Genomic DNA, 63,718 nt, shown 5'->3' on the forward strand with positions numbered 1-63,718 from the left:
GGATTCCTGAGAAAGATGAGGTTAGAGCAGGATTTTCAAGATCTGGAGAGACAGCTTGGTGGGAGGCGGGAGACTGGGCAATAATAGCTGAGAAAATGCTCAGGGGTGGGAAGCATAGCTAAGGGATAAGAAGGAACAGGAAACAGTAAATCGCCGTCACTTGTAATGACACAAGATGTTTGGACAGGAGGGAGTCGGTCCCAGGCCTAAGAAAGCGGTTTAGAAATGAGGCAGTGTTTTTTGAGTCCATTATCAGATGCATGGTTAGGACATGACTGAAAGCAATTAATGTGCTTCTCATTCACTTGCTGATCAAGTTGCGACTGGAAAGGACTTTGCACATGGGGGAGGCGTGTCAGGGAACCAACCAGTGGCTCCTACGCCATTTCCAGAGGGGAGCAGAGTGTGAGCTCAGGGCTGGCAAATGCCTAGAAGATGCCATCAGAGGCCTTGATTGGCACTGCCCCGCCCCTCCCAGAGACCCATAAAAGCCATGGGGCCTGGGGCTCCCCAGATACCCTATCTTCTCTATCCCCCTTCATACACACCTGCGCCAAGAGCTCTTCTTGCCCCCCTTTCTGAGCAGCAGCCATGTCCAGGCAGTCCACCATCACTTTTCAGACCGGCAGCCGCAGGGGCTTCAGCACCACCTCAGCCTCCGGGCGCCCTCGCTTCAGCTCAGCTTCTCTTGCCCGCACCACAGGGGGAAGTGGAGGGCTGGGAAGAATTAGTGGTCCGGGGGCCAGCTTTGGAAGCCGCAGCCTCTACAACCTAGGGGGGACCAAGCGGGTCTCCATCAGTGGGAGTGGCAACAACTTCAGAAGTGGCTTTGGTGGTAGGGCAAGCAGTGGGTTTGGGGTCAGCAGTGGCTTTGGCTATGGGGGTGGAGTGGGCGGAGGTTATGGGAGTTCTGGCTTCCCTGTCTGCCCCCCTGGAGGCATCCAAGAAGTCACCGTCAACCACAGTCTCCTGACTCCCCTCAACCTGCAAATCGACCCCACCATCCAGCGAGTGCGGAAAGAGGAGCGAGAGCAGATCAAGACCCTCAACAACAAGTTTGCCTCCTTCATCGACAAGGTGAGCCAGGAGCTGCTTCTGCTCCATTGGGTTGGGCTGGCAGGACCTCTGGGAGCGGCCCCCGGCCCAGAGGAGAAGCAGCAATGCAACAACCACCCTGCTAAGCATGTCTGATTAGCAGGCACCTCCCAGTGGGGTGAGGTGTTTGCAAGTGGGACCAGCTTGCTCCAAGAAACCTTGTGGAAATGTCTCTGTATCCTGCTTGGGAGCCATCTGGGCTGGTTCAGTCAACACCAGGAAAGTTAACTTGTTCTTTGCAGGAGGAGTTCCCACTAAGCCAACGAACCTAACCCAGAGCAGGCTTTGTCGAGACTGTCAACCCAAGAATAGAGGCTCCTCATAGAGGCCTCCAAGCCCCACTATACTAGTTCTATGGAAGCCTCTGAGAACTGTGGGGAAACTTAAAGGGCTTTCTCATCTTGACTTGGAGTTGTCAATTAAGTAGTTGACATACGGGTGTCATGTGAGAAGTATACTTTTCTTCTTTCCCTCATTAATTGGAGCACCTGGCTCCAACTAATTTCTCAAGTCACTCCTGTTTCTCAGGATTTCATTCTCTTCCTTCCCACTCCAGGTGCGCTTCCTGGAGCAGCAGAACAAGGTCCTGGAGACCAAGTGGACCCTCCTGCAAGAGCAGGGCACCAAGACGGTAAGGCAGAACCTGGAGCCCTTCTTTGATGCCTACATCAATGACCTCCGCCGGCAGCTGGACAGCGTCACCAGTGAGAGGGGCAGGCTGGACGCTGAGCTGAGGAACATGCAGGACGTCGTAGAAGATTTCAAAGTCAGGTAGGTGGGAGATGGGCTTCTGGTCACACGCAGTCATCTCTGGGTGCAAAGGAGCAAATGCTAGTATCAGCTGGGAGGTTTGGAACTTGCAGTCATTATCCCGTAAGATGAAGACAGCATGGTGGGAGGTGGCAGAGGTACCCCCATCCCCCTGCATCACTATTAATAAGAAGCCTAGTCTTCCCTGTCTACATAACCACAAAGGGGTATCGATATCACCTAACAGAATATTGTTACTCTGGAAAGTATAATATTATTTCAAGGTGAGCATGTTATTTAACTCCACTGGACACGGGCTCTATTATTGAGATGGCTTGCACTTCCCAGGATGCACACTAGAGTAAAATGAGGCAATCTGGTCCTCCTTGGGAGGCTAAATTTGACTGGCGATCACTGACGCCACAGTCGGTGATGTATCCAGGGGAAAGGGGTGGTCTGCCACTGACCCCTTAGCTGCCTTAGCCCTGGTTTCTGAGTTAGAGCTACACTTACTTGCTAAAAGCACACTGCTCAAACAGCTGCCCCGAGGCTCAGTGAAAATATACCAAAATCTACCAGGAACACTGTCCTGAACAAAGTTTACAGCAGGCGCTTGGGGCAGCAAAACATTTTTAAAAATATATTTTTATTGATTTCAGAGAGGACAAGAGAGGGAGAGAGAGATAGAAACATCAATGATGAGAGAGAATCATGATCAGCTGCCTCCTGCACGCCCCACACTGGGGATTGAGCCCACAACCCAGGCATGTGCCCTGACCGGGAATGGAACTATGACCTCTTGGTTCATAGGTCGATGCTCAACCACAGAGCCACGCCAGCCTGGCAGAGGCAACAAATTTTTTTTAAATTCGAATTGTACATCCCTAAGAAGATAGAGTTGCATAAATACATATTTCTATTTCCATAAGTTCCATACTCACCCTCTAGTCTTACAAAAGAAAGAAGAAGGGGGGAGGGTAACCGTCTAACAGAAGAAATTATTCTCCTTTTATGGAGGGAGAAGTAGAGGTTAAGTGAATCACCCAAAGTCACGCACAGGCGAGCAGAAGAGCTGGAGGGGATTTGAGGTCTCTTAACTCTTGTTGCACCAGCACCCTCCTCCTCAGCCTGGGAAGAGCTCCATCAAAACCTTGCTCAATAGCACACCCCCACCCCCCTCTGCTCACAGGTATGAAGACGAAATTAACAAGCGCACTGCTGCTGAGAATGAGTTTGTGGCCCTGAAGAAGGTGGGTGGAAATGTCTCTCAAAGGAGAAGATTCAAAACTGAATCTGGGAGTGTGGGGCAACCCAACCCTTGGGCCACTCAATAAATGTCACATGACCTGGAGAATATTTGGAGAGCTCAGACCTGCCAAAATGTTCCCTCTGCATTTATGGCCCACTGCCCCTGCATAGGGTTTTGTTAGCCCAGGGAACTCAATCCTCTAGTTCTCACCCCCCCACCCCTCAACCCCAGATGCAGAGTTTGCTAAAATCCAACCTAGAAGGGCCAGAGAGGAGTCTGCTCAGCTTCTCTTGGACTTGCTGCTGTGGCTGGGGTCTCAGAGGAGCACCCTGTGCTGTTGTTCCAGGACGTGGATGCCGCCTACATGAACAAGGTGGAGCTGGAGGCCAAGGTCAGCTGTCTGACCGACGAGATCAACTTCTTACGGATGCTCTATGAGGAAGTAAGAGCCTGCAAATGTGTTTATCCCCCCTAGGTCTGGCCCCTGGAAAGAAAGAGGTGCCTCAGAGAGCATCATACCCATAGTGGCCCCATCCGCCACTGTGCCCCAGGTGCTCCAAACTAGGGTTTGGAAGGTCGGGGGACCCAGGAGAACTGCTTAAAATCTTGCCACACTAAAGCCTACTCCAGCTGTGAGGCTTATGCCCCCCACCTCATAGCATATTGAGGAAAGAGTGCTGATTCTTGAATCCCAGGTAGCATTCCCGAGGGATCAAGACTCACGTTTCCATTCCCCCTCCCAGAAAAGTTCAGAAAGGCAAGCTGTGCCTCAGCTCACTGGTCAACTTCTTAACCTCTGAGGACGCTTCATTCTGGGCACTGTACTTGGAAACCAGAGAGCTGGGTCTCTGGGAGGGAGAGAGAAGCAGGGGGGGATAAGAACATACTGTGCAGGGGACAGAGGGCCCTAAAAATCATCTGATCCTAAAGAAACCCTCTATTGTCAAGGAATCCCATAAATGCTGGAAGTGCCCAGGGAAGAGCGGAAGACTCCCTGCCAGGAAGGCCAAAGGAGGGCTTCCTGACCTTGATGGGTGGTCAACCGCATGATTTCAAGATCCCTTCTTTTCATGGCTTGATGACACTGAGTTTACTGACCCTGCAGGAGCTGTCCCAGATGCAGACCCAGGTCAGCGACACCTCCGTGGTGCTGTCCATGGACAACAACCGCAGCCTGGACCTGGACAGCATCATCGCTGAGGTCAAGGCCCAGTACGAAGACATTGCCAACCGCAGCCGGGCTGAGGCTGAGTCATGGTACCAGACCAAGGTGCGTGTGGGCACCTCTGTGATAGGGTCCAGGGCTAGTGTTTTCTGAAGCCCCAAATCATCATTTAACTATTTGCCACAAGCTTCCAGAAACATGTGAGCATTTCCATCTCTTTCAACTTGGCAGAAGCATTGCTGATCCTATGAAAACTTGGCTTGAAATGTGTATGGAAACCCACCCATGCACACTATTATGTGGTCAGGCGATGCTAGGCGCTCAGGACAGCCACCACCCCCACATCACTTAGGATCTAGTTGGGGGCTGGTTGAGACTCTAAAACATTCAAGAAACAGTCCTAAAGCTGTTTCTAAATGGCTTATTTATTCAGTACATGTTTATAGAGCTCCTACAATATGCCAAGCAGATTACAGAGTTGTAAATGAATAAACTGCAAACAGAACCCAAGGTCTGGGAGACCATGAAGTGAATAGACAGTCTTGGAAGGGAAAAGACAACATCAACAAAAAGCTTCCAAGAAGAGGTGCATTTTCAATCCACTTTGGAAGCAGCAAGGTACAAAAGAGTGCTGAGGAAGGTGTTCAGGGCTGAGCAAGCAGTTCTGTGAGGCTGGAAAGCAGAAATTAGCACTTTGCTAAGCAAGAGAATTTGTATCTGGCAGAGGGAGGTTGGGACAACCAGGGAGAGCTACTGTCCAGAAGTGCAGATGGCAAGAAGGCCTGGCTTTGGAGGTTATAGTAAGCAGGATAGTCCAGTGGATGAGATGAGCTCCCTGACAGATTCAGATGCTTTTCAGGGGGCAGCTGCTCACCTACAGGCTGCCTCCTATCCCTTGCCCTGCTCTGTGCACTCATGCCTTAGTCCCTACCCCTGCAAGGTGGTGGGAAGGAAGAGGGAGTCAGCTGACAGGGGTGCACAGTGCAAAGGCAGCCCTTTGATGGTGAGTGGAGGTGAAATACACTTAACCCCCAAGTGGAGTGGTTGAAATTTACAGCAAATTATTTCTTTCGTTGTCAATGCTGTTGTTCCCTTTAACTGTGTGTATCCAGAAACAGGAGCTGAGCTATTCAGCATTTTCAAAATCCAACAGATAATCGCTCAGCCAGGGGCCCTTCTTTCGTTGGAAAAGGTGTGGGTTTCACTCCAGTCCACTCAACACAGGGTGCATTTATTTCTCCTAAATGAGTATATCCTGGATGTGCACCTAGATGAGATGGGGAGCTACCCAAGATGGAGATTCTGTTACCAAGTCTTCAGAACTGGGCCCTCTACAGCCTCGGCTCCACCCAACACAATTTCCTTGCATGTTATCCCGTTTCCCCAGCAGTGGTGTCTGGAGGGCTACCAAAATTCATGATCACAATCAGTCTGGATGTATGTTCTGTGACCAGGAGCTTCCCAAGGACAGTGACCAAGTCCCTCTCATTCCCAGAGCTCACCACACTTCTTCAGGTCCCAGGGTCCTCACATAGGCTGTTTCCCATCTGGAGTGGTCTCTCCCCAGCCAGTCGCTTAGCTCTCTCCCTCCCATCCTTCTGAGCACTGCTCAAGCATCTCCATCCCTGGATAGACTGCCCTGATCGCTTCCCCCACTTCCATATCTGGGTCATATTCCTTTATTACACTCTGGTAGGACTTTGTTAAGTTCCTAAGGGGCACTTTTCTCAGTTTGGAACTATATATTCAATAATATGCTGCTTTGATTAATGTCTATATCCCCCAATAAGCTGTAAGCAGGGGTCTTTGTTCTTTACGATATTCCCAAAGCCTAGTACATGCCCATCAAGAAATACCACCTGAATAAATGAGTGAGGGAATGTGTGAATGATCAGTGAATGGATGGGCCTGCTGTGGCGCTGATGGCCAGGCTGTGCACACAGGGAGTCCCAGCCCTGGTGTTTGACCAGATGACTGACTCTGCTCTGGTTCCTTCAGTATGAGGAGCTGCAGGTCACGGCGGGCAGACACGGTGATGATCTTCGAAACACCAAACAAGAGATCTCTGAGATGAACCGGATGATCCAAAGGCTGAGAACCGAGATTGACAATGTGAAGAAGCAGGTAAAGTTTAGGCAGGGCCAAGAATTCCCTGCACACTCATTCCTCCCAGGTCATTCTGCCATGTGCATAGGACTCCAATCAAGAAGCACCACATGTCCAGGGGCTACCAGGAAGGCTCTCAGCTTCTTCCTTTCCTCACAGTGCGCCAGCCTGCAAACAGCCATCGCTGACGCAGAACAGCGTGGCGAACTGGCCCTCAAGGATGCACGAGCCAAGCTGGTGGACCTGGAGGAAGCCCTGCAGAAGGCCAAGCAGGACATGGCCCGGCTGCTGCGCGAGTACCAGGAGCTGATGAATGTCAAGCTGGCCCTGGATGTGGAGATCGCCACCTACCGCAAGCTGCTGGAGGGCGAGGAGTGCAGGTGAGGGCAAAGGCAGTAACCTAGCTGCCTGGCTCTTCCTAGGGGCTCAGGTTGTTGCAGCCCTCTCCTCACCTGAAAAGGAGAGCAAAATGCAGGTGGAATTGAATTATGACAAAGAATACAGATGCAATTTTTTTCATGTTAGTGAATCATTATCAAATTCCCATGTTTGAGGTATAACTACTTACAGCATCGCATAGAAATCTAGTACCTGATCAGGTCTAAGTAATCAAATTCCATCAAAGGAGAAATCTGGTTATGTGGCAGGGCTGGATGTGTAGTATGAAAGGCTCTGGACTGATAATAAATTGTCCTAGGAGTTAGGCTTACATGCCTGCCACTAACAGGCTGTGCAACCTTAGCAAAGTCACTATACCCTCTCTGGCCCTCATTTTCTTCAAAGATATAATAGAGAGCAGGTCACATGATCTGGCTCAGTGGCAACTTTGTGCTCTGCCAATTACCAGCTGTGTGACCCAGAGCAAATTACTTAACTTCTCCATTCCTCAGTGTCCTCACCTGTAAAATGGGGATCACCATCGTTTCTAGCTCATATGTCCTTAAGAGTGTTAATATAGGGGCTATACATGATGCTCTCAAAATAATGCAGGGTATACAAAAAGTGTGCATTTTAATGATAGTTATCATTCAATTTAGTGGCCAAAGATATGGGCTTGGAGGTCCAATGAATCTGGCTTCAAATTGTGATGCTGGACAAATTAATTAACCTCTCTGAGCTTGAATTTCTCCATCTATAAAACTGAGATAATAACACCTTCTTAATGGAGTTGTTGAGAGAATTAAGTGGCAGAATGTAGGTATCAGGTACCCAATAATTGTTAGCTCTTTTAATGTTCTAAGTGTGTATTTATAAATGAATGCCAGTTCTGTCCTCAAGATGCTAAGACAAAATTACTCTATTTGCTGCCACGATAATAGACTGATTATTGCAAGTGTTATGTTTATGACTCAGACTCCTCTCCACACCTATAATAACCTCAGCACTGCCCAGTGCACGACAATGGCCTATTGTTCAGAGATAATTCTTCTTGTTCTATGACAAGTCCTGCCTTTTCAATGGACACCAGTGTATGATGGCTTTAATTTCCATAAGGTGTCTACCGAGTCTAAACCAAAAATGGGTTTCTGGGATTACAGGTTTTACTCCTATGAATCTCAAACTCCACATTATTTCATTCATTAAGTTATTATTTTTAATATTACTAGTATTTAAATAATTGCAACCTCCACTATTTCTGTAATAAAAATAAAGGGTTTTTAATACATTTAAAACAATTACAAAAATGTCATTTCAAATGCCCACAAACTTCTGGACACAATAGTAACCTCTTTCTCCCCGCTTCTTCCAATCAGGCTGAGTGGAGAGGGTGTTTCTCCAGTTAACATCTGTGAGTATGACATCCTTTGCGTCATTTGGAGTGTGTGTGATTGGGGGATGGAGAGGTGGTGGGCGCACATGAGACATTGGAGGGGATCCCACCAAAAGGGCTCATTTTGAGAAGGTTTGACATTCTGAATTTGTTAAAAAGAGAGCCATCTTAGGAGAGAGTCTTCCACGTCACAATACTGACCTTTGTAAGTGAGTGAGTGCCGCAAAGGGGCACTGGGAGATTTGCTGAACTCCTTCTGCGTAGAAGACCCACAGGCCACACCTCCCCTCTCCCAGGACTTCACATTGTTCTCCCTGGGGCTTCTACTGCTCAGAGATGCGTGTTCGATGCAGACAGACTTTATGAAAGCTCTTGCTCTGCCCTCAGCCTTTGGAGGGAGCTTCATGCTGAGCACAAGGGCATTGTTATTTAGACAGCCTCTTCCCGGAACAATTTGGGAAGAAGCCCCACTGCTTGTCTTAACTCCGTAAAGTATAACCACAGAGAGTAACCAAGGGTTTTCAGGGCAGTGAGAGCACCATACACATAGCAGGGAGGTGCAGCGGCTGAGGAATAAGAAGCTTTAGCAAACTGGCCCAACCCCCAGCAGAAGGAGTCACTCAGAGCTCAGTGCTGGCACCTTGAGGCCAACAGAAATGACTTCTACAGCATAACACTCTGCAAGTGAGTTTTGTTTTCTCTATGTGAGGTTCACAAAAGCCATTGCTTATATTAGCCGATGGTTCTAGAAGGCAGATCCTTTCAACCACCCAGGTGTCCATCCTTGATGTCTTTGTCTAGTGTCTCCAGAGATCCTCAAAGCTAATTTGGGGAATGGATGGCACAGCCTCTAAAGTTTCCATTCTCTTGAAAGCACCTGAAAGTTTGTGTTGGTTTCTGAGGGCTGCCACAACAAAGTACACACACTGGGTAGCTTAAAACAACAGAAGTTTATTGTCTCACAGTCTGCAGGCTAGAAATCCCAAACCGAGGTGCTCCCTCTGAAACCTGTAAGGGAGAATGCCCCCTCGCCTCTTCTAGCTTCTGGTGGTTGCTGTCAACCCTTGGCTCACCACTCCAATCTCTGTCTTTGTGATCAAATGTCCATGTCCTTGTGTGTCTGTCTTCACATTAGGACACCTTCCCTCTTCTTATAAGGACTCTGGTCATACTGGGTTAGAGCCCACCCTAATGATTTTCCTCTTAACTTGATTATATCTGTGAATATTCCAAATAAGGTCCCAATCTCAGGTACTGGGGGTGATGACTTCAACATATTTTTTGAAGGACACAATTCATCTCATAACAGAATCTATTTTTTATTTCAACTTTCCTTCTCAAGAACCCAAAGTAGGAGACTAGATGTTTAAGGTGATGGTGCTTATAAAAGTTAGGAAAAGAACAGGTTGGGACGAGAATAGTTGGCTGGCCAATGGGTCATCTGTCACTTGGTCTATCAAGAATATTCCAGCCCCCCTTTGGGATTCTGAGCACAGAGCTGGGGGGCACCAAGGAAAGCACGTGTGTACCTTCCTATGAGCTTCCAGAAGGAAGGGAGACACCAGAGCCAGGTCCACAGAGGGTGATAGGACAGTGCAGCCTGGGGGAGGGGGAGGGAGAAGAGGGGGGGGGCGGGGGGAGTGGGCGGGATCAAAGGGGAAGGCAGCTGGACTGGAACAGCTTCCCAGAGGAGAGAAGTCTCCATTAAGTTCTGAACGGAAGAGAGAGGCACGGAGTAGTGGAGGGGAGGCAGAAAGCCATTCCAGACTGGGAGGACATGGAGCTGCTGCACAGAGAGGACCCGGCTGAGGCATAGCACAGTGATCCCATTACACAGGCGGGAAAATTAGGAGACTAACAGCTGCCTGAGGAGACCACCCTGCCCTCCTTCCCCAGGAACTTCAGGGCACAGGCCCTGACACCCCCGTGTTTTCTCTCCTGCCTTTGAATCTGACCACATCTCCTCTCTTCCCACAGCTGTGGTCACCTCCACTGTTTCCAGTGGCTACGGCGGTGGAAGCAGCATTGGAGGTGGAAGCCTGGGTCTCAGTGGGGGCAGCGGCTACTCCTTCACCACCAGTGGTGGGCACAGCTTGGGCACGGGGCTGGGAGGCTCCGGCTTCAGTGCCAGTAGCAGCCGGGTCCTCGGGGGCAATGGCTCCAGTGTCAAGTTTGTCTCCACCACGTCCTCTAGCCGAAAGAGCTATAAACACTAAGTGCAGCCACCTACTCCCTCACCCGGGTCCTGAAACCAGTTTACCCACTGACCTGGCCTGTGTGCATGCGCCCCTAGACACCTGGGTCCTTCTCCTTCTTCTCCCTGTCACAAGGCCCACCTGTGCTGCTAGGAAGCCTGGCATCCTGGTAAACCCATCTCCAACCTGAGCCAGCCTCTGCCCTCCTGACAGTCCCCCAGACTGCCCATGGAGCCCTCTCCGTGCCAGAGCACAGACTTTCAAGATTCACATTAGGCTTGTCTTATAGAGGCTCCCCTTCAGCTCCGCCTCCCTCCCTCCCTCCAGATGCAGAAATGAGGAGTCTGTGTCTCCCAGACCGTCTTAATGCCAGGTTGTCAGGCCCCCTGTCTCACGGTGCTTATAAGCTGCCTGCTGGTAGTGAGGGCTCCCTCTCTCCCCTCTCTGGAATGTGTCAATTAAATGTATGTGTAATGTGTTTGGTGTCCAGCCCTCTGTTTAGAATGGTGACGGAGCACAGAACAATTCTCCTCCTCCTCCTCCCAGCACAAGGCCTCACACAAGGAGTACCCAAAGCACATCAGACTTTCCTTCCCCACTTCTCCCCAGAGCTCAGAAGGCTGGACTCGGGGGAGATGGGAAGGACAGGAGGGCAGACTCCACACCCAAGCTTCTGCCCACTTCCTCCTACCCCTCATTGGGATGTCGTCTTTGAGAAGCCCCAGCCCCTGGGCAGAAGCTCTGCCCAGCTTCCCTGCTACGTATGTCATGCAGGGCAATGCCATCCCTCCCAAAGCCAGACTGTTCCTCCAGGACACTGACGTAGGTTCGGGGGCCCAGCCCTCTGCCAGCAAAGGGACCATTGTTCCCTGACAGCTTCAAACTTGCAGACCTGAGCAGAGAAATCACAGGGCAGGAGTGGAGTTAAAAGCCAGCCCCAGGGCAGCACCTTCACTTAGCACAGGAGACATTTAGGCCCATAATTGCAGCAATGAGACATCCGGAAGCGCCCACATTCCTGAGTTTACAGTCTCCTGGACCCCTCTCATCAGGGAAACTTGGGAAGGATTGAAAAGGAAAGGATGGCAAAAAGGAGAGAAATGGCACTAAGAACAATTGTTAAACATTCCTGGTGGAGGGGTAGGGTCAAGTTAAAAGCTGGAACAAGAGGAGTAGAGGGGGCAGGAGTTTGAAGTCCTGAGTCTGCTTCTCTGTAACAAGCCACCTCTCTCCATCGCTGTGAGGTGCAGTCAGGCCACTGGGCCCCAACATTGGCGCAGCAGTCACTGGCTATCTGAGGTCTGCCAAGTCTCTTAACTACTCCATGCCTCAACTGCTTCACGTGCAAAAAAAGAATAGTAATAGCCACCACGTGGTGCTGTGTAAAGATTAAATGAGAAGGCAGGTGTAAAACAGCTACCCATGGCAGCTGCTTGGGAAATGTTAGCAATTTTTATTGCCCTCTATCCTCACAAAGTTATCATGAGAATCAAATGACACACTACCTGCCACATGGTCTTACACAGATTGAGTCCTCAATAAATGGGGTTTCTTTATAAGTGATAGGAAGTGCTTGGGTTCAAAGTCCAAGACCTGGAGATCAATAAGAAAGGAGCCGATGAGACACAGTGGGAGTGTTGACAGCATGTGGCAGAGAACCTGGGCAAGTGGGGGCCTGGGGACCCAGGCCTGCCCGGGGCTCGAATGCCCAGGCCCAGTCCTGCCCTAGGTAGGGAGTTCCCCATGATGATTAGCGGGGCAGGAAGATGGGCCATGGCCAGACATGCCATTGAGATGAACTCAACACAGTGGTCTTTGATCTTCTCCGGCCAAGCCCAGTTCTTAAAGGGATAAAAGCCAAGGAGACTTTGGGACAGTTAGACTCTGAAGCCTCCTCATCCCTGTGACATTTTTGCTCCTCTGACTCTCTGCCACCAACTCCCACCATGACCCAACGATCCTCTATCACCATCAAGTCAGGGGGCACTCGGAACTTCAGTACTTCCTCAGCGAACTTCCTCCCGGGCTCCCGGACCAGCTTCAGCTCTGTCTCCATGACCCAGGGCGGGAAGAGATTCGGAGGTGGCTTTGGGGGTGGCTTTGGGAGCAGGAGTCTCCATGGCCTTGGGGGAAGCAAGAGAATCTCCGTCAGTGGGGGTTACCGCTCCAGCCGGGGCAGCTTCGGTGGCGCTGGCTATGGGATGGGTCTTGGTGGCATAGGGTACAGAGTAGGAGCCTGCAGCGGGTATGGAGGTGGGATGATGCCTGGATCTGGGGGCATCCAGGAGGTCACTGTCAACCAGAGCCTCCTGACCCCACTGCACCTGGAGATCGACCCCTCCCTTCAGCGGGTGCGGAAGGAGGAGCGGGAGCAGATCAAGACCCTCAACAACAAGTTCGCCTCTTTCATCGACAAGGTGAGAGGCAAGTGGGATCCCCACTAGAAACGCCGGGGGATCTCTGCTCTCTGTGCTTTTCTGATGTCAACTGTGACTTGCCCAAGACCTGTGATCTTGGGGGTGGGAAGACTGCTGACAGGGTGGAGGAGGGGGTGGTTTCCCTCTTTGTTGAGGTGGGAGCAGAAAAATGTCCACCTCCAGGCTCCTGAGCTTTCTGACCCACTGCAAGGACATCGCTCTTTTGATGGACTGTGATCGTGTACTGGGCTTACAATTAGAGAGTGAAAGGAGATCAGTTTGGAGGAAGGAGATAAAGGAAAGAAAGATTACAAGGTCAGTCCACAAAAGTGGGCTGAGGTCACTTTTTCCTGCCGAGTTTAATAGGGGCAAGCCCTCCTGTGGCAACCGCCCTGGTGATTTGGGTATGTCTGAGAAGCTGGTGGTTGGCCAGGGGCTGCTCAAAGTGCTTCACTCTTTTCTTTTAAAGAGAGGAAAGCTGTGACTTCAGCCGTGGGTCCCCCCTTGCTATGTGGCCTGGAATCCTAGGGATTTCCCCAGTTTGGGGAAAGATATCATTCTATTTTGGATTCTATTTTGCGTCATCACCCCTGCTTCACACCTGAGCTGGTTGTTTTTGCCTGGGAAGAACCGATTCAAGAATCTGGATTATTCAGGCTCCACACCTGGGATCTAGAAGAAAGTGCTAAAGAGGCAATCAGCCCAGGTCTCATTTTTGGCTCTACTGCTAGGAGATCCCTAAGTTCTTGGGCCTCAGTTGGGTTAGATAGATGGACTCTGAGGTGCCTTTGCAGGTCTAACAGTCTATAAATGCCTCATCATATGGACTCAGATCTTTAAATGTGTAAAACCTAACCACTGAGGCAGTGGTTCTTCACTTTTATCACCCATGTCACCCTACTTGGCCTAGTATGAGCATCAACAGCTGTGAGATTTCCAGGAGCCTGGCTCTGAGGAAAAGAATGCTATTTTAGGCTCATCAGGAAGGCACCTAGGAACCAAAGGGTGGTAACTAGGGAGGGACTTAGAGCCAGGACTGCCCTCATTCCTCTGCAATGGAAGAGAAAGCTGGTGGGGTGGGTGCATTTGTCAAAGACCCTCAGCAGGCAAATTGCCATCTCCAAAGTCTTGGAGGCTCTGTTCCTTCATTCTCTGAGGTTGTGTGTCATTCCAGCTGCTCCCAGTGAAAGGACTTTGCTTAGAGAGAAAGGTTTTGCATATTTTTCCAGGCTGAGGAGCAGATGAGTGCAATTCAAGGAAACCAAATTTGTAGCACAAGAGCACAGAGGACCTGAGAGAGCAGAGGGAGGAAGGGGCTTACCAAGGCCACACAGCTGGAGAGACACGGCTGGGATTATGTCCAAATTCCTTCAATACGACTCCAGAGTGACCCACTCCAGCATTCCTGGAGGGTGTGAGCAACTGAGTCCAGAGTCTAGATCTTGAGAAATAATGTTGAAAAGAAAATAGACAGGTTGAATGTTCTGCTAAGAACTTCCTGTCCATTTAATGGGAATCAAAATTTCACCCAGTAATGTGAGGGTGAGTGTTCTTTTCTTCACCTACGACACATCAGCATGGTTTGATGTGGTCAGACAGTTTCCAGTCCCTCTGGCCCTCCTTGCTTCTCCCACCTCCAAATCAAACCACCGCCTCTCTCCCATCGCACCTACCTTTGCTTGGCTCTCTACCTTCTGGGCTGAGAATGATGAGAAGGAGCCTGCTACCTGGACTCTGAGGTCTTACAACCCCACCCCTTGCACTGTTGGAGGGTCCTGGATCCCACAGCTCTCTGGGAGGTTGCTGCAAGGAAGCCCTCATAGTCTTTCACCTCTGACTGGGGCAGGTGCGGTTCCTGGAGCAGCAGAACAAGGTCCTAGAGACCAAATGGAGCCTCCTGCAGGAGCATAAAACCACCAGGGCCAACATTGAGCCCATGTTTGAAGCCTACATCAACAACCTGAGGCGACAGCTGGACAGCCTGGGCGGGGAGCGGGCAAGGCTGGAGACGGAGCTAAAGAACATGCAGGACGTGGTAGAGGACTTCAAGAACAAGTGAGTGGACACTCAGCCAGCTCCTCCAGAAGTGCCCAGTTCGGTGGGGAAATGGGACACACTTTGCGCACCGAGGTTACTCAGAAAAAGAACTGGGGCCCTAGGGCTTTGGGGAAGGGCTGGGGTTATATAGGATGATAACTAACATGGACACAGAGAGCGTGATATACACAACAACCTGAAAGATTCTGCAGTTGAGGAAAATAAGGCTCTGAGAGAGTGACTGACTCATTTAAGTTTATTTAAGTGGCAACTTGTGAGTTAAGAATTAAGCCTATGTAATCTCACCCTTACATTTGTTTCACTCAGTCCCATTGCTAATTTATATGATGTCCATGCATTTACCCCAACCCTGGCCAAGGGGCAGGGAACAGAGGAGAAAGACCCATACATGCTGCCTTCTCCCTGGAACCACACACACACACACACACACACACACACACACACACACACGCACACCATTAAACATATAGTATCTTGTGCCTATAGACATAAGTAATTTTTTATTTTTATTGTTCTAATTTATTTTTAATTGTATTGGTCCAAACAAAATAAGTCATATGATACGGAGTTTTTTAGTTACTGTGTGTGTAATATAGTAAGAGTTAAGGCTTTAGAGTTGCACTAACATGGTAGCCACTAGCCACATGTGCTATTTAAATTTAAATTCATTGAAATGGAATAAATTTAAAATTCAGCTCCTCAATCTCACTAGCCACATTTCTGGTGCTCAATTCAATGTGGCTAATGGGTGTAAATACCGAGCATTTCCATGATCACAGAAAGTTCTATTGGACAGCAGTATAGAATCTAGTCAGTGGCGTTAGAATCCTGGCTCAACCACTTACTAGCTAAAAGGCCTAAAGAAAACTAACTTCTGTAAGCCCCAGCCCCTTTGCCTGTTAAAGGACATATTAATAGTATGAGCATATTAAATCAAAACTTGCATGTAAACTACTTGGTAGGGTGCCCACTGCCTGGCACATAGTAAATTGTTAATAAGTGTTAGTTATTTTATTGTATTGATGTTTAGGTATATGTGTGTAGTGACAAGAAAAGCAAATACAAATGGATAATTTATAATATGTGTGCAAATGTGTAGTAACAGTTTTTCAATCCAAGAGGGCTTCCTGGAGGAGAAGATGAAAGTTTAATATTGAGAAGGAAAGAGGCACAGAGGAGGAATTGGGCGAGTGTTGGAGCATGTGCTCCTAGTTAATAGTCGGTGATGTTCCTGTGACAAGTGACTAAGAGGCCTGTGCAGGACCCCCCAGTGCTCGCCCTCTGGCAGAGGGTCTGTGAGCTGGGAAGCACGGGAGACAAGGACAGTTAGTTGTATGAGACTAGGTGAAGAACAGGTGTTCATATTTAGTGAAAAGGCAATGCAAGGAAATAATAAGGAAAAATAAATCAACTGGCAGGAAAAAGCTTGTCTCAGGAACTACTGGACTGCAGAGGCAATACAAAAGCAGGGGCGATCTGGTTATATACATCGTGTGGGAGCATGCTGTGTGGTTTTAAAAGAATAATGACATGCCATTTCATAGATGGGAAGGGCATCTATAGAGGTTGAGTGACCTGCCTGGGGTTACTGGGCTGGAAGGTGGAGACAAAGCCCCAACCACAGCCTTCAGAGCCGCTGAGTGGGTGGGACTCCCCACTACTTAGACAGGTTGGGTAGAAAATGGGTCACCCCAGAGATCAGTGAGCAAGGGGTATGCTGCCTAGGGGAAGAGAGGGAACTGGAGAGGGGGGTGGGTCGCTCCTTTTAGCCTGAAGATTCAGCTTCCTAGGCCAGGGTCAGTGGCTGAGAAGAGAACAGAGAGGCATGAGGGCATCATTGGGTGCAGAAGCCGCTGAGGCCTAGGACTGCACACCTCCTACTGTTCTCTCTGTCTCTCCCCTCATGGCCTCTGTTTGGGTTGGGATAAGACCACGGGGTATAAAAGGAAACATGCATGCCCCTTTGTGGGACCTAAGCTCTCTAAGGAGCAAAGCTGTGTGAAAAACTCAGGAAGAATGAGGGCTGGGGTGTTTTTGTTGTTGTTATTTGGGGTTTGGGCGTTGTGTAGAAGGGGTAGGTGGGTGTTGGTTGATATGAAATTTGGGGGCACGTGTGTGGCAGGAGAGCTCTGCTATAGCAGCACATTTTCCAGGTCTGCTCTGCAGACCTGCCATCTCCTGCCCACCTACAGCCCCCTGGTTTAACCTCACCCCCAGAGCCCCTGTGCCTAACATCAGTTCACGTCTGACCCTTCCCACAGGTACGAAGATGAAATCAACAAGCGCACAGTGGCGGAGAATGAGTTTGTGGTGCTCAAGAAGGTGAGGGGACAGGGATGCTCCCTTCTGACTCTCAGGCAGCTCCTTCCAGGAGTGACAGCTGCAACTTAAGCTAGTGGCCTTGCATACAAGGCTTTATTTAATTTGTGCAACCAATCTTGGGAACAGGTTTTACTTTAGAAGTGAGAAAACTCATCATCAGGGAGGTTAAGCACGTTGCCCCAGGTTACCCAGATATTCAGGATCCAGGGCTTCAAAGTCCAAGTCATAAGTCCCGACACCAGCCCCCCCCCCCTCCCGCCCCCGCATGTGGAGTCCTGGGCAGGGAGAGGTGAAGCAAATGGGCCTTATGCTGAGCTGAGTCTCCAGGACATCAAGGCAGGCTCAGGGGACCGGCACAAGACAGGGATCAGTTTCATAGAGTTGTGGACCTTCCTGCTTAGCGGGGCTGGGGAGGGTGGCAGAGGGAGGGGAGAACTAGCCCGGAGCTGAGCTGAAGGAGGGAGAATGGAGCAGTGGTGTATGGAGGGGAGGAAGGGGCGGAGAGTATGAGGTGGAGGGGAAGTCACCAAGACCCTCAGGGAGCGGCTGGGAGAGCTCATGGGCCCAGGATGGGGTTGTCCTCACCACATGGAGGTGACATAGCTGACGACCTGGTGGGCATTCCCTGAGAGCCTTGGTCCTCAGGGAATGGACCCTCCCTCCCATGCCAGTCCCACTCCATAGCCTGGAATAAAACACTGTTTTCATCCCTGGGAGCTGAAGTTCTCCCACCCGACAAAGGAGCTGGTTAACCCCGGCTGGGTAAGACTCAGAGTGATGGCCTGTTCTGTGCCCAGGACGTGGATGCCGCCTACATGAACAAGGTAGAGCTGGAGGCCAAGGTGGATGCCTTAATGGACGAGATCAACTTCCTGAAAGCTTTCTACGAAGCGGTAAGCAGGGCCCACTGCTCCCCTCAGAGGGGCTGGAGGCCTTAGCTGGGCACAGAGGCTACAAGCTGCTGCTCTGATCTCCTCTCTGCTCCCCACCCCATCCCTGGGTTGGAATTCATGGAGCAGATGCTACTTCCCCTACCTAGAGAGAAAATGAGTTTCCATCTGGTAGTTGTGAGTCAGGTGAGGTGAGAAATTTAACCTTGACCACCTGTGCCACGCATGTTCTGCCGGTCAAAGGAACTTCCCATCATTGAATTATGCATGGTTTCCACAGAACTATCTGAGCATCCGGCTCACCCATTTCAGCTTAAATTTACCTGTTATTCTTGACTGCAGGATGGTGCAATAATGCAAATCAAGTGACAGTTAGTGAGCCTTTAGATGCTTCTGGAAGCACACAACGCATTGCCTGGTTCTCCTGAAGACGCATTTTGTTAAGTCAGACGTTGTTCTTGGGGGCTGCAGGCAAAGCGCTGAGCAAACACCACCAAGCCGCTGTGTTCTTGGAGCTTCATTGCAGTGGGGGAGACAGGCCGCACAGATACAATACCATTTCAGGCACAGCAGGGACGATAAAAACATGACAATAAGGAGCAGTGGCAAGGCAGATGGTGGGTGATATCTGAAGAGAAACCTGGAGGAACTGAGGACCCAGAAATACAAAGAAGAGGCCAAGGTGGGTGGAGTAGAGGGAGTGATGGGGAGAGTGTAGAGATGGGATCAGTGATGTCAGGGAGAGAGTGTAGCAGATATTGTGTGCCTCCTGGTAGGCCTGGTAAGCACAGGCGATATGTCCAGGGGGTTACATATGTTTGTGCCCAACAGAAGTTGGTCATGTTGTTTTAGGGGCAGGAACATCAGCTCTGTGTCTTTGGATGCGTTCAATGTCCATCCAACAAACCACATGGGGCAAAAGGCACCATTTTCTCTGCTTATTCACTTTAATGCTAATGACCAGTGTGCTGTTGGCTTCTAATTCTGAACCAGCCTACAGCCCAGCAAGCCTGGGGATAGAGACCCCTCAAGCTACATCAACTACCAGGAAAAAAACTATTTGGGAAAAACAAATTGCAGGACACAGCAACAAAGCAATAATTTCTTGAAGCAGGAAATGTATGTACCAATTGTTGATTTAAAAAAAGGAAGGAATATTTTTTAAGATTTATGTTTTGGACCAGTTATTCTCAAATTTACAATGCCTTCTAGAGGTCTTAATAAAACATCAATTCTGATTCAGTGAATCTAGTGTGGGGCCCAGACTTCCCAGGTGATGGTGATGCTGCCGATCTGAGGATCATATTTTCTAAACCAATGCTCTACAGCAATCTGAGGAGTGGTCATTAACAAATTAATTGTGTGTTTATTGTTTCAAAGACCATCTTACATCGACATGAACTATTTAATGCTCCTCCCTGGGACAGAGATACTATCTAACCTGCTTTGAAGATCCAAGACTTGAATTTTTCAGTCTGGTGCCCTTTCTGCTGTTTCCATTTCCCGTCTCTGAGGAGCTGGGAGGAGCGAAGTTGGGAAACAAAATTGAGATGTAGCAAAGCGTTCTGGCTCCTTCTGACTCAGTTTTATTTCACAAGATGATTTCTTTATTTAGTGTGAAAGGCTGTTTTCCTCAGAACATGAGACATCATGGCACTGGCAGGTTACAACAAGGTGCATTCCCTTGGCAACAGGAGTGACGTAGCAGCTAAAGTTATCTGTGATGAGTTGATGATAAAGCATGGGAGTAAACCCAGTGACCTCCCTAATGTCTTTCCCAGCCCTTTTAGACCTTAGCAGGGTGCTACACCCTACCAGTGCATGTGTTGCCCTTGATGCCAAGATCTGTTCCAGGGGCCTGGTCACAGTGCCCCAACACACATGCATACAACACACACACACGCGCTTTCACATGCACACACACACCTGCACCCTGCTTCAGCTCTCCCACTCGGACCCCATCACAGGAGCTGGCTCAGCTTCAGGACCAGATCTCTGAGACCTCCGTGATCCTGTCCATGGACAACAACCGCAACCTGGACCTGGACAGCATCATCGCCGAGGTCAAGGCCCAATATGAGGACATCGCCAACCGCAGCAGGGCCGAGGCTGAGTCCTGGTATCAGACCAAGGTGAGGTATCAACATCAAGTTCATGAAACAATTGTGGAGAACTGGGTTTCCAAAGGCAATTTAGATAAGAGCCTTGTCCTCTCACATGTCCCAATCTGATGGGGTTGAAGAGATCTGAGTTCAGCTTGGGGCTTACCCTCTGTACTGAGCACTTCTTGGGCTACAGTGGGGGAATATCCATATGAAGGCAGGAGGTAGTTAGTCCTTCTGCCCCAAGGAGTATGGACACACCTCCAACACCCTGTAGAAGAGAGGCAAGGGACAGCTGGATAGTACCAGCCACCAGTGCCAGGAGGAACAAGAGAGAGGGAAGGTGGGAACAAAAGGCAGGCTGAGCCTCCTGGATCCAGAGGAGAAAGGTGGAACTGTCTGGAACTGAGGGGCTTGCGGGGGGAGGTGGGGACAAGGGCTGGATTTGGTTCACACAATGAGATTTTCCAGGTTAGAGCAAAACTGAGCTGGGGAATCACGGGGATATGAGATGTGGTGCAAGGAAAACAAACACAAATAAGCTTTAAAAGCAGAGTTACAGGTTGAGAATGAGATGCCTGGTGTCAAGGGAGAGGGACAAAAGACGGGATCCAAGAAGAAAGGTCCAACTGTGGTGCGGAGCTGTAGACACAGTGAGAGCAGAGCCCAGGGAAGATGGGCATGGATTTGATGGAGAATGGAGTAGGGAGTGGGAGGGGCCTCCAGTGGTATATGGAAAGCCTTTTGGGCCCTGGGAAACCACCACCTCCTTGTCTCTGGCCTGAATCTGCCTGCCTTCTGCCTCTCCTTTTCCCCAGTACGAGGAGCTGCAGCGGTCTGCTGGCCGGCACGGGGACGACCTCCGCACCACCAAGATGGAGATCTCTGAGCTGAACCGGCTGATGCACAGGCTGCGCTCTGAGATTGATAACCTGAAGAAGCAGGTAGGACTGACCTCCCAGAGGTCATCCTATCTAAGTCCCTGCACCCAGGCAGACCTGGGCCTGGTCCTAACTCAGCCTGTGCAGAGTGAAGCTGCGCTAGATGAGTGACCACCCAGGAAGGTGGTCTTCTGCCTCTCTAGGGGTGTTATAACGTTCTTCCTGAATTCTGTCCAACATCAGTTCTTCCAGGAAGGGCTCTGTCCTCTGGAGGCATCCAAGGCAAAACTTTGACCAGCTTTACTTACCCACTATCCAGAGACATTCAGTATGGAAAAGGACCCCCCAAATCATTGTCTATCCTGGCTAAGTCTCAAATCATCCAAGGGGGACAGAGATTAATCTTATTTTTAAATATGATGAAGTGCTAGCCTCCTTTGCATGAAATCCATTTCAAAAAAAAAAATGTCCTCCATCTTTTTAACCTGAAGCCCACATCTTTCTGCATTCTCTGTGGATTTCATCAACTCCTGTGTCCTCCTGGTAGTGTGCCGCGCTCCAGGCCGCCATCGCTGATGCTGAGCAGCGTGGGGAGCTGGCCCTCAAGGATGCCAAGCACAAGCTGGCCGAGCTGGAGGAGGCCCTGCAGAAGGCCAAGCAGGACATGGCCAGGCAGCTGCGCGAGTACCAGGAGCTGATGAATGTCAAGCTGGCCCTGGACATCGAAATCGCCACCTACAGGAAGCTGCTGGAGGGCGAGGAGTGCAGGTGGGCTACCTTTTCCTCCCACCATAGCTCAAACAGACTCCACCAGAGCACTAGAGCAATGCCACAGCGGCCAAGAGCCCCACAGTGTCAAGCCCCAGGGAGAAATTCCAAGGGTAGATACAGGGTTAAAATACAGGTGCTCCCTGGAGGCCTCCTGAGGTCATAGCTCCTCCCACAGCTCCTATTGGACCCAGGGCAGGAGACTAGGGGCAAGATGTCAGGGAAAAGTGGCCCATGATTACCTGGAAGGCCATAAGCAGGGCCATTTCTGCCCAGACCCTAAGACAAATGAGGTCACTCCTGGGACAAACCTCAGGGGCTCTGTGGTGCCCAAAGATGCCTACAATCTAACTGCCCCTCTATCTAGTGAGCATGGGTCCCTCTCCCCATTCCTCTGCATAATTTGACTGGGTTTATCTCCTAGATGTCCCCTGACAGATTCGAGTTAACTTCTTTAGGCTAATGAGATGAATGGAAAGCTTGTAGGCACAGTGCCTGGCACCCAGTAAGTGCTCTGTGCTGATGACTCTAAACACAAAGAACCCAGGGCTCTTTAAAGTCTCAGCAAATGTCTCTTTCTCTCCCACATGCAACAGACTCACTGGAGAAGGTGTTGGACCCGTGAACATCTGTGAGTAAATGCCTTGGGATGATAGGAAAGTGGGAGACAAAGTGGAAGCTAAGGGCATCACTAACAAGGACTTGATGACTAGAAAATGAACAGGCTGGGTTAGGGACATCATTAAGATGCTCTTAGGGGCTCTACGGAGACCCCTCTTTTCTCCGGCCCTTCCTCCCAGTGGGCCAAGAGAGACTTGTGTGATGACTTCTCATCCCTAGGGCCTATCCCAGTGGGGTCATATGTCCACAGGAATGACTCCACCCAGGCCCCAGGGGACCCCAGTTACAAGACAGGTCTACTAGCAGAGCAATGGGTCCCTGATTTTTCAGCTAGTTCTGGCAGGGATTCAAACTCACACAACTGACAAGAGGCTACTAGATAGGTTAAATGTAAAAAATCAAAGCAAATTAATGGGACAAGCAGAGCAGTGACTGGCCTGGCTTGGCCTCAGGCAATGGCAGGGAGATGGGGAGGAATCATTTCTCAGAGTATCCCAGCAGATGGCATTTGTGGAGTCCTGCGTCCCGGGCATGGGAAGTGAAATCCCTTGGGCCCCATGTGGGTCAGACCGAATTAGAGAGGCTGGAGAACCAGGATGGGGGAGAGCTTAATAGAGGAACTAGAAAAATTCCCCTGGAGAAACATACACTGAGGGGGAGGTCACATGTTTGACAGGCTGTGGGAGCTGCATCTGGAGATAGTGAGCTCCCTGCTGCTGAAAGTATCTGAACAAAAGCTAGACTCAGGATGCGGTAGAAGGGACTCGACTCCTGGGGAGGGTCATCTGGATGGCCTCCGGCCTCTTCCAGCTTGGGAGTCCATGACCCCCTCACAGTGTGGGGCCTTCACTCAGTGAGGGCCCCTGGTGTAGATGAGGAGTGAACACAGCATGGGAGCCTAAGACCTTGGTTTCTGGCAGGGGTGACCTTGGGCTTGCCACTTGTGCAAGCCTTGGTTTCTGGCAGGGGTGACCTTGGGCTTGCCACTTGATCTCTTTGTGCCTCTAGTCTCTCCTTTGTAAAATGGGGGTGCTCATAGTAATAGTGTCCTCTCAGGCCTGCTGAGACAGTGTGGTCACAGCTGTGAAGGCCTTGGAAAGGTGCGATGTCCTGTACAGATGCTCCTGTTGAGCAGCGTGCGATGGGGATGGGGAGCACATGCCCACCCTCTGACCCTGCTCCTGGGGGACTGAGGAGATTCCTGTTCCCTGAGGAAGTGCCATGGACCCCAGACCTGGGGAGGGTGGGTCTTGGGAAACTGGCGGAGACTGCCAGTGTGCCCCGTGCCTTCTCTCTACAGCCGTGGTCTCCTCCTCTGGAGGCACAGGCTACAGCGGGGGCAGCGGCCTCTGTGTGGGTGGGAGCGGCTACAGCAGCAGCCTCTCCTATGGCGGTGGCAGCGGGGGCTTCAGTTCCACCAGTGGCCGCAACATGGGTGGCAGCACCTCCAGCATGCGCATCATCTCCAAGACGTCGTCCACCAAGAAGAGTTATAGGAGCTAAAGAGCCCCACCTGCCTCTGCTGCCTCCCCCACCCCTCCCCACCCTACCCACCAGACCCCCAGTTCCCAGCCCCAAGGCCTGCAGCTTTGCTGACACCCCCTGCACAAAGTCAATCCTGGCAGCAGGACGCACAGGGAGTGGGAAAGTGGCCTGTGCATTCCAAGGTCACCTTGTCCATCCCTCTGCTTCCAGACAGGTCCCTACAGAGGGACCCCATTCACTCCCCATCCCGGGGCCCTCCAGGGCCAGGGGCATCCATCCTAGCTAATGCTGATTCAACTGCTCTGAGCCAAGACCGGGCTGGGTGGGACTTTGTCCTTCAGTAGCTTCCAGAGCGGGGGTGCAATTGGGTCTCCCTCCTCCTGTCTGACCCAGATCCACTGTAATCACAGTCCTTCACAGGAAGCTTAGAATTGACCTTGGTGCTCCAAGAAAGTTGAGTGCAGTCTAGGCCAGAGTTCTCACGTGAGCTTTCTCACACAGACAGAACACTTCTCCTGCAGGCCACTGAGACCAGGAAGTAATGCCAACCCTGCCCACATATGGCCTCCTCACCTCCTTCCTTCTTGTCCTCACCCAGGACGCCAGCCACTTCCCCTGACAACCACCACCAGCAGAATATTTGAGAGAGAAATCAACACCCATTAAAATATTGCCAACTGTTGATTATTCATAGGAGAATGCAATACTTGTATCAAGAATCCAAAAGTTCTCCATGGCCAGGGCTGCATTTGATAATATTTTATAACCACATTCTTCCCAAATCTGCTTCATTTAAGCCAATATTAGAATTATGGGCCCAAACAGAAATGTCCTGATGCTGAGGGGGAGGAGGCAGGCTCATGTGAAGGTGTGGGAGGCAGCTCAGCACCAGTGCCTACAACAGACACACTGGGGAAAGAACCAAATCAGCCTGTCCTAGAACTGTCCAGGGAGAGCCCTCTTGCAATAACCCGCAGGCGCAGGACTTCTCCTCCTCTGTGCTGCCACATCACCTTTTTTCTGGAAAGTTTTCTTCCCTTTGTTACCCTGCTCTTTCCACCTTCTCTTCCCCACTCAGTCCTTTTCTACTCATCCTCTGCCACCCAGTGTGTCTCCTCTCTCTCCCCCCTCCTCTCCTCATCTCTCCTTATTTCTCTTTTCTTCCTTTCACTTCCCCACTTTTGTTTGACAATACAATTCCTGTTCTTTCTCTCTCCTGGCCATTCTTCTATATTCCTGTCTCTGAAATATCTAGCTGTGGCTTTGCCGGTCCCCAGCTTTAGCCACTGAAACTCTTGAAAGCAGTCAGTCCACCAAACACCCTGCCCCACAGGGAAGGCCCGGGAGAGCAGACTCAGAAGCCAGGCAGCTCTTCCTTAGGTGTTCCCGGGGGATGCGTTGCTCAGCCCCTTAAGGGAAGCAGAAATAGGGTGTCGGTGGAATAGGGGAGCAGGGGAGGCACAGAAATATTTTTGAGGTGGCCTTCGCAGGGTGGTTTCCTATTTAGTTAGAAGACTTGTAAACCCTTAAAACACCTGCCTTGTGTTCAAGACCAAAATGCACTCACAAGGCGAGGAGAGACGGGCTGCGTGCTGCTGGCATGAAGACAGGAGCATCCACTGCTTCCGAGAACAGTCACTCCCGCTCTGATCCTTTCAAACCCTTCTCTACTGCCGGCTCCCTGAGCCTGCCTGTTCCCTGAAATAGCTTCAATAAAATGTCACCGAGCTCTCTGGGTGTTGACCGAGTCTGTCTTATCTCACATTCAAAGGGCAGCCTTGGACCTGGTGTTCTCCAGAAGCAGGTGCCTTCCAATGAACTACCCTGCTCTCTGCCCCAGAGCTCTGGTCCTGGTTCCAGGGAGTCCAACATGGTCATTGAGACCACGCTCTGGCCTGGATGTGTCTTGGGGATGTTCTCCAGTGTCCACACTGTCCCAGTGACCCCAGCCTCACAGGTTGGCCCATTATCTCATTCATTCCCTCTGACGGGAGTCTGGAGGGAGTTTATTCCCTCGTCTGGCTTCTCAGCATCACCATCCCCACTAACACCATCTCCGGGGCCCAGTTCTGTGACACTTCCTCTAGGGCACAGTGAGAATCCCCTTCCCCTGCACCATGCACAGGACCAACACCATCATCACCCATCGTCTCATGACAAACCTCACCTGCCCCAGCCCCCTTCTTCCCTCCTCAGTGTGCTGGGACCAAAGTCAAGACTATGCAAAAAGGGACACTGTGAAATGTCACAGTGAGACTGAGAATTTCCAATTGAGTTCCAGTCTCCTAGTCTATAGGTGTGGAAGCCAAGGAACAGAGAAAATATAATGCACAGTGGCAGCAGACCTCCGATTCCTAACCCGGCTTCTCTCCACGGGAACAGCAGAGCACAGTGATGTCAGAAAGAATGGGATTGAATCTAGCCTTGGCGGAATTTAACCACCCTGCTCCTCACTTTCCTTATTTATAAAATAGAAACTCCATCACAGTGACATTATATGAATTAAATGAGATAATAAATGTAGAACTCAGGGTGGTCCTGCACAGAGTAAGCACCCAATAAATGTTCTTACTATTATTATTGAGTTGATTCTGACCTAGAAAAAGTCACAATGTAGAAGGGAAAGACCCATTGGCCACAGCAGCAGTTTCACTGATGGGACTGAGGAAAGAAGGGGGAGAACAGGATAGGGGTAGTAGTTCGAGCATCTTCAAAGAGCTGTGACCTGGCTGCTGGGGAGAAAGCCTCTATCCCAAATACACCTAAACAATTCCTGCGGGCAGCGACTGTCCCCAGAGATGTCCTTGGGCCAGAGCAGGCTCTGTCTACCTCAGGGAGGCTCGGGATGGAGTAGGTAAGAAGCGAAAGAAACAGCCACATGGAACCCCAACCTAATGGCTGACATCGATGCATGTTTGGGGGAAAGCATTCCTTCCTCTCTTCAAGCACAAGGCAGCTCCTCTTGAGTCCCCTATGGCCTTTCTGGACTAAACAGGCCCTGGAGATAAGACTCTGTGTCTGGAGTCTTCTATCTCAGGAACCCTGGGGAGACAGGAGGTAAGGGAGCCAGAGACAGGAGGTAAGGGAGCCAGCTGGCCTGAGGACTTCTCCCACCCAAAACCCTTCTGCCCTGGGAACTCCCAGGATCCCCTAGAAGTCCTTAGGGGACTTGGGTCTGGAGCATCTGCAGAAACATAAAAAAAAGCCTTGAGGAAAGAGAGTATCCTCAAACATATCCAACTTGGCTTCTGAGCCAAGGCAGCCAGGGAATGTAATTCATGCCCCCTCTCCTTGAACTGGCATAAAGTCCCAACTCTCCCTTTCCTTGAGACTGACACTCTGAATATGCCCCTTTCATAACCCCTGTTAACAAGGAAGGAGGACACATGGGACTTTTATGGGGCCGCCAGCACTGACCACTGGCTCCTTTCCTCTACTCTTTGCTACCCTAATTATCCACCTGGGTACTTAGAGCTGCCAGTCTCCCAAGCTCATAAACCTGATTTAATGGTGATTGGGGGGTCTGACCCAGCTCAGACCTCCAGCCCCTGCCAGATAAAAGGGTGGGAGCTGAGCTGACTTGATAGCTCTTGCTTCCCGTTCTCCCCACCAGGGCCTGCCTCTCTGCCTCTCTCTTCTGCCATGTCGTGCCTATCCTACCAGAAGGGCTCCAGATGTGGCAGTCGGAGCTTCAGCTCATGCTCAGCTGTCTTCCCCCGGAGGGTCACCCACTATGCAGTGAGCTCGGGGCCATGCCAGCCTGGGGGTGGCGGAGGCCTCCGGGCCCTGGGCTGCCTTCGCTCACGGAGCCTGTGCAACGTGGGCTTTGGGAGGCCCCGGGTCGCTTCCAGGTGTGGCCTTCCTGGCTTCGGATACCGAGTGGGGGCCACCTGTGGGCCTCCTGCCTGCATCACTCCCGTCACCATCAATGAGAGCCTACTAGTCCCACTTCAGCTGGAAATTGACCCAACTGTGCAGAGTGTGAAGAGGGACGAGAAGGAGCAGATCAAGTGCCTCAATAACCGCTTTGCATCCTTCATCAACAAGGTAAGAGGTCCAGGACCATGGGATGCAGAGAACACTTGTGTCTGGTCCAGGAGACTAGAAAAGACTGACCATAGAGAAGCCACAGTTCATCTATTGGCCTCTCCTGTACTCATGAGCACTAATCATTGAAAGCTAGTTAGATCAGGCTCAGCACTCAACATTTCTATTTGCTGATCCTTTGTTTTTAATGTCATCTCTCTCTGGATATTATCTGATAAAATTACCAAGGTTACCTGAGGTCAGACTACAAGAGGGACTTCCAAAGCGATGATAGATACTGAAAGGAACAACCTAAGAGGCCTTCTTGATGAGGCTTTAACAATAGAGCTGCTTTCTAAGTGCCTGAGCTGGGGCAAGAACCTTGGACCTAGAGGTGAGCAAAGACCCTTGGGCCTGGAGGTGGGCCTGTGACTTCGGAATTTGCCATCAGCTTAGGCCTGTGATGAGGAGAAGGTGGAGCAGTGAGAACTAGGGATAAAGGTGGTCATGAGCAAAGTCTTATATCTGCCAACCCCAGAGCCACACCTCTGAAAGCCTTCGGGGATGGTCGTGTGCTGTCTTTGGGAGGCACTAAACTGGCCTGTCTCCCTCAGCTGCCTCTAGGCCTGTCCCCCACCCCAGAAAGGCTCTTGGGGGTCAGGACACATGCCAAGGCCTGAACAGGCATTTCTGGTGACCCCAAGGTTTAGTGCAAAGAGGCTTGGGCCAGAAATCAGGAAACCTGGACTCTGGTGTTGGCTTCACTCCTGACTGTGACCCTGAGGACCCATGCAAACCAACCTTGGTGGAGGGAGGGGGGAAGAAGGGGAATGATGGTGGGAAAATTAAAGGAGGTAGTACATGCAAAAGCCTTCCAAAAAGAAACAAGTTCTACAAGGCTCTAAGCTCATTCTAACAACATGGGCCCTGGCTGTCAGCAACATCACACCACCCTCTGTGGGGCTGGAAGCCTCCTTGGTGACATGGCATTGACCAGAAGTAGGGTCACGTCACTTCCCCTACAGTTCTCCTGGGAAATAATGCACCATATGCAAAGTCCCAGGGCGAGGACTGGAGACTGTTTTCCTCTGCCAACAACTAGCTGGGTGACCATGGTCAACTCGCTCAGCTTCTCCTCATCTAGGTTTCCAAGCACAGAAATGGAGGAGGGGGCCGGCAGCTCACCACATTACTGCAACAGGGACTTGTTTGGGATGCAGCCATGCAGGATGGGGCAGCGCGTGAAAGAGCTTGAAACTTGAAGTCTTGGGACAAAGCCTTTGATAGGACCTTCTCCCCCAAGTGTCCCTGGGCTGTAACTGAAGAGAGCCCGACTGCTCCAGCTAGAATGTCACCTGCTTACATTAGTATGGAGATCTTCAAAGTGCTTCCCATGCATAGCCCCAACTAGGAGCTTTAGGAAAGAAAACAAAGCTTAAAGGGATGGGGTGGCCTGGACAAATTCACAAGGCTGGTGGAGGCAGGCAGGGCTGGAAGGAGGACCTGCCCCAGGCCTCATGGGGCAGTGTTCTTTCCACTACTATGTGCAACCTCTGGGTGGAAGGTGGGTCCTATAAGCTCCCCAAGGCAGGGGAGACACAGACATAACCTCAGGTGCCAGTCTATGCAGAGACCCAATCTGTCCGTTTAGCGTATTGGCGGCGGTGTGTCAGAAGAGAGAGCAGAAACTGATTCACTGCCACACCACCATTTATTTACTCTCTCCAAGCCATGGTCCCCAGGGAACCCGCTGCCCAGTGACATCCTGTTCTTGGCTGCAGGTCCGGTTCCTGGAGCAGAAGAATAAGCTGCTGGAGACCAAGTGGCAGTTCATGCAGCAGCAGAGGTGCTGCCAGAGGAGCATGGAGCCCATCTTCGACGCCTACATCTGCACCCTCCGCAAGCAGCTGGACTGCGTGGCCAGGGACCGGGCCGGGCTGGAGTCGGAGCTCTGCAGCCTCCAGGACACGCTGGAGGGCTACAAGAAAAAGTGAGTCTGCTCTGACTTCACCCGGCCAGGGATCCCAGGGCAAGCTACGTAAACAATCTGGAACCTAAAACTTAGTTCATCAGCTGGTCGAACACTAAGGCAGGATAATGTAGGCAGAGCGTCTAGGGCAGTGGTCGGCAAACCGTGGCTCGCGAGCCACATGCGCCGCGTCTCCCGTCGCCCGACCGACCAACACCCCCACTTCTTCTAACACCACTTCTTCAAAATAGACTCGCCCAGGCCGAAAACCGACTTCTGCGTATGGGCCATGAAGTTTCAATCGCACTGCACGTGCGCGCCCGCACATGGTATTTTGTGGAAGAGCCACACTCAAGGGGCCAAAGAGCCGCATGTGGCTTGCGAGCCGCGGTTTGCCGAACACTGGTCTAGGGTATTGCCCACATGGCATCTGGTAGAAACTCTGAAATTGTGCATTTGTCTTCATCTCCCTTCCCACCACCTTGCCAAAGGAAGGCCCGTCCTCCCTCTCAGTATAACATGATCTTTTCTCCTGCCATTTCTGGCATTCCAGGGCTCTGCTCCAATCCACCTGTTCTACTTTATCTTCCACCAATCCCCTGGCATTTCCCGAACTACTTCTTATTCCCCAAACAGATCCCCAAACCCTCTTCCTTCAAAGCTTTTGCTCCCTCTGTTCTTTCTTCTCATAAGCCTCCTCTCATCATCTCTTTGAACCACATTCAGACTAATCTATCTCACTTTTCCTCTCACCCTCTGACTCTGGTTTCTCCCCTTCCCTTTCCCCTCCCCGCCCCCTCCTCTGTCACAGCTGGAAGTCCTCACCCCTCCTGTCACTAGCAGATCCTCTGTCTCCCTTGTCTCCTGGCCCAGTTCTTCCTGGTGAAGATCTTTAACATGCCAGACTTGCAGCTCTGGCCTGACTCACTGCAGGAGAAGGTGGTTGATAAGCATATGTGAATGAAGAGCTTGAAGGCTTGTAGATCCAGTGCTTACAAGAAGCTGAGGCCAAAGCAAATTGCTTACTAGTCCTAAGTGGGCCTCTCCCAGGATCAGAATCCCATGGAGCACATGTTGATGGGGGAAGGCTGAGAGAGAGACATTTCCATTAACAAGAAACGGTGTGAGTATTCTGAGAGCAACAGTTCAGAGGGGACGTGGGTCAATGGAGTAGAGCCACATAGAGGACACTCTCGCTGCAGGTGTCAACCACATGCCTACTCATGGTTGATGGAAAATACTGACTCCTTCCCTCAAGATGCCCCAGTCCAGTAAGCACAGACCTTTGTGTAAACACACCAACAGCTACAAGGTGGTACAGGCCAGAAGGGCGGAGGAATCCCAAGAGAGAGAGAGCAGAAGGGGCCTAGGAATGCATCCTGGGGACAGTGGCATTTGCTCAGGGCCTTGAAGAATATGTTTCATTGCAGTTACTTCTTATAGAAGAGGAGTCCAGAGTAGACCTTAGAAAAGGAGAAAGGACAGGAGCAGATGACAAGGAAGGGCCAGAGTGTGACAAGTTAGAGGAGACAACTCCAGCAGACTGTTACAGGCAAGGTGTGGCAAGGCCGGGTGCGGGTGAAGGCCTGCCCTCTCAGCATGAGCAATGCCTTTCCAAAGGGTAAGACTAAGACACACAGTGGCCAGAGATTTGGCTTGCAGCTGAAGACGAGGACTCTGGATTTTAAAAGCGGGACAGCGGAAGGATGAGATTTGGGTGGTATTTTAACAATAATAACCAACACTGACATAGTACGTACCCCGTGTCAGGCTTAGTGCTTTGCAGATACTAACTCATGTGATATGTTAACTCACAACAGCCCCATGAGGCAGGACCAGTGTTATCCTCATTCTACAGAATATGAAACTGAGACACAGAGAAGCCAGGTCACTTACTGAAAGTCACAGGACTAGCACTTGACGAGCCCGGATTCATATCAGGGCATAAGCTCCAGCAGCCAGCGCCCAGCTGCAGCAGAGCTCCGCTGGGAAGAGGAAGCCTGGGCGTCAGGAAGCGCAGTGAAGCTTTTAATGGATCGAAGTTGTTCTTCAAACTGAGTCATTCTGGCCAGACAGAACCTCTTGACCCTGATTCCATTGCCTTGGGGGGCAGGGAGTGGGCGAGGACCTAGAGCAAATAGCTGGGCTGTGCCTATGGGTCTGGTAACGTGGGTAATTGCTACCTCTGCAACAGAGCTGCAGGTAGGGGCCAGGCTCAGGACTCTCCGGTGAGGAGGGCACGGGGGCAGCTGGGATTTCAGTGACTACAGCCAACTCTCAGAACAACCCCGCACAGACAGCGATGCCAGCAACAGGCTTCTACCACCTCCCAGAGGAAATGATCAGATAAAGTGGGCTTCCTTAGCACCAAGACAGAATGAAGTTAGCCTGAGGAAGGACTTCCCAGAGGATGAGTCATCACAGGAGCAGGCGACTGGGGAGTGGGGTAAACTGGCAACGTGGCTAATGACAGGCTATGGTCATAGTCACCTGTCTGGAAGGGCTGGAACAGCTAGAGGTGTCCAGAGACAGAGCTGCACCTGGCGACTCTTTGGGGAATGCAGTCAGTGGAAGGCAGATGTGCCCCAAAGGCCCCTTCCCTCAGGTCTGATACCAAGGCCCCTTCCAAACCCCACGGGTTGACTCAAACATTGTTTCTTGCCCATCCCACCAGATATGAAGAGGAGCTGTCCCTGCGGCCCTGTGCGGAAAATGAGTTCGTTGCCTTAAAGAAGGTGAGGAGCTGGCTCAGAGAGGGAGAAAGCCCCCGGAGCTGGCCCAGCGGGCCTCAGGACACTCAGCCCCTGGACTGTGTCCAAACGAGTCTGCAGCCCACTCACCCTCCTGCCCCGGTGCCAGCCTCAGTGACCCTGAGAAAGAGGCGGCCTGCATTTCCTCTCCCACCCTTTGCTAAGGGGCAGTGGTTGACTGGGCTTCTGCCTCCTAATTCACAGGGGCCAAAACTGGTCAGGGTTGTGTCCACACCTGCCCAAGGAGCTGGAAATGTAGCTGATGCCAAATCCAAACAAAACTCAAGCTCCAAAAGGTGGAAACCATTGCCACGAGTTCTCAGACAGATAGCTAGGTATTCTCTGGCCCGGGCCCTACACAGTGAGCTCGGAGACGCTGCATTCAAGGCTCCTTTCAGGCCCTTCTCCAAGAGGGGGCCAGGCCCAGGCATGTGGTCCTGGGACTGTGGACCCCTCCCTCCATTCTTGGCTTTGTGGCCTCTTCACTTTCACATGAGCTTCCGTGAGGAAAGGTGGGTCCCACCCCTGCCACCTGCCACCAGCTTGGGGGGAGCGGCCCCCCTGGTGGAGGGGCGGCCCTCCCACGTTCTCCCAGCCTCAGGTTACAGTTGTCAATGCTCTGACCACAGGACGTGGATACGGCTTTCCTGATGAAGGCCGACCTGGAGACCAACGTGGAGGCTCTGGTCCAGGAGATCGACTTCCTGAAGGGCCTGTACGAGGAGGTACCTGCAGCCACGCTGCCCACAGGTGGTAGACCAGGGCCAGTTCGTGAGGACGATGGTGGGGAAGCTCCAGCCCAGCGGGTACATTCCAGGGCAAGCAGACTGAGAAGTCGGCCTGGGACAGCTGGCTCTCAGCAGCGAGACCCCGGAAGTCCGATGCCCAGGCCTCGGCTCTCGGGTCCCTGTGTAACTGGAGTGGGACAGGGAGCAGGTTGGTGATTGAAGGCCCGTCACAGCCACCACAAGTCTGTGCAAAGCTGCTATGGGAAGGTCAGAGCAGGTTCTCCCCCTTTTATCCTCAAAGAGCTCACTGGTCCTTCCCCCTCCCTCCAGGAGATCTGCCTGCTCCAGTCTCAGATCTCAGAGACCTCGGTCATCGTGAAGATGGACAACAGCCGGGTGCTGGACGTGGACGGCATCATTGCCGATATCAAGGCCCAGTATGACGAAATCGCCAGCCGCAGCAAAGCTGAAGCGGAGGCCTGGTACCAGTGCCGGGTGAGGCCCCGGGGAGGAGGGCGCGCTAGACCCACATCCCCTGAAAGTGGGTGAGAAGATAATGAGGGAGTCATGCCATGTCACAGAGACAGGGATTCCCATAAATCCTAGCCCCTGTTGTTTCTGCCGGGCCCCAGGCCAGGTGCCTGCGGAGCATGTGGGAGTGGACCCCACAGGCCGCCCAGGCCTGTCATCAGGGTGCCAGGGGCCCCAGCTTTATTTACTCACAGACTCCCTCGACATGAATTCAAGGAGTACTAATTGGCAATAATGGCAAAGAGGGCGCTGGGCTTCAAGGAGTCAGGGGAGGCTAATGGCATGGAGTGGTTACTAATGGTGGAGCAGGAAGGTGATTAAGATGGCCCCAGACTTAGGTAATTAGGGGCTTGCTGTAAGGGCAGTTGGTGTCCCCAAAGGCAATTTGATTGAACAAGTATTATCATCGCAGTCTCACCTGCCCTATCTGTGAAAGGCACCATGAATTCATGAATTCATTCATTCGTTCACTCGTCCACTTACTCATTCAGCAACTGCTTCCTGAGCATCCATCATGTGCTAAGCACTGTTCTAGATGCTGGGATTCTAAAAGGGGACAAAACAGACAGCAATCCCTGCCTTCATGTCACTTTCATTCTAGAGGCAGGGCCAGGGAGCAAGACAAATAAGTACATGTATGTTAGATGGGGATGCATGCTACGAAGAAAACCAGTCAGGGTGAAGCATACTGAGTGTTGTGGGAACAGGGTTTTAAATAAGGTATTCAGGGAAGGATGGCCTGACCCAGGTGTGTGGCACCACGAGGATACTAGGAGTCAGACCATCCCTGTGCTCCAGGAGATGACAGTCCACAGGAGAGAAACATGTAACCAACCAAACAGAAAAACAAGGTCGCAGGAAGTGTCTGGAAAGGCAGAGGCAGGCAGTGGTGTTGGTCTGGATCTTGAAGGCCAAGCAGGATTGCAGTAAGCAGAGCATGAGGGGAGAGGCGTCCAGCTGAGGGGCAGCCGAGCAGGATGCAGAAGCATGACAGTGAGGTTCCAGTATGAAGCACCACAAGGAGATGGGGCTGGATGGGGTAGCATGGGGTAGCATGGGGTAGCATGGGGTAGCATGGGGCCAGATGACAGCAAATCTTCAGAGTTGTGCTAAGTGTTTTGGACTTTTTTCTGAAGGCACTGGGGCTCAGAGAGTGCCTCCAGCAAGGTTCTTCCCTGGAACAAAGGTATCAAACGCTGGCCTGAAGTCAGTTCCCAGTGACTCCATGGCCCATCCACACCTGGTGGCTGGTCCCTCCTCCCGCTGCTCTCCTGGGCTGCCCATCAGTCAAGTGGCTCAGAGAAAACAATCTGTTTCCCATCTTCCTAAGTCAAAACCAGAAAGACAATCCTATTATTTTTAAATTATAATTAGCTGTGAGGATTAGACTTTTTTTAAATAGTTCAATTCAGTTTTCACTTTTTTCTCAAATAACTTGAAGTACAGAAATAGACCACCCACGATGGCCCAGGGGTTCTATGTCACCATCAGGGACAAAGGCTCCTTCTAGCTTTCTATTCTGCCATCCTGCACATCACTTTGATCTTCACGGTTGCCTCCTGTCTCAAGATGACCGTCATACCACATGCTCATTCCAGGCAAAAAGAAGAGCAAAGGGCAAAAGAAACATGGCAACTGAGTCACCCCTATGTCAAAGGAATATTTCGTTTTGTTTTCAATTGCTTTGGAGAATATACAATCGTGCTCACCCTGTGGGTGACATAGTCTGTCCTCAGTCCTCTGTCTCTTAGGCATCCCAGGCTGAGCACAGAAACCCTTTCTAACGTCCAGAGGGACATCTAAGAGGGAGGGAGACCTTTGGGTTCCGGTGCAGAGAGAAAAGTACAAGCCTCAGAACAGCTGAACAGAGAGGAGGGGAGCTTGGAGACTGGAGGAAAGTTTAATAAGCCTGACTGTGCAGGGCTATGAGGAGCAGCCCAGAAAAGGACCTCAGAAACTGACCAGAAATGGAGAGGGGATGGGGAACAGAGCAAGTGTGAGAATCCAAAGAGCGCTTGAGCCAGCAAGTCATTGGAGGAGAGACTCAGGCAGTGAGAAAGGGAGCTAGGAGGTACCACAGCAAGGCCCCAGGGTTCTGACCTCTCAGTCCCGCAGTATGAGGAGCTGCGGCTGATCTCCGGGACCCACTGTGACAACCTCCGCAACCGCAAGAATGAGATCCAGGAAATGAACAAGCTGATCCAGCGGCTGCAGCAAGAAATCGAGAATGTCAAAGCCCAGGTGAGGCCAGCGGGGTGTCCTGCAATTTAACGCAGTTCTGACACTACCTGGAAAGAGTGTCAGATCCCACAGGGTAAGGCTCTCCCACAAGTCCCACAAGACTGCCCCACTTCAGATGCCAATCACAAGTCCAGGTTGTCACCTGAGCTTCTGACCAATCTGCTGTCATGTGGAACCCCCTCCTCGGGTTTGATTGATTTGCTAGAGCAGCTCACAGAGCTCAGGAAAACAGTTGACTTGCTGTTTACCAGTTTGTTATCAAAGGAGCTGATAAAGGATACAAGTGAACGTGCAAATGGGAGGGATGCACAGGGGAGGTATATGGGAAGGGGCACGGAGCTTCCATGCCCCGAGGGCACCACTGTCCCAACACCTGTGTTTCCTAACCTGGAAGCCTCTGAAGCCCACATGTGGAGTTTTTGTGGAGGCTTCCTCACATAGGCATGGTAATTATTTCCAGCCCCTCTCCCCAGTCTGGGGGATGGAGGGTGAGACTGAAAATTCCAGGCTTCTAATCATGGCTTGGTCTCTCTGACACACCCTCACCAAGGCACCACCCAGAGGCCCACCCAGAGTCACTCATTAGAACAAAAGACACTGCTGTCACTCAGGAAATTCCAAGGAATTTAGGAGCTCTGGGTCCAAGACCAAATAGTAGAACAAAAGGTATTTCCAATGCTCTTACCACTTAGGAAATCACAAGGGTTTTAGGAGTTCTGTAAATATATTCTATTATCTCACCCTAGCCGTGTTCTCTCTGAGAGTCAGCCCAGGGCTCCTAAGCCCCCAATAATGCCCTCTGTGTCCTCTCCCCCAGCGTTGCAGTCTGGAAGCTGCCGTGGCCCAGGCAGAGCAGCAGGGAGAGGCAGCCCTCAACGATGCCAAGTGCAAGCTGGCGGGGCTGGAGGCCGCCCTGCAGAAGGCCAAGCAGGACATGGCCTGCCTGCTCAAGGAGTACCAGGAGGTGATGAACTCCAAGCTGGGCCTGGACATCGAGATCGCCACCTACAGGCGCCTGCTGGAGGGCGAAGAGCACAGGTTAGTCAAGGATGGGCCCCAGGTGTGGAGATGCTCCGTCCTCGTTCTCGGGTTGCTGTGGCTATAGCCCATCCTGAAGTCATGGAAAACCCAGAACAGCTCACAGTCTGAGGGCCCTTCTCGTGAATGTGACCTGTGGTCTGGGCAGAAGAAGTGGGGGTGAGGGAGGGGGGGCTAGAGTTATTGACCTTATTTACTTTAATACAGTGATTTTGTGTCTTTTTCCTCTCACCCCAGGCTGTGTGAAGGCACCGGGCCCGTGAATATCTGTGAGTAGATGTGTCTCCCAAGGGCTCTGGGGTCTTGGGGGCTGATCAACCTCCTGACCAGACCTCGACTTGCCTCCCCATCCCAAAGGGGATTCTGTCTGCCAGGAGCTCTGGTCAGAGGGAGAAGCTCTCCTGCAGGGCAGCTAAGTCTTTGGGAGTCAGAATGAGGAGCAGGACTGACAACGAGATGCTTTTCTGGAGAAAGAGGATTTGAAGCAGCTCAGACAAGTAGAAACAGAGAGGGTGAAGCAGAAACCAGGGCTCTGGGAACAGAGAAATGTTGGGGACCTTAAAGGCACTTGTAGCTGGAGTGAGAATTGTGGGGGGGGGGGGGTTCCTTACAGGTGGTGGCAGCAAGTGGGGGGTATGGCCTGACTGAAGGGTTCAGGGCAATGCCCTTAGTCATGCAGTGCAGGGCCCTGAGGATCCTTTTCTATTCCCGCAGCTGTGAGCAGCTCAAAAGGTGCGGTCTTGTATGAGCCATGTGTGGTCAGCACGCCCATGCTGAGGACCGAATACTGCACCAGTGGCCTCAAGAGCAGTGGGGGCTGCAGCGCCATGAGCACCGGTGAACTCTACATCCCCTGTGAGCCCCAGGGGCGCCCGGGCTGCTCCAGCATGAAGCTAGGGACTGGGGGCGGCTCCTCCTGCCACAAGTGCTAGCACTGCCTCAGAGGCTGGGAGTCCAGGATGCAGGGCACTAGCCCTCAGCCTGGATGTTGCCCATGCTTTCCAGGGCAGAACACCAGGACATTCCAAAACCTCCCCTTCTCGTACTGACCTCAGGTTTTCACTGGGAGCCATTCCCCAGGTCCATCACATCTTCTAGAGTCATTTTTACTTATCTGTGTGCAGACCTCGAGCTAGGCGCTGGGGGCGGCGGTGGGATGCAAGGAAAGAGACTGCATCGCCATGCCCCTAGACTGCTGACAGTCTGGCCCTAGCGTGGCCAAGAGAATGACAACAGCCACTGACCACTTCTTTTCCGGATGAGAAGGCCAACTGCGCACATCACTGTTCTGTTTTGCGGATTAAATCATGGAAGTTTCCCCACAAAGCCAGCCTCCCCCGACCCCCGGAGGTTCCCCACCTCCCTTACCTCTGATTCTCATACACCTAAGAAAAGTGAACTTCTTTTAACACCCACCTAAAAAATGCACTATTGCAAATGTCAAAAGGAGATATTCCAAAATCCCATTCTGAATTCCAAAGCCAGGATCTGGGGATCACTCAGGACCTATCCAGGCCCTCTCAGTTAACACAGAATCCACAGGTGGCCTTTAGCAGTAGATTTACCTGCTCAAATGTGTTGAGCTCACACTTTGAAATGCGTCTTTTCCCTGAGCTCCCATTGGCCGTTGATGGTGGCGCTACGCCTAGAACAAAGACAAGGGGACATGGAATATTTACTTGACATCGGGACAATCAAGAGCTGACATTATTTGCTCAGTGAAGTCCACCTCTGTAGATAGCCACCTGGTTCCTACCCCCTCTCCCTTTACTTCCTCTTGCTTTGGGTCTGATATGAATGTGTTTTCCTGGCTGCAGCGATGTGGGGCTGACCAGCCAACTGGAGTCTCTGGCTCAGGGGCTGTGAGGGAGGAGGAGGTGCTGGGCTCACCCCATCCCTCCAGAGGCCCCGCCCCTAGGGCTGCTGCCACAGAAGCCTCACCCTCTCAGGATTCCAAGTCTCTGCCAAGAGCCTCTGGGCTTGTCTGTTCCCAATAAACTAACTGGTCACAGGTTACAGCAATCAGGATGATTCAACCTGCTCTGTGGGTCTGAAAGGAGGAACCTCCTTTGAGGGAGAGCAAATTAGCCGCCTTTGGGGCTGGAAGCTGGGGAACTTGGGCTGAAAAGGAAGGTTGTTATATAAATGGGAAAACTACATATGAACAATTTGCTAGTGGACTGTGGAATAAACGTGGACCCATACAAATTACACTTAAAAACTGCACATCACACCACAATAGTGTACAAGTCGCTTGCCACACTAAAAACCACGTGTCTGTTGTACATAGGCCTCCTCACCACATGGCGCCCTGCACGTGTCCGAGAGAAAGTTCATGGGGCCCCTATAATGTCTGTTCTCATCAGACCCCCAGGCCTGGGTTCTGCCTCCCCATCCTGGGCCAGTCTGCGTGCAGGACATTCCTGGTCCGGGGAAAGCACTGAAGATGAGTGGCAGCCCAGCTAGGGAGGAGAGCCCTCCATCCCTTCTTCCTCTCTAGGGAGCCCCAAGGTCTGGAAATGAGACTTGGTAGCAACAGTTTCACCCTCTGTGGGGCCAGATACCCTCCCTGTTGCTTCACTGATTACCTAAAACAACCCCCCACATCCAATTCCCCCTGTGGCTCCCCTCTCCTGAGCACTGAGGCACAGGTCTCCTTCCCCCACAGCCCTATACAGAGCATCTATTCTGCACCAAGCCCTGCATGAGGAGCTGGTGGTACAGGGGTGACTAAGACCCTCTGAACCTTGGAGGGACTCTGTGTCACAGTGGAGGAGAGCCAGGGAGTGTGAGGCTATGAGAAAGAGCAACTCATGATTGTGCCCAGCAAGGGGATCAGAGAGAGATTCACAGAGAAGATTGTAAGGGCAGAGTCTGAAGGGAAGTCTCGGGTTCATATCCATGGGCAGCAGATTCAAAAGAACCCATCCACTCACTTCTTTCACTCAATATGCATTTACGAAGCACCTGCTGAGTCAGGCCACCCAGGGGCTGGTGACACAGTGATGAACAAGACAGTCCTAGTCAGGGCCAACTCACCCGGTAGACACAGCACCTAGAGCCCATTATAGGGGCTGTAAACTGGTGCAGCCACTTTGGAAGACAGTCTGGTGGCTCCTCAAGTGTTAAACACAGAGTTACCATATGTCCCAGCAATTCCACTCCTAGGTACACACAGGAGAAAGGAAAACACATTTCCAAACCAAAACTTGCACGTGGATGTTTACACCAGCACTATTCACGATGGCCAAAAGGTGGAAACAACCCAAATGTCCATTAACGAGCAAATGGATAACCAAAATGTGGTATATTCATACAATGGAATATTGTTCTGTCATAAAAGGAATGGAGTGATACATGCTACAACATGGATGAACCTTGAAAATATAGGTAGAAGAAGCAAGTCACAAAGACCATATAGTATATGATTCCTTTCATATGAAAGTCCAGAATATAGAAATCTAAGAGACAGAAAGCAGATTAGTGGTTTCTTAGGGCTGGAGGAAGAAGATGGGGAGACGAGGGGGAATTATGGGGGTAATAACTAAAGGATTTTTTTGAGCTTGTAAAATTGACAGTGATGATAATTGCACATATCTAGGAATATCCTAAAATCACTGAACTGTACATTTAAAATGAGTGAGTTATGTGTTATGTGAAATATATCTCAATGATAAATAGCAGGAAATTCAGACGTGGAGCAGGAAATTGCAGATGTGAGAATTGTGAAGGGGAACATATATGAGGGTCCCACCCTAGTCAGGGGCCTCGGGAAGGTCCCCAGGAGGAGGGTCAGGTGAGCTGGATCCTGAAGGACAGCAGGGCTTAGGGGTTCTGCCCTAAGGTCTGAGGTTCAGGGATACATGAAAGGAGGGGACAGACAATGGGGCCACACAGCCTCAGTTGCCACTTGAATTCCCATCACTATGAACCTGGCTCAAGAGCCAGCTAAGCTCCTTGCTGATTAATAACTCAAAGCTCTAGTCTAGGAGATCCTGATAGACCACCGACCTCTATCCCATAGATTACTACCTATGGAACCAGGAAACACCCACTGGAATAAAGGAGGACAGGGAGGGCAATTCCCCCACCATCACTGAGAGATGGGCTTGGGCCTGAGGACCATCCATGTGGAACTTCCCATTTCAGAGTGCCCAGGACCCTGGGAAGGGAGGCACGACTCCACCTAATAGTGAAGGCGCCCCAGCTCAGTCCTGGATGTGAGCTCTGAGCCTGGGCAGACCCCCTCCAGCACTACCATTAGGGGAACCCCTTAGTGATGTGCAGCAGTGACCCCCTTCCTCCCTGCTTCCCCAGGGGATGAATCAAGGCAGGTGGGGAAAAGTTCCTCCTGGTGGTGGCCCTGTGACTCACACTCCATTCACCTGGGCAAACACCTCCTGGGCTTCTTTCTCCCTGGGCCAGCCTCACAGGTGCTGGGATACAGAGAGGATCAGGCCCCTCCTCCTCACTGGGAGTGGAAGGGAGACCCAGATGAGTAAAGCTAAAGCCTCACTGTTCCCTTCACCCCTGGGACTCCAAATCCAGGCCCTCCCAGAGCGCCCCTGCGAGGAATGGTGGGGAACCACCTGAGGCCTGGGAAGGGCGGGAGGATCCAGGTAGAGCTTGTGTCTGTTTCTGTCTCCCAGAATGTCTCCCATTTCCTCGTCCCTCTTCTTACCTTCTCACCGGGGCCTCTCTTCTCCCAACAAGGCCCTTCCTACCCCCACTGCCCCTCCCTCAGGTGCTCTCTGCCTTGGCGCCCAGAGGCACTTTCTCCAGGATCCCTTCCTCATCCCAGCCCCATCAGTGGCCTCCGGTGCACCCTTTACTGCCACTCCCCACCTAGAGCTTGGGTTGGTTTCAGAAATGGGACTGCGAGCAGAGGAGGGAAACTTAGGACCACTGAGCCTGGCAGAGGAAGAGGGATGGGCACCAGCCATCCCAGTATCTAAATACAATGCCAGGCACACATCAGTGCCTGATAAAGGTTTGTTGAAGCAAATTGACCTTTTGACTATGAGATGCAATATTTTTACCCTGGACAGGTGAAGCTCTGTGGACAATGAGAGGAATTGGGATTAAACCTAAAAAAATCATCCTGCCTGGAGGATGGGGATGGGCCCGAACCAGAGGGGTGCTTTATCTCTCCTGGGAGGCATTTAGATTTCATCTCAGGGTCATCAGTCTGAGAGGGCAGAGGGGTAGAGAGGGCAGGGGTGGGCTCAACCTGTCTTACTGGCCCCTCCTTCTGCTAGGGGATTCCAGCTTCCTTGCCCACAGGGCAGGTCTCAGCATGAACACCTCCCTGTGAGGGCCTCTCTCCAGCACAAACTTGTCTCTGGGCAAAATGGAAACACTCTGAAGAAGGTGGCTTTTAGCAAAGCCTTCTTAGCATCTGGGATTTCCCTGTCACTCTCCTTCCCTCCCACACCCACGCGCGCGAGCACACACACACACACACACACACACACACACACACGCACGCGCGCGCACACACACACACACACACACACATGCGCACACACAGCCACAGGGAGCCCAGGGTTCCCAGACCCTGCTTAGCCCCTCCCTCCACACCCGCTCTTCCCCTCCCCACTGCGCAGCTTGACAATGAGCCAGCAACCACACTACAGCAGCAAAGTGAGGTGCTGTGGCTGGGCCCGGCCAGCAGACCCCAGGATTACATTACAGGCCGACTGACAGCAGTAAGAAGAAACTGTGGGAGCAGCAAAACCTTCAGCCTGGGGTTTGCAGGGTGACTCCTCAGCATCTCCCCACCTGCCACCCCCTAAAAATGATTGAGGGTTGTGTTATGCACAATCTGGCGAAATAATGTCTCAGAACTATAAACTGCTGATGTTGTCAGCTCATCCCAGAACAGGGGTTATGCTTGACTGATCCCAATTACCCACCACCCCACCCGGCTGGTCAGGGTTGAAGGAAGCTGAGCCCAGACTCGGGACAGCCCCAGAATGGCTGATGGGGTAATGAACACCTGCTGGAGCGGGAAGGGGGTGGGGTGCTGGGCTGGAACAGGGATGACTGCTTCAAAGGGAAGGGAGGGTTGTGCAAGAGAGAGGAGAAGGGGCAGAAGAAAAAGAGGGAAAGAGGGAGGAAAGACAGCAGGGGGGTGAATAGATGACAATAACTACACAGTATACACCCAAAGGCTTTCAGATTTAATCCTCAAGATACTGGGAAGTAGGGATCATTCCATTTTACAGACAAGAAAACTGAGGCTTAGAGAAGTAAAATAATTTCTCCGAGGTAACTAGTACACCATAGAGAGAGAGTGTTTGCTGACTAGCAATGCACAGTGACAATAAAAAGCGGGTCAACTTTTAGTTGGTTATATTATTGATCTTAAGTTCTCTACAGTCAAGTACTCTTTATTGCCTACTCCCCAGAGCAGAACCCTGCCCTCAGTGCACCCTGTCTAAGGTCACACTGCTGGTAGGTGGCCACACTGGGACTGCGCCTAGATCCATCTAATTCCAAGGGCTGGGTCAAGTCTTCTGTCCTAGGCCTGGCACACTAGCTGGTATTCTCTATGCCATCCCTCCAGATCCCCTCTCCCTTTCACCTCCACAGGGGTCTCCTCCCCAGTCTCCTGGATCCCCAGGGGAGGAGGATGCCCTTTCCTCCAAGTGCCAGATTTAAGCCCCAAGAGGAGTAGCTGGAGGGCAAACTGGGTTGGTTCCCCTGTGAACTGCTTGAGTGTCTGCACCACCAAATGCCTAAATCCCTCTTGCTTTTACACCCTGTTCCTGTCTGCCCTTTTCCTCTGCTTTTAATCCATTCATTCAATCATGTGCCCCACTCTCCTAAGCACTGGAAACACAGTGCCTGCCTCCTGGAGCTTTAGTCCAGCAAGGGAGACAGACTATGAGCCAGCAGATCCACCCAGGAGACGACCTCAGTGGTGAGGACTGCTAAGGAGAGAAGGGGGTGGGGAGGGGAGACAGGCAGTACATGGGGGACTTAGGGGCTTAAGTAGGGGGTGACCTATGATCCTAGGCCTAGAAGAATTGAGGGACCTGGCCATGTAGCTATTTAAGAAAAAAGAGTTCCCAGCAGAGAAAAGAGCAAGTGGGGGAGTGTGTGAGGCAGGAGTTTTCCTTCCTGTTTGATGGACAACCAGGAGACCAGAGTGGCGAGAACAACAAGGTCAATGAAAGGGGAGGGCAGACTGTGTATCGCATTTACTCTGAGTTGGATGGGAAACCATTAGAAGGGTTTGAGCATAGAAATGACATGATCTAACATGTTTTTAATGAATGATTGACTGTGGTGTTAAGAAAAGACTGAATGGGGCAAAGGAGGACACAGGGAGGCAGACTGGAGATTACGTCAATCACCCTGTGAGAAGCGATAAGCCTGGGCACACATGGTGCAGTGGGGATAGTGAGAGGTAGTAGGAGTCCAGATACGTTATGAAGGTGGGATTTGCCACTGGATTGAATGTGGAATATGGAGAAAACAGAGGAATAAAGGATGGCTCTCAGATTTTGTGGCCTGAGCTACCACAGGGGGAGTGAGCCTAGCAAGTTGAAACATATGTAGCATGAACATTTGGGAGAACAGTTTTGGAGATATTAAAGTTGAGATGCTTATTTGATATCCAAATAGAGACATTGATCAAAGTATACATGTGGAGTGCAGAGAGGAAGTCCAGGATAAAGATATGCCTTTGGCAGTCATCAGTGGATAGATAGTATTTAAAGTCATGAAGCTGTATGACCTCACCAAGGGAATGAGTATGGATAAAGATGAGAAAAGGTACAAGGGCTGAGTCCACGAGTGCCACGGTGTCTATAGGTTGGAGATATGAAAAGGAACTGGCTAAGAAGACTGAAAAGAAGCAGCCAGTAACATGGCAAGAAAACCAGGAGAGTGTGCTATCTGGAAACAAAAAGAAGAAAGTATTTCAAGGAAAAGGAATGATCCACTATATCAAATACTTGCTAATAAATCAGGTTAAATGAGATCTGAGAACAGAGCACTGAATTTAGCAACATGGAGGTCATTAATAATCTTCACAAGAAATATTCTCTTGTTATTATTTTTCTGCTTCTTCTCCCATTAGACGTATACCTGGTAACTGGGCCTATGAAAAATAGTGGTAAACTAGGAATAGAGGAGCACTTCCTCAATTGATAAAGAAAATCTACCCCCAAACCTACAGCTAATAGCATGCTTAATGATGAGAAGCTTGACGCTTTCCTACTAAAATTAGGAATAAAGCAAAGATGTCCCCTCTCACCACTACTTTTCAACATCATACTGGAACCGTAGCTAATGCAATAAGGAAAGAAAAGGAAAGAAAAGGTATAGAGGTTAGTAAGGAAGAAAGGAGCTCTAGTCAAAAGCACACATCCCCTTCCAAGTAGAATCCCAAGCATCCCCCAAAATTCCAGTGTCCAATTAAGCACAAGTTCCTCCAGGCACAGGTAAGACAGGTGAGACCAACCATGTCACCCGCTAGAATAAAAAAGGTAAACACCTGCCTCTGGGTCCTGAAATATCTGCAATATTGATAACAATGATAACAATATACAGTTGCTTAGAACTTTTCATTTTCTATATTGATACTTATTGCTTGTGTCTCTCTATCCTAACCAAAAATTCATCAATAATTAAAGGAACCTGCATAAACAGAGCTATTGATGAGCCCTCATGTATATTGGGAGTGGAGGGGCTCAAACATGTGGCTGACTTTCCACACAGATAAATGGCCAAATTATTGGTGTGCTTTGGCCTCAAATTATGCGACAGAAGTCCTCAAGATTAATCTTCCACCACCACCATGAAGGCAGAGACCATCTTTCTTATCTCTGTACCTTCAGTACCAAGTACACTGACTGGGACAGAGTAGGCACCTGATAATTGTTGAGTGAGTAAGTGAATGAATGAATGAATGAATGAATCTCCTTTGAGTGTCTCAAATTAAGCATGTGCCTACAGTACACTAACAGCTTTACTGAAGATTGAACTCCTATGTAAACAGCCAAACCAGATCATAGAGGATAGATAAAACACTGCTAAAGGTTTTTGGACTATTTAATTCATCTACAGAAATGCAATAAACTGTATTCTTGCCATATTATTTCTTTTTTTCTCTTTTTTAAAAAATAGTTTTATTGCTTTTTAGAGAGAGAGGGAGAGAGAAACATCAATGTGAGAGGGAAACATTAGCATGAAACCCAAGCATGTGCCCTGACCAGGAATCAAACTGGCAACTCTTCGGTGCACAGGACAACACCCAAACAACTGAGCCACACCGGCCAGGGCGCCATATTATTTCTTAGTTGGAGCTCTGCAGATACTGTCTCTCTTCTGCACATCCCACCTCTTTAAAGGGATATGTCTATATAGATGCATCCCTGTGAGCCTCTTAACTTTAGAGCTATCACCATCCTAACTTTCTGGTGGTTAGCCACATTTGCAATGCAAAAGTCTATTGGACTTATGACCAAAGCAAATTAATATCCCCATAATGGCAATTATGGTGGACTTGTGGGAAAAAATAGGACCATAATGTTTATGTGTTTATGCGTTTTTAATATTTATGGGTTTGATGTTATAGCCCTAATCCTAAAGAGAATAGGTGTGCCTGAGATTAGTTCATTGTTAAGGAGGTTATAGGCATGAAGAATTTCTGCTAACTACCCAAGCTCATAAATGCCTCCAAATGGCTTTTTCCATTTTTATAGGGCCAATCCTCAGATCCCCACACACATAAAAGGGGTGAGAGGAATCCACTAGCCTCAGAGGGACTCCCAGCTCCAGCTCACCCCACACTCTACAATTGCTGCTTTGCTCTCATCCAGGAAGCCATCATGTCTTGCCACTCCTACCGAGTCAGCTCTGGTCGCCGTGTGGGCAACTTCAGCTCTTGTTCAGCAATGGCCCCGCAGAACCTGAACAGATTCCGAGCCAGCTCCATCTCCTGCAGGAGTGGGTCCAGCTTCCGAGGCCTTGGCAGTTTTGGTAGTCGGAGCGTCATCACCTATGGATCATGCTCACCCCGGATAGCAGCTGTAGGCCCTCGTCCCATCCACTGTGGAGTCGGCTTTGGTGCTGGTGGTGGGTGTGGTGCTGGTCTAGGGTTTGGAGCCAGCAGTGGCCTTGGCTATGGCTTTGGTGGCCCTGGCTTTGGCTACAGAGTTGGAGGAATTGGAGTCCCAGCAGCCCCATCTATCACAGCAGTGACTGTTAACCAGAGCCTGCTGACCCCTCTCAACCTGGAGATTGACCCCAATGCTCAGAGGGTGAAGCGAGATGAGAAGGAGCAAATCAAGACCCTCAACAACAAATTTGCTTCCTTCATCGACAAGGTACAGTTCAATCCCTGGGTCTGGGATGATAAAAGCTAAAATGCATCGGGTGTTCTTTCCCTTAAGAAGAAATAGCCCAGGTCTAGGGCATTGACCTTGACCCCAAGATCCTTTAGGTGTCAACCAAAGGCATTGCAGTATGATTTCCGGATCACTCTGCTACACAGCAAGGATGGGCCTGAGGAGTGCTGCATGGTGGGCTAGACTAACACAGAGGTTGCATCTTTTGGAGGAAAGAGGAATCTCCAGCCAATTCTGAGGGCATCTGGACAAACTAAGACCTACTACCTAGTCACTTAGAACTATCTCCCAGATTGGTTGGAAACAGTAGGACTTAGGCCGGGTGTTGCCTGATATAGGTTTAACAGGTTTTATCCTTTGAATCTCTCATGCTCTCTTTGAAGTTTTCACAGTTCCTGAGGCTGGGTGGCCACATCTGACCAGGCTTAGGAAATTGGATAATGGAGTTGAGTAATTTTTGTAGAAAACAAAGAATTCATACCTCCACATAAGGTATCCAGATTCAGCCCAGTTGCCTAGATTGAGGGAAATAGTGGGGAACCACCACAGGTAGTCCTGATCTTCAGGCTGGTGAGAGGAACAATGACGTGGAACTGACATCCCACAAACCATGTCTCCATGGAGTGGGACTGCTCTGATTGCATCTGAGATTGGAAACTCACTTCTGTGAGCTTTTTCAGTTTCCTCATCTAAAATGAGGGGTTGGAGCAAATGATCCCTAGGTTTTCCTCCAGCTCTATAAGTCTCAGCTGATGGAATATCTGGGATGATGGGTATGACCTCTGACCTGAGCATTCCCACATCCTATTGACATATCTTACCCCAAATGTACTTTACTCTGCTCCTCACTTCCTGCCCGGATGGCTGGCATCAGTTTTTTAGGCAGAGGCAAACCCCAGCTCAGGCAGAATCAATCTTTCTAACTTCCCAAGTGAGCTGGTTTACACCTTTTTCAGAGAGCAGAAGGATAAATGGTCCTGAGGTGCTTTGGTCCAAAAGCCTCTGTTTGTAGCTGAGCCTGGCTGAGCACAAAGAGGGGGTCACAGGCCTGCTCTTCCATGTTCTACTGAATTAGAGGAGGAATGAATGTCAACAGAGGAGAAAACAATGTCACCACAGTGTTGAGAGTCATTTCTGACCATCTGAAGAACTGGTGGGCATGTAAGTGACTGTGTCAAGTACTTCAATTGCCCTTTCTGTGCCCCTGTGGGTTTAGGTGCGGTTCTTGGAACAGCAGAATAAGCTTCTAGAGACCAAGTGGAACTTTCTCCAAGAGCAGAAGTGTGCCAGGAGCAATCTGGAGCCCCTCTTTGAGAGCTACATCACCAACCTGCAGAGGCAGCTGGATGCAGCCAGCAGCGACCGGGCCCATCTGGAGGCTGAGAGGAACAACATGCAGGATGTCCTTGAAGGTTTCAAGAAGAAGTGAGTGGCATCTGGACAGCACTGACCAAGGACAGGCATGGGTTGGTCCCTAAAGCAGCAGCCAAGCTCAGATGAGATCAGCTGGAAGGATCAGGGTTGAATGCCCGTTTCAATACCCAGTCTGTAGACAGATGTGGGGGCAGTGATATATAAGGGAGCAGGAGGAGGCCCTCCATAGGTCCTAAGGAAAAAGGAGGCTTGGAATCGGGCATGTTTTTTTCCTAATCCTCACTGTGGAAATGGGTGAGTTAGCCCCAGAAAAAAAAGAGCCCTCTGGTTGTGAGAACAGTGACCATGTTCAGCAACAAGTTGGGTCCTACTTCCTCTCTGGTCATGTGCAATGACTCTAAATCTTTTCTAGCAGAGGAGCAAAGAAATGGACCAAGTTTTCAGGCCCCACATCCTATTTGAGAAAGTTAAAGGGATTTAGAGAAACTGGGGGCTACTGGTTCATGTAAGGTCTTAAAGAAAGGACAGAGTGGCTAAAAACATCTAGGGGACAACAGGAAGCTGTACTCCTGGGTGGAGCAGAGCGGTCTTAAGAGGCTCACTGGGAAGTTGGAAGTCATTGGCTCTCAGTTCAGAATGAGAACTCACTCTCCTAATTCTAATCATCCAGGTACGAAGAAGAGGTGGAATTCCGGGCCAATGCTGAGAATGAGTTTGTGACTCTGAAGAAGGTAAGGGAAAGCAATAGGTCTAGGTCAACTTCTCCTCCAAACAGGCAAATGTCCTTGAGATCCCTCAGGAAACTCCCCAGGCATCCTTGTGGTGTCTCAGACCACTCACACAGAAGGGAACCCTTAAGGTCACACAAGGTCCCTTCAAAGTTCTAATTTGGTCTCAGATTATTTAAGATCAGTTAGATTATTTATTTTTTTAATTCATTGATATTTAGACAAAGTGGAAAGGAGAGAAGAGGGAGGGAGGTAAAGAAGGAGGGAGAGAGAGCGAGAACGAGAGCGAGAGCAAGAGCGAGCGAGCGAGCGAGAGAGAGAGAGAGAGAGAGAGAGAGAGAGAAACATTGATGTGAGAGAGACACAATCGGCTGCCTCCTGCCCTCATCCCAACCAAGGCCAGACTACAACTGAGGTACACACCCTTGACTGGAATTGAACCCATGACCCTTCGGTCTGTGGGCCTACACTCTAATCATTGAGCAACCAACCAGGGCAGGTTAAGTTGTTTAGATGTCCTTTTATTATTTAGATGCCTTGGATTATCCAGATTCTCCTTGCCTCTAAATAAGCATCAGGAGAGGTCCAGCAGCCCCGGGGGAGTGTTTACGCTGCAGCAGGAGAAGAGCCACAGTCACTGAACTGCAGTTCCGCCCAGTGACTTTACCACCCGTCCCATAGCCTGGCCTGGCCCTGTGGGACTGGTCTCATCTTCCCACCCATCCCCAGACTCCGCCAAGGTGAGGGGGTTAAACAGTGCAAAGTAATGTGCATCTTATCCTTCTCTCTTTTATGCAGGATGTGGATACAAATTTCTTAAATAAATCTGATCTAGAGGCCAACGTGGAAACCTTAGCTCAGGAAATTGACTTCCTGAAAACCCTATACATGGAGGTAAGGAGTCATCCCTTCTCAGCCAGATCAGTGCTTAGCCTGGACTCCCTGGCAGCTTCCTCTGAACTGGCACATTTTTCTAACATTTGGTGTCATATATCTTTCCTCCCACTCAAATCTATATCCTCTATATGTCAATGCATCTACCAGTGGAGAAGGTTAGGTAAGCAGGCTTCTCAGCAGCCTGACTCAGATCTATGAATAAACTTCTTGGATCTATGGTACAACCCCTTCTTGACCAATCCAGATCAGGGTCTAGGAATATCACTTTCAATCTATTGATCAGAAGACTCTGGAAAACTGATTTGCTATGAGAGGTAAAAAAAAAAAAAAATGTGTTTGACCTAATTAGCCAAATGAACGAGCTCTCTTTTGCTTCATAAATGGTCTGTTTGGTCTGATACAGACCCAGCCAGAGCTGAATGTCTGGCTCTGAGTGAAAATGCTAAAGAAAGCTCCCTCTAGAGCCCTCACCTCACAGGCCAGTTCCATGTCCCCTGGTTCTGTTAAGGACTTGGGGTGTAAAATTCCTAGACCATCATATTCTAAAATACTGTCAGCTCTCAATAATCCATGAATGGCACAGCCACTTGGAGGATAATCCAAAGAAAAGTGTATCCCTAGTATAGCTCTCACTCCTCTTCACCTAAAACCTAGGCCCCCATGGTTTTAATATTCACCTAAGCAGAAGTTAGGGTGGTAAAGGGATGTCTCTGAGTACATAACAAGAGTTTAAAGTCAAACAGAAGTGGTCCTTGGCCATGCCTTTTTCTTCACCTTTGGTTTGGATGGCCTAACCCATTGCTTTGCTCTGAACGAGCAATGCTCTCTGCTCCTGACACCACATCCTGGGGACCCTGTGGCAGCATCCTGGCCACTGATGGGACTCTGAGTCCCTCTCTCTTACTGATTCTCCAACACAGGAAATCCAGCTGCTGCAGTCACACATCTCAGAGACCTCGGTCATCGTGAAGATGGACAACAGCCGGGACCTGGACTTGGATGGAATCATCACCGAAATCAAGGCCCAATATGAAGAGGTTGCCAGGCGCAGTCGGGCAGATGCTGAGGCCTGGTACCAGACCAAGGTGGGCAGAGGCAGGCTGGGAAGGGGTGTAGGTAGCCTCGGGGTGAGACTCATGTACAACAAAGTGGGCCCCATGGAGGTGTGAGACCCCCAATTCAGTTAAAGCTGTGGTCTTGATCCAACCTTTGAGCCCTCAGAACATCCCCCTCTCCCCACCCCACCCCACAGTATGAGGAGATGCGGGTGACAGCTGGCCAACACTGCGACAACCTGCGTAACACACGGAATGAGATCAATGAGCTGACCCGCCTGATCCAGAGGCTGAAGACAGAGATCGAGCATGCCAAGGCTCAGGTGGGCAAAGGAAAATAGGGAAAGCCCCAGAGGAAGGAGAAGCAGGGCTCTGAATTTGGGGAGCCCCAAGTCTGATGACATAGGTGAGACCATCAGGACCCAGAAATGGGGGAATGGAGGGATTAGTCCAAAAAGACTTCCTGGGAGAGGAAAATGTGGAAGGAAAGGAGGGTCTCCCATATAGAAGAAAAGGCCTGAGGTCAACTTGAAGGAGCAGGTGGAGGGGAAATAATAGTTTTACACCCTGGAGCCCATAGCTCTTGGAGCAGCAGATATCAGGAAGTGCAAAGTCAATGGGTTATAAACTGAAGGAGAGCAATGCTTCGCCTCTGGTGACATCAAACTGCAGGTTCACAGTTCCTAAGAAAGCAGCCACATGGCCTCCATCCCTGGCTTGGCACCAGGCTGTGTCCCCACTAACAGGGGGGCAGTGTTCCAGCCCCACCTGGGGATCCCCTACTCTCTGCCAAAACCCACCAGCTAACTGCCCTCCCTGCAGCGGGCCAAGCTGGAGGCCGCAGTGGCTGAGGCGGAGCAGCGGGGTGAGGCAGCCCTCAAGGATGCCAAATGCAAGCTGGCAGATCTGGAGGGCGCCCTGCAGCAGGCCAAGCAGGACATGGCCAGGCAGCTGCGTGAGTATCAGGAACTGATGAACGTCAAGCTGGGCCTGGACATTGAGATCGCCACCTACAGGCGCCTGCTGGAGGGCGAGGAGATCCGGTGAGTGCTCTCAGTGCACCAAGAGGGAATGAGGTCAGACTTGGACATCTGGACTAATTAGCGGGGGAGAGGAGGACAGTGACCAGGTGATGAACTGCTGAAATATCAATCTCTAGGAGTAAGAGAGCCTTTTCTGCAAATATTAGTTGGGTTGACCCTGGCGAGGGATTGATTAGAAGGTGACTCTAAGTCTGTGCCTCCTAAATGCAAGTTTGCAGACAGGCTGCATCAGAAAAGGAGTTTTGCTTGATGTGGTTAGCCCGTTTAAAAGATTTGGTTAGCTTGTTAAATTGTTTTGGGGTAGGGTCTAGGAACATGTCATTTTTCGAAGCTCTCTAGATGCTTGTACAGCTGGGTATAAACCACTGGTCTACTCAGCCAAGAAAGCCCTTCTCTGAGCAAGCGGGTTTTCAGAGAACAACACTACTTGTTAACTGACTTGTTTCTTTCTCTCTCCAGGATCTGCGAAGGTGTTGGACCAGTAAACATATGTAAGAAACTGAAGTCTTTTCCTCTACACATTTCTCTCCTGGTGCCCTTCAAATTTCCTTTAAACTCAGGCCCACACTGGGGTCAGGAGCCCATGGCTGGGCTGTCTAGGACAGTCAGGGGAGAGGGACCATCTGGCCCCTGGACTAGAGCATCCCCTTAGTGGAGGTCTGAGCTCTCCCCTGAGCCTGCCCTGCCCAGGGTATGCAATCACCCAGGTTTGCAGGGCCTCCTGGGTGGGAGAGGGTCCCAGAAGAACAGCAGCCCTTTTGTTTTTAGTGGCCTTGTCCTTTAGGGACAAAAGCCAGGGGAGGAATGAAAGACATATGCCAGGGAGTTCCCTACACCCCTGATGGCAGGGGATGGGACAAAGCTGAGTGGAAGTCCCGCTGCTGCTGCTGCAGACAATGTATTAGTTGTGCTCAATGCATGCAGGGCACCATGATTGGCACTGCAGGGTGGAGGCACAAAGAAGGTGAGCCCCAGCCCCTGCCTCTGGATTTATAATCTTCTTGAGAAGATGAGTCCTATCCACTGTCAGCCTACCCCTCAAAGCAGCCCTGGGGAGAGGAATAGGCACTGGCAACCCCCTTTCACTCACTCAGAGAAAATACGTGGTTTGCCAGAAGTCACATAGTCAGTGGCACAACCAGAATTCAAACCCAGATCTCTGGCTCCAAAAGCACCAATACACACAGATGTGGGGTTGAACTGAGTGTAACCTGGGTGGGTCAGAGCGGCAAGTGCTTGGATGACCGTGCCTGCCGAGAGGGGTGGGCAACCAGGATGGCTTTCTGCAGGAGTCAGGCTTGAGCGGAGGTCAGAGCAGAACTGACAAGGGACTCTTATTGGAGGGGCCATGTGGGAACCACTGAGGGGCAGGGAGTAATTGGGAGACAGAAGCCAGGTGGTCTATAAAGGCTACTGCTCCCACTGTCTGGATAATGCAGCTCACTATCCTCAGCAAAACCAGCGTGACTGGCCAGAAATAAATGAGAACCAACCGATGGCTCTACACAAACATCTGGGGTATTGGCTGAATCCTTCCATTTACTCTGAATGTTTGACTAGCAGAGTCACGGCCTTTGAGTCACCCAGACAAGAGAAGGAGAAGTGGGTATTGACTGTGTAGACAATAGGGACCTCCTCCACCCAGAGCCCTGGCCTCCCACCCCACAGACAGAGCATGAAGGACATGCAGCCTCACTGATGATCTCTCCCTCCTACAGCCGTGAGCAGCTCCCGCGGTGGCCTGGTGTGTGGGCCTGAGCCCCTGGTTTCCAGCTCTACCCTCTCCCGCAGCAGAGTCACCTTCTCCGGCAGCAGCACCCGTTCTGGTGGCGTCTGTGGCTCCAGCCTGGGTGGGGCCCAGGTCGTCATGGGCAGCGGGGACCTGCTCAGCACAGGCTCCCGGGGAGGCTCGATGCTGATGAGAGAGTCCTGCACCCCCTGCGCCCCCAGCATCCCCTGCCCGCTGCCCACCGAGGGCGGCTTTAGCAGCTGCAGTGGGGGCCGCAGCAGCCGAGGTTCCAGCGTCCGCTTCGTGTCCACCACCACCTCCCGCCGGACCAAGTACTGAGAGCCTTTGGCTGGCCAGCCGCTGCCCTGGGAAGAACCATCTCAGTGTCCCCCTGCTTCTGTCCCCAAGACGCCTGAGCTCTGGGCTGGAAGGGTTTCCCTCCTACCAGGAAGGGACACGACTCTGCCCAGCCTGTGTCCTCTTCTCTGCCTAGATGCTCCAACAGCAGCCCCATCCAGACGGGTTTCTCCCTGACTCCCAATGTCCTTCCTTTGGATCACTCCTCACCATCCAGCTGAACAGCTTCAAGAAATGCAGATTCGATACAATTACAAAAATCTGTGCCTGTGGAGAATAGGCACAGTCCAAAGCCAAAAAGAATGTCTTTGGGCACCATGGCCATCCAGCTTTGGACTGGTTTGGAGAATGGAAAGCTGACTGTCCATACTGCAGCTGGGCCACCACCCTTTGCCTCCTTCCTCTTCCTTTCCCCGGCAGGAGAAGGGGTTTTCCTAGTTTCCTGACTCAGAAGGATCCACAGTCCTTGATGGCCCAGGGGACCCCTTAGTACCCTGAGATGGTTCTTCTTCCAGGTGCATAAGTCCTGGCTGCTTCTTTTCCTGGGTTGTTGGTTTAACGCTGCAGCATGTGAGCTACACCCCACACAACTGTTGGTGTGAGGGAGGCCCAGCCCTGTCCGCTGCAGGAGGGTTTATTCTGCAAGCTCCAGGGAGGCCTGGGGTGGGTTGGGGCACCTGTTTGTACTGCTCTTTGTGTTCCTGGGTTTTCAATAAACTTGCCAAGCTAACATCACTAGGACTCTGGCCTCTCCTTCTGGATCATGCTGGGGATGGGAAGATTGCCTCCTAGACTCCATCCTGGGACTTGGGCAGAGGCTGGTATCCTGGGGACAGAGTGGGTGCTGAGAAAAGAGGGCTCAGACCCTTCCCTGGAGGGGCTTACAGTTCATCAAGGGAGAGAAGACATATAGCAAAGGCTCTGAAAGCAAGTGCCAAGCATCCCACTTCTCTCCAGGCATTGCCCTGCAACCCAGTGGTGCCCTCCTGACCAAGGTAAACCCTTCCATCTGTTCCTGGGTCCAACCCCACATCACTGCAGGGGCCTCCTCATTTTTCTGTCCCAGCTCTTACCCTCATCCAACTAATTCACTATGATGCTGCTATAGAGGTCTTTCTCACATAGAAAATTGATTAGGCTTACAGTTCTCAGTGGCTCCTCACTGCCCTCCAAATAGCTCAAACTTCCTAACATGGCATTTAACTCCTGAATGATCTGCTCATACACCCCCTGCCATCCCGTCTTCCCTTGTACCCAGCTTTCAACCTATCATCCTTTATTTGTTCGTGCAACATATGATAGGGGCTTACTACTTGCCAGGCCCATTGCTGGGGAAATAACAATGAACAAGACTTGGTCCTCATCCTCAGAGAGCTTACAGTCCCACTTGATAGATGGACAGGCAAGCAAGCAATTGTGGCTGGATATGCTAAATGCTGTGTTAAGAGTAGAATCAATGCTACAGTGCACAGAGGAGAGGCCCAGCCCAGCCAGGGGCATCATTAAATGCTTCCTGGAAGATGTAGTATCCCAGGATGATGAGCTAGCCACACTAAGAAGGAAGAAGTGTCCCAGGTAGGCAACAACATGTGTAAAAACCGTGACCAGAGAGAGCATGCCCAGTTTGGAGATCTGTCTGTATTACAGGTCGGAGCAGGAGTCAGCCAAGGTGCAGTCATGACAGAGCCCCATTAGGGCACATAACTCACAGCAGGGACTGGGTGCTGCTCGGTCTCATCTGGAGGGTCCTCCTTAGAGAGCAGGAAGCACATCTTCCATCTTTATATGCTCAGATTTCATCGAGCAACCTGAGAACTTACAGGTTGTTCTGCTCACAGCCTAAGACCTGCCTGACCCTGGACTCACCAGCCACCTCCTGCCCTCCTGCTTCCAGGGGCTCCTGACTTCCCATCCCATCTCCCTTATGCAATCACATGCACCCCTCAGGTGACAGCAACATCAAGGGTGTCCCCATCTGGACTTGGCGCCTCTCCTCAGCCATACCCACATTCCTTTATCAATTTATTGCCTTGGCTCCAAATTCACCCTTATTCCCTACTCTGTGCAAATGGATCTTACCCCTTTAGATCCATTGGTATGAAGTTAAGCCTTGTCTGTAGGCATTTCCATAAACATGGGAGATGAGACGTAGGTGGCTTTGCCTCCACTGTGCTCTCTCGGCCGTTTCCCCAGTGCAGATTCCTGCAGCGCAGACGCTGTCTATACTATCATCCCCCCTGCACAGCAGCCAGCAGTCAGGAGCTTCCTCAGCATCCTTCTTGGGCAATTACATAGCAAAGTGCCTCCAGCAAGACACCTCCTTGTGAAAGCTCTCCCCAGCACCCTAAAGGGTATAGGGTTCTGGATAGAAGGTTCTCAGCAAGTCCCATTGGTGGGGCACCACAGTGACTTCTCTGGAACCCAGCGAGCAGTGGCTGTGCCCTCTCCACCGAGGTCTGGATCTCAGCCGTGCCTTTTCCTTGGGGCCTCTATCACAGCCCTAGTTGCTAGTCCTTACATCAGTCATTTCTATACTCTTTGAGTTCCCTTTCCCTCATGACTCCCACCCCAGCATTGTTTACATTGAGCTTCCTCTGTTCAAGTTACAGTGTGGCACTGTCCCTTGATTGGACCCTGACTAACACGTGCCACTGGGACGGCGTAGCTTCCAACCTCCCAAGTCAAACAAGTCAACAGTGGGACTCCTCAGGCCTCTTCTCTCTCTATCCCACCCCAAGGTGGCCTCACTCAGTCTCGTGGCTTTAAATGCCATCCATATGCCATTAACTCCTGAGTTTATGTCTCCAGCCCAGACCTCCCGTTCACTACAGGCTGGTGTTTACAGGTTGCTCTGACATCTCCATTTGCATATCAAATGGGCATCTCACACTAAACATGTCCCAAAACAAACTCATCTTCCTTCTTCCCCTCCGTGCTGCTCCTTCCATATTAATGGCAAGTGCATTCAGTTGCTTAAGCAAAAATAAATAAAAATAAATAAAATCTTGGAGTCATTTTTAACCTCTCTATTTATCTAGCATCCCCATATTTAGTCCATTGCAAATTGTATCAGCTTAACCTTCAAATAATCTCCAGAACCAACTGCTTCCCCCACCTCCATGACGACCACTGAGGCCTGAGCTTCCGTGACTCTTGCCTGGACAACTACAGTAGCCTCCTAACTGGCTCCCTGCTTCTCTCGCCTCCTTCAGTCTATTCTCAAAAAAATCAGCCCAGGTGATCCTGTTAAAACTAAGTTGACTTCCAGTTTCATCCATGATGGAGTAAGCCTATTATAGCCTGTCTCTCCCACTAATGACAACAAAAAAACTCTGGATAAAATTGTTTAAAAATAAACTTTCAGAGGACTCAAAAAAGTAAACAAAAGCAGGTAGATCATGGTGGGGCGACAAAGCTTGCAGAAGTGACCCGTGTGTTTTTCCCTTCTGTTCACATGGCTCTGAGCTGAGGGTGGGCCCCAGCTGTGGGGCTATGAACCAGCTAAACCTCCAATAGAAATCCCATCTTTCTAACCAGAGAAAGCAGGAAAAGGGGTCCGTGGGGGCTGGAAAATAGGGAAGGGGAATGCTCATGTGCTTCTCTTTTCTCTCTGGCTTTGCCCAAAGAGCAGCTCCCAGTCATGGAGCTGTGCAGCAGCAATGACCTGGACAGCAAACCTCCAAGAGAAACCTGCTCTTTCTGGCTGAGGGAATCAGGAAAAGAGACCCTATAAAGGGGGAAGGAGGGTGAGGAGGAAGGGATTCCTCTGTGGGTAAGTCCTCTCCATCCTGGGCTCTCCCTTGAGCTGCACACACAAGAGACACAAAGCAGCAGGTCAAAGGTTCAGAGAACTAATGTAAGATTTAAACCACTGCCCCAGTTTCAGGCACACCCCTAGGCACCATATACACAGGACAGACACAAAGCATAAACAAAGGCTTGGAAAACTAAACCACGTATGGAACCATTTCCCGTATAGGAGAGACAGAACTTGCAATCAGAACACGAGGCTGATTCTCTACTAAAACAAAACACAACTGAAAATCCTCCAGAGGGTTTGGCAGGACAAGAGTTTATACATCAGAATATTTTAAATGTCCAGGATATGAGCTAAAATTATTTTGACATTCAAGGAACCAGGAAAATGTGACCAATTCTGAAGGGGAAAGAAAATCAACAGATGCCAGTCCCAAGATGCCACAGATGTTGGAATTATCACACAAAGACCTTAAAGCCCAATTATAACTCTGTTCCAGAAGATAAAGGAAAACACGTTGGAAGTGAATGAAAGTTTCTTAGCAGAACAAAGAAACTATAAAAACAACCAAATGGAAATTTTACAACTGAAAAATACTACATTAAATTTTTTTTAATCATTGATACGCTCCATGGCAAAAAGGAGAGGACAAAAGAAAGAGTTAATAACTTGAAGATAAATTAATAGAAAGTATCCAATCTGAAGAATAAAGAGAAAAGAATATTAGAAAATAATATTTTTAAGCTACATAAAATAACATATTACATATAGGAGAACAACAAGTCAAATGACCACAGATTTCTCACTAGAAACCATGAAAGACAGACGAGAGTAGAATGACATTTTTAACTGCTGTCAACCCAGAATTCTATGTCTGGCAAAAATATCCTTCAGAAGTGAACGCAAAAGAAAAGAAAAGGAAAGAAAAAGACATTCTCAGATGAAGGAAAACTAAGAGAATCTGTCACCTGCAGCCTGCAGACCTACTCTAAAAAGAAGGCAGAAGTTCTTCAGAACGAAGGAAAATAATACTGGAGGAAAGCAATAAGCCTCTTGCCTTCTCTGTAAAATGGAAAGATATTTTCAATGTCAAAGAGTTGCTGTGGAGATTACATGCAATGGCATAATTGAAGTTCTTGGCACTTTGCCTAGCACACAGTGGGTGCACAATAAATGCTTGCAATTGTTTTGATGAGGAGGGGGGGTGTTCTAGTTTTATTACTAATGGGGAATAGCTTTGCTCAGCAGCTCAGCCAGTACAATGCCAAGCACAGGTGGTTGCTGCAGTGTCAGGTGACTGTTTCCAGCGTCTGCATCCAAAGCACCTGAACCTTCAGTCACAGGCAAGCAGGCAGCTGCCTGGCCTTTCCTACTCCAGCAGCCATGACTGCGCCTCTGTCCAGCCAACTCTGGGAGTTTGCTGCCCTCTGCTGGCTGCCAACTTCCAAGGTGCCAGGGCATTTCCAAAGCAAAGTATTTGGCGATTTGACATGGGGTGGGGGGAGCTTAGACTCTTTTAAAACAATTTTTTCTTCCAAAATTGTATTTAGGACACAAACACTACAACAATGAATAGCAACTTTAAGAAAGAAACCCACGGCCTGTCTCAGCAGCCCAGCACAGCACCGGTTTCACTTTTCTGTGTTTGCGTCAGTCTTTGTTCCCACAGGGGCTCAGAAAACCACAGCCACGAAGCAGGAAAAACCCACAGAGGGCTCTGAGTCCCAGGGCTTTCAAACTGGGAGTGCTCCTCGGGGCCTAAGCACCAGAGCTTCCCACAAGGTGGCCTTTTCTGCCAAACATCCAATATCTAACGTATCCAAGATATCTATTCACTTATACATTCAATCAGTCAACAAATATTTACTGAGCACTTACTATATTCCCAGCACTGAGCTAAGTGCTTGAAGCCCATCAATGACTAAAACACATGAAATCCCTTCTCCCATGGAGTTTATTTTTGGGTGAGAGGCAAGATTGACTAATATCAATAAATAGAATAAATAAGACAATTACAGAGTAAGTTAGAGTGTTAAGTGCTATGGAACATAGAGAAAGATCCGAGCAAGATAAGCCTGATGGATAATGCCTAGGAATGGAAGGGCAGGTTGCCATTTTTAAAAGAAGGGGTCAGGGACCTCTGTGAGAGTCAGTCTTTGAGTAAAGACCCACAGGAGCAAGGCATGTGGCTGAGGGAAGAGCATTCTGGACAGAAGGGACACCCAGTGCAAAGGCCCTGAGTCAGGAGTGTGCAGCGTGTCTGAGGAGCAGCAGAAGGCTGGTGTGGCTGCCAAGAGCAAGAAGCTGAGGTGAGAGAGGTAACAGCAGGGGCAGGTGGTGCATGCATGGCCTTGCTGGCCACTGCTAGGATTTGTCTTTTATTCCTAGTGAAATGGGGAATCATCAGGGTGTTTGAGCAGAGGAGTGACATAATCCAACTTAATGTTTTAAGGGGATCACTCTTCAGTGCTTAGAATGGAGTGGACCGGGCCAAGCCAAGCAGAGACCAGTGTTTCAATCCTATCTGTTTTTATAACTATTTAGAGGCCAGATGCATGAAGATTCGTGCAAGAATGGACCTTCCTTCCCCTGGCTGCTGGCACCACCTTCGCTCTAGCCAGAGCCGCCTTTCCGCCTTTGCTCTGGCTTGGAGCCGCCTTTCTGCCTTCGTTCTGGCCCGGAGCCGCCTTTCCACCTTCCCACACTGCCCAGAGGCCCAGAGCAGCTGAGGCAGTGCGGAACGCCATGGTGACAACGCAAGCATCCTGCCCCCAGTCACTCGGTGCCTGTGTATGCAAATTAACCCACCATCTTTGTTGTGTTAATTTGTATACCCACTCCTGATTGGCTGGTGGGTGTCGCAAAGGTACGGTCAATTTGCATCTTTCTCTTTTATTAGTGTAGATATGCAGTCATGTGTTGCTTAACAGAAGGGATACATTCTCAGAAATGCATCGTTAGGCAATTTCATTGGTGTGTGAACCTCAAAGAGTGCACTTGCACCAACCTACATGGTACAGTCTACTACACACCTAGGCTATATGGTGTCGCCTATGGCTCCTAGGCTACAAGCCTGTACAGCATGGGACTGTGCTGAATACTGTAGGCAATTGTACCACAATGGTATTTGTATATATACATATCTAAACATAGCAGTGAAAATATGGGATAAAAGACAACAAACGGTGCACCCTACAGGGCACTCACCATGAACTGAGCTGGCAGGACAGCAGGCTGCTCTGGGCAAGGCAGTGAGTGAGTGAATGTGAGGGCCTGGGACATTACTTTACACTACTTAGACTTTATAAACACTGTACACTTAGGCTGCACTAAGTTTATCAAAAATATTTTTCTTACTTCAATAACAAATTGAACTTAGCTTATTGTAATGTTTTTTACTTGAATGTATACACCAGGGGTCCTCAAACTTTTTAAACAGAGGGCCAGCTCACTGTCCCTCAGACCGTTGGAGGGCCGGACTATAGTTTAAAAAAAAAACTATGAACAAATTCCTATGCACACTGCACATATCTTATTTTGAAGTAAAAAAACAAAACGGCAAAAACACCCGCATGTGGCCCGCGGGCCGTAGTTTGAGGACACCTGGTATACACTTTCAGTTTCTTTTAATGGCCAGGAACTACATCTGGGAGACCTGAGTCCCGCTGAGGCCCTGTGTGTCTTCCCAGCACAGGGCCATGAGGGGTCTGGTTCAAACAACATCCCCACTCCGCATCAAGCAGCTGATAGCATCAACTATCTGTTTTAGCTACCCGTTTTCATCCTAAGATTTAGGGAAATTACTCCAGTGCTAAAAATAAAAGAAGAAAAAATTTCCAAACCATTAATATGACCCTTTCTGAAATTAGAGATTCTGGATTTACTTAGCACCTGCTGTGACCCAAAGTAGCCACAGGGGAACAGCAAAGCCTCCGGGAAAGCAGCCTGCAGGAGGGTGCGGCTTGCTCTGAGGGGGAGACTAGAGAACCTCCGAGTTCCTGGTGAAAAAGCCTGGGAAGGTAGGGCAGCCCAGGGAGCAGCTGTGCCGACTGGATGAGGGGCCCAGCTTCTGATGTGTTGGGGATGGGCCAGTGGTTCATCCAGCTCCTTCCTATTGGTCCAACCCCAATCCTGTCATATGGGGTCTCTGAGTCATGCCCAAGTTTTATAAAAGCCAAAGAATGTGTCACAGCACTAGAAGACCCTTCGAGAGCTGTGTCCCAGCGCCAGGAGGTGATGCAGATGCAACCACAGAGTAAGAGTGAGAAGACCAGCAGAGATGATGGGCGATGTCTGACGTGGATAAGCCGTGCGGGCAGCCACCAAGGCCCTGCTCAGGATGTGCCTTGTCCATGGGGAGCTAGTCAGGATCTATTCTGGAGAGCTAGCCAGAAAAGACAATGAGATGATCCATGAGCGCCCCGGCAGATACAAATACAGAATCGCAAGGGTCAACCAGGCAGGACGGGAAGGTATCTGAGCTCCCTTATGTTTGGACAAGTCCAGAAGCATTTCTAGAAGGGGGATGGGGGTGGGGGGGAGAGAGACAGGTAAGCATAGTAGAGGAAGCAAAAGGGAAGGGAGATAATGAGCCCCTAGAGTGGGGAAGAGAAGCATTCCCCCAACAAGCATAGGTAACACGCAGGAGGAGGATGACTCACCTGAGGTGGATCCAATGGGGATGGTAAGGCCTCTGGGGAAACCCCAGGAGATAGACCACAAGAGGGGAGCAGCTTCAGAGGGAGTGGGGGAAGTTGCCTGGGGCTCCAGGGTGGGGTAAATAAGCTCTCTCATCCAATTAACTCTTGGAGGCTTCCTGGAAGAGGTGACTTCTTGGGAGCATTTTAAATTACAGGGAGGACATGTGTTCTTGAGTGGGCATTCCCGACACTGGGTGTGACTTTCAAAAGGTATGGGGACAGGAGAGTACAAGACCAAAAGGGTGATGAAGGACAACACCCAGGACGAAAGGGCGTGGAAGGGGATGATTGGAGTTACCCAGGAAGGGCACTGAATGAGCTGCCTGCTGAGACAGGGAGGGGGAGAAATCACAGCCTCCCTCTGACTCGTTCAGAAGGCTTCCTGGAAGAGGTGGCTGGCTGTTCTGGGACATTCCAGGCAAAGTGTAACCAGCGAGAATGCTTGAGGTCTGAGAGCAAATAGGGCAGGAAAGAGGAGGAGGCCAGGGAAGGGAGGTCTAGCTCTCCTCCCAGCACAGGACGGGGATCTGGTCCTACTGAGCAGAGAGAGTGGGTGATG

At 50.5% G+C, this 63,718-nt stretch overlaps 4 protein-coding genes and 1 long non-coding RNA gene across 5 annotated transcripts; 4 read left to right on the top strand and 1 right to left on the bottom strand.

Annotated features, from left to right (window-relative positions):
* Window positions 1–591: 591 nt before the first annotated feature.
* LOC103285313 (keratin, type II cytoskeletal 75) lies at window positions 592–10,503 on the top strand. The gene is made up of 9 exons (XM_008140710.3): window positions 592–1,077; window positions 1,652–1,866; window positions 3,035–3,095; window positions 3,441–3,536; window positions 4,200–4,364; window positions 6,258–6,383; window positions 6,525–6,745; window positions 8,120–8,154; window positions 10,114–10,503. Exons 1-9 carry the CDS (start codon window positions 592–594, stop codon window positions 10,350–10,352), a joined length of 1,644 nt encoding a protein of 547 aa, XP_008138932.1. The 3' UTR covers window positions 10,353–10,503.
* Window positions 10,504–12,238: 1,735 nt separating this feature from the next.
* LOC103285316 (keratin, type II cytoskeletal 5-like) lies at window positions 12,239–25,598 on the top strand. Its single transcript, XM_008140709.3, has 9 exons — window positions 12,239–12,748; window positions 14,595–14,803; window positions 17,068–17,128; window positions 17,926–18,021; window positions 19,986–20,150; window positions 20,939–21,064; window positions 21,549–21,769; window positions 22,366–22,400; window positions 23,691–25,598. The coding sequence occupies exons 1-9, from the start codon at window positions 12,278–12,280 to the stop codon at window positions 23,891–23,893; spliced, it is 1,587 nt and encodes a 528-aa protein (XP_008138931.1). The 5' UTR covers window positions 12,239–12,277; the 3' UTR covers window positions 23,894–25,598.
* Window positions 25,599–27,517: 1,919 nt separating this feature from the next.
* On the top strand, window positions 27,518–38,090 carry KRT82 (keratin 82). Its single transcript, XM_008140926.3, has 9 exons — window positions 27,518–27,922; window positions 29,683–29,891; window positions 32,545–32,605; window positions 33,250–33,345; window positions 33,679–33,843; window positions 35,995–36,120; window positions 36,938–37,158; window positions 37,396–37,427; window positions 37,873–38,090. Exons 1-9 carry the CDS (start codon window positions 27,518–27,520, stop codon window positions 38,088–38,090), a joined length of 1,533 nt encoding a protein of 510 aa, XP_008139148.2.
* Window positions 29,626–39,000, bottom strand: LOC129149792 (uncharacterized). Its single transcript, XR_008556605.1, has 3 exons — window positions 38,904–39,000; window positions 38,724–38,803; window positions 29,626–29,879 (listed from the first exon to the last, which is right to left on the bottom strand). It is a non-coding gene; the product is annotated as an uncharacterized LOC129149792 (long non-coding RNA).
* An 8,000-nt stretch (window positions 39,001–47,000) lies between these two features.
* On the top strand, window positions 47,001–54,693 carry KRT84 (keratin 84). The gene is made up of 9 exons (XM_008140707.3): window positions 47,001–47,498; window positions 48,736–48,944; window positions 49,564–49,624; window positions 50,420–50,515; window positions 51,439–51,603; window positions 51,771–51,896; window positions 52,396–52,616; window positions 53,076–53,107; window positions 54,335–54,693. Exons 1-9 carry the CDS (start codon window positions 47,001–47,003, stop codon window positions 54,682–54,684), a joined length of 1,758 nt encoding a protein of 585 aa, XP_008138929.2. The 3' UTR covers window positions 54,685–54,693.
* Window positions 54,694–63,718: the final 9,025 nt, after the last annotated feature.

This window comes from Eptesicus fuscus, chromosome 7 (genome assembly GCF_027574615.1).
Source record: "Eptesicus fuscus isolate TK198812 chromosome 7, DD_ASM_mEF_20220401, whole genome shotgun sequence".
NCBI classification, from domain to species: domain Eukaryota; kingdom Metazoa; phylum Chordata; class Mammalia; order Chiroptera; family Vespertilionidae; genus Eptesicus; species Eptesicus fuscus.

Bases quoted from the DNA above. Each gene is read 5' to 3' on its own strand.
- LOC103285313 (XM_008140710.3), top strand. From the start codon at position 592: ATGTCCAGGCAGTCCACCATCACTTTTCAGACCGGCAGCCGCAGGGGC. The intron at 1,867-3,034 runs GTAGGTGGGAGA...CTCTGCTCACAG, and splicing joins GTAGAAGATTTCAAAGTCAG to GTATGAAGACGAAATTAACA. The intron at 6,746-8,119 runs GTGAGGGCAAAG...TCTTCCAATCAG, and splicing joins CTGGAGGGCGAGGAGTGCAG to GCTGAGTGGAGAGGGTGTTT.
- LOC103285316 (XM_008140709.3), top strand. From the start codon at position 12,278: ATGACCCAACGATCCTCTATCACCATCAAGTCAGGGGGCACTCGGAAC. The intron at 12,749-14,594 runs GTGAGAGGCAAG...TGACTGGGGCAG, and splicing joins TCGCCTCTTTCATCGACAAG to GTGCGGTTCCTGGAGCAGCA. The intron at 20,151-20,938 runs GTGAGGTATCAA...CCTTTTCCCCAG, and splicing joins AGTCCTGGTATCAGACCAAG to TACGAGGAGCTGCAGCGGTC.
- KRT82 (XM_008140926.3), top strand. From the start codon at position 27,518: ATGTCGTGCCTATCCTACCAGAAGGGCTCCAGATGTGGCAGTCGGAGC. The intron at 33,844-35,994 runs GTGAGGCCCCGG...TCAGTCCCGCAG, and splicing joins AGGCCTGGTACCAGTGCCGG to TATGAGGAGCTGCGGCTGAT. The intron at 37,428-37,872 runs GTGAGTAGATGT...CTATTCCCGCAG, and splicing joins CACCGGGCCCGTGAATATCT to CTGTGAGCAGCTCAAAAGGT.
- KRT84 (XM_008140707.3), top strand. From the start codon at position 47,001: ATGTCTTGCCACTCCTACCGAGTCAGCTCTGGTCGCCGTGTGGGCAAC. The intron at 47,499-48,735 runs GTACAGTTCAAT...CTGTGGGTTTAG, and splicing joins TTGCTTCCTTCATCGACAAG to GTGCGGTTCTTGGAACAGCA. The intron at 53,108-54,334 runs GTAAGAAACTGA...TCCCTCCTACAG, and splicing joins TGTTGGACCAGTAAACATAT to CCGTGAGCAGCTCCCGCGGT.